Below are 71,052 nucleotides of genomic sequence, written 5' to 3' on the forward strand. Positions count from 1 at the left end.
CATGAAACACTTTTAACACGCAGCCGCAGACAACGACGGGTGGGTCTCACGCGCCACCCACAATAGCAGCGCGTGGGGCTCACGCGCCACCCAAACCGGCGCGTGTGACCTCACACAGCCCTCAAAACTCCCACATTTCACTTCATACACCGTCCACGGTCGTTAATCGGTCCCCTGCCACCCTCTGCTACTCCCACGCACTCCACCACCACCTCTGACCAAAACTCCTCAAATCAACAAACTTGCAACATGAAAACATAGATCACAAGGAGATAGACACAACCATACATTTAGTTCATCCCAAGCCTGCCGGAAACCGCCGCAATCACTGCCGCAAGATCTCGGATCGGGGAGAGGAGATCGGAGCTGAATCGGCTCGATTCGAGCCTCACCGCCGCTGGAATTGTGCCTAGGGGGATGGAGGAAGACTCATCGTCGTGGCGCTGAGCTCCTGCGTCGCCGGCGGCGCCGCGTTCGACGATGCAACGACTGTCCTCTCTTGATGGCGCTGCATCACAACACGAGGTGGTTCGCCGGTGGCACACAAGGTTCAAAATATATGTATCGGGGGATATATCGTTTTTTTGAAAAAGGGAGATATCAGATATATCAAGGATATTGGAAAAAAATATCGTTTCTCTTTCGAAATTATTTATTATTGAATTACATACAAACAAATACAATTATTAATTTTATCTAGTACCAGAAAGAGGCTCTAGGTGCTTGAAAAGATGCACGTTGGTCAACAAAACTACAATACTTTGCCCAAGACATACGGCCATATAGTACGAATTGTAATGGTTAACATGATAGTCATATATCTCTTTTGAGCTACTAACAGTTTATCCGAGAAAATGATAGTAAGTATGAACCGAACTCGATAATTGATCATAAACGTCTCCAAACTGACCATAATTGTAAATAGGATGACGAGATTGATAGTTGACTCCATGTGATTTGTTTGACATCCCACTGTGCTATGTGCCTAAACTGATAGAATCAAAACTTAAGACAACTGAACTAACATCAGATGAAAATATTTTGATTATCAATGGATCCTCTTGTCCTCCTCCTGTACCTAGATCCACGATTCTCATCTTGGATAACACGATCAAAATTACTTTCACAAGTAAACTGCTCAAATTCTCCACATACATAAAATTGTCCATATTCAAACCTTGTATCTCTACCATCTTGTCGACTTTCACCACTACCATCACCATTACCACTACCATCATCATCACTATTTGAACTACCTGGAGTTGCTACACCGCCCCACACACTAGCATTATCAGAATCATCTCCCGGGTCTCCAACTTCATCAGATAATACTTTGTTTACATCAATTCCAAAATCAGTTGTCTTTTCTACAACATGTGCAGGAGGGTTGTCATCTTCATCATCGAGGTGTGCATGCATAATCCAATCACGACGAGGATCAATGTCATTCTAAAGTGATTCACTAGCAACATGAAGTAGATCGATATTGTTGTTTTCATTGATCACATTATCATTTGCTCGTTTATCACGTAGTCGTAACTTCATGTTGTAGTAGTAGTATACGAGTTTTTCCAACTTCTGATATGCAAGACAGTTCCTTTGCTTTGTATGAATAAGAGCAAAAGTACTCCACTTTTTTTCACAAGTAAAAGAGGAAGCAGTTTGTGCTAAAATACGCATGGTAAATTTCAGTATTATCATCATTCCATGATGGGTTCACGGGTTACTAGCAATCTATGAAGGTATGAGGGAACTTCTAGGAGACAAAAACTACAATGTGACTCATGTTTTCTTACTTTCCCTAATAGTGCTCGAGGAGAACACTCCTTATCTAGATATCATTTGAGAGGACGTCAAGGAGATAAAGATTACTACTCTTTCTATATTCCTTGAGGAGAACACTTGTTACTAAAATTCTGGATATTCTCTTATAACCTTCATGAGAGTGTGAGACTACGTTGTGACCCTTTATTTTGGATTCCCTCAAGGTTAAGGAGAGCACTGGTCACTGATATGGCTTGACTTTTAAGAGTTAAGACTTGAATTTTCACTCCTAATCTCGATATCTTTTACAAAAAATTAAAAATTAGCCGATTGAAGAATTACTCTTCTAGTCTTATTTTTTATATCCCTCGAGGCTCGAGGTGATTAATTAATCAAAATTCTAGGTCAAGCAAAGTCCGAGACATCCTCAAATTGAGTTAAATTTTTTTAAGTGAAAATTTTCAAATATTTCTCTAAAATATCGAAGATATCGTAAATATCGGAGAAATATCGAAGATATTTTATGTTATCGGAGAAATATCGAAGATACGGGAAAAATAAGATATTTACCCCTAAGATATATCTTTTTTTTTTAAAAAGGAGATATCGGAGGATATATTAGAAATATCGGGGAGATTTTGTTCCTTGGTGCCACAGATCGTCGTGCCTCGGCCGTGCGGTCCTAATAACACCGGCGATGTCGTGCACGGTGGCCGGAGAAGGGAGATCGTCGGAGAGGGGAGCGGCAACGGGAGAGAGAATTAGGGGAGAGGAGAGAGAAACCAGAGAGTTTTGATTTTTTTGGAAAGTTTCCAAAAAAGGTCCTTTTATAGCCTTCCAAAATCGGAAATCAACTTCCGTCGATAATAATTTTCACATACGACGTCCAATTAAGGTGCATGATGTGTCCACGAACTCGTATCAACGAGCTCTACAACTTCTGTGAAGAAATTTTTCAGAGACGAGTGACGAAATAAAAGTCAACTCTCAAGTCACATAAAACCTAACGTTTTCAAATTAAATTTCCGAGATTGGGTTCGTTTCGTTTTATATTGACGAGAAAATGAAAAAAATGCGATTTTTACTCAAATTCCAAGTTTAATAATCTACAAGAATTTATACGAACCAAACCCGAAAAATCGGGGGATTACATTATTCATATAGTAGCCTTTCTGAAGCAAATTAGCATAGATCCAATTTCCTAACTCAGAATAAAAGTAGCAAGGATATTTGGGTGAATCTTAAAATTTTGCCAAACCTTTTTAGATTTAGGACAGTCCCTGAAAAGGTGAATCATTGTTTCTGGGGTATTAGTGTAGATTTGCAGTGAGGATTGGAGGCAAGCTTCATTCGAAACCTCTGCTTATTAGTTAATAATTTACTTGAAACAAAGGTCCATAAGAATATTTTAATCTTTGGAGGTATAGAAAGAGACCAAATCTTCATCCAACAATATTTTTGGAAGCCATATTCATCACATAGCACATTGTAAGCATATTTTAAGGAGAAAATTCCAGAAGAAGTCTACCTCATATAACTTGATCAAGAATATCACATTTAGCAATAGAAACAGATAACACTTGAACAATTATTTCTTGAGGAAGATTTTTCACCAAGCATGATCATATTTCAGCTACCATCAATCTAAATTCATTCACAACAGAGTTAATATTGACAATATCATAATTAATAGCATGGTTGAGAATGATACCAAAAGGAGTCCAATTTATCAGTCCAAAATTTAGTTTGAAAAACCATTGCCAACTCTCCAGGTAAACCTTTTTAGTAATAAATTAGCCTCATACACAATACTAGACCAAGTACTTGAGCACTGAGCAGTTCTCTAACTAGAAAGATATTAAGTAAAAATTGATGAGACAGATCGATGTACTGACTTGTGGAAGTGTGGAACTGCCGGTATGGTCGTCTTCAACCTCCTCCTTGTAGCTCGAAGATGGCGACGCCAACTGCGGCGGAGGATTTGGAGTCGGTTTAGGGAGGGGCTGATCTGATAGAATACCATACGTACTCATGATCGAGCAGGCCGAGGAGCTTGCTCTCCCCGAGCCACCTCATTCACATCTCTGCTTCTCATCTTGTCATGCGGATCCACCTGCGCAGCGGACATATCTAAACTTGAATGATCTCAATCACTATCTGTTATTCCTTTGGTGTTTGTTCTATATCCGAAATTCGCTAGAATGCTACCTAGATAGTGCCTTTCTTTTCCTTACGTACTATGCCAGTCGGTGGAGGGCTACAAATGTAAGCAGCTGCATGTAAAGCTCATACTACTACGTAGCCACGTATTCTGTTGTGTTATCCTAGACCAATTTGTACAAGAAAAGATGCATCTGGAAGGAAAGGATATATGAGCTCGATCAAACAATGATTCGACTTTTTACTGCGGATAAAAATTGCTTATGTAGTTAAGTAAAATTTGGTGCATCGATCTACGACTAACAGTTAGCATTAGTAAGTACTCTAATTAAGAAGTACACTGCAGCTTAGTCGAAACTCGTAACTGTCACAAAGTAATATCAAGCTTTTGATCGTGTTCATTCGACAACAGAGACTTTGGACTAGGGATCAGGGCATGGGACAAAAGAATTGTTTTGACTCTTTTCTAAATCTCTGATTTCTCCAATAAGAAACAACTTTTTGTTGACTCGTGTATGTGTGACATATACATTGGTTTGACCGAGTAGCTGGTCAATATGATTTCAAAGGAAACTTGGAAAACAGGCAGGGAATGATCTGAAGTTCTGAACCTTGGGTTTGAGCTAAGAACTAAGAAGATTCTTGTATAAACACATTTATATTATTTTCCTTATTATGAAACAATATTATTCGTTACAGATTTTAACTTCTCTTATCCAAAAAGAAAAGAAAATGCCGCAAGTACAGAATCTTTAGATATATTTCAATAAACAAGCAAAGATGAGATTTTTTTCTCTTATAATGGAAGTCCCTAGCCTGGATCTTACCATAATTAAAGATATGGATACATCATACATAGTATATATGTGTACCCTAACTTTGAATTCCTTATCTCCCTAGGAAGTCTTTCACTTTTTCGATCCTCAGGGAAAACGCGTTTCTGAGTCGAAGTTGTTTATATATCATTACTACTTACTAGTCGAACTCATTCTGCGAGGTTCCATTATCACTCTAAAAGGAGAAGATCAACGCACACTCTTAAGGAGATGGCTGGCCAAGAGCATGAGTCGGGTATGATGCAGTGGGCTCTTAGTCTCTTTGATAGCGATCCAGCTTATTATAATCCTGTCCAATATGGTGATATGATACAAAATGATGCCAATGATACCTACCGCGGAAATTATATCAGACGTCAATGCGATACAGAATCTAATCATGTAGAGAATGATGAGTTCATTGCATACACACTTCAAGAAGAATATTCACGACTATCTGTAGCAGAAGCATCTAGATACTATCATGGAGATGAAGAGCAATCACAATCATCTAATAATCATGCAGATGATAGGCATGGTATCTCCAGAAGGAATTACTGTTCAGATGGTGATTATCCAAATAATGGAGCGGGGGCAGTGGTGCCTTCTAGTTCATATTCTAGCTCGGGTCAGTTGGAGCTAAATGATAAGTGTAAAGTTGCCAATGAAGTAGGCCGGAGCTTCAATGAAATAATGCATGTTCCTCATGTTCCAAGGATTAATGGAGCAACAATTCCTTCACCTGATGAAGCAACATCAGATCACCAAAGGCTGCTTGATAGACTGCAATCATATCATGTCGTTGAGCAAAAGGTTCAAGGAGATGGGAACTGTCAGTTTCGTGCTTTATCAGACCAATTTTATCACTCACAAGAGCGCCACGATGATGTGAGAAGGGAAGTCGTAAATAAGCTCAAGTCTAACCGAGAAATTTACGAGGGATATGTTCCTATGGAATACGATAGCTATTTGAAGAAGATGTCGAAGAGCGGCGAGTGGGGCGACCATGTTACATTGCAGGCTGCTGCTGATTCGTATGGTGTGAAAATTCTCGTCCTTACTTCATTTAAGGACACATGCTGCATAGAGATTATACCTGAAGTCCGAAAGTCAAAAGGAGTTATTAGATTGAGTTTCTGGGCAGAGGTGCATTACAATTCAATATATCCTCAAGAAGGTACACACTCAAACGAGCGCAGAAAGAAGAAGTGGCGGATATTTGGGCGTAAAAAATAAGAATCGAGTTTTGGACAGTGTTCTCCTGATACTTGTCAAAACCGGGTTTCAAGGAAGGAAAACAGGGTGCCTTGAGCAAAGACGACGCTGTTTTCACTTCATCTCCTGCTTTCATCAAGTAGTTGAGTATGGCCTAGTTATGTTTATTTTTACAATAAAAAAATGTTTAAAATTTCATCTTCTTTGACCTTTTTTTTTATAAGCGTAGAGAGAAACAACGTCTTCTTACGGAAATTTATTGAAAAAAAAATGATACAAAGATGAACAAAGAAGGACAAACACAACTATCCCTCAACCAACTAAGAAACAGCTAACGAAAACGAAAATTAGGAAATCATAATCGATCTCTATTACAGTGATTCACCAGAAAATTTAGAACTGAATCTCACCAAATAAAACTATATGAAGAAACACCGAAATTAGCAAGAGCATCAGCAGCTTGATTGCCCTCACAATAAATATGACTCAATCTAAAATGCATTTGGGAAATTCGATGTAATCAATTGGACCATTCCACATGAAGATTCCAATGAACTAGATGAGGAAACTTTAGATAAAGAGGAATAAGAGAAAAGTCCACCTCTAACCATATGAGCTTTCAGTCTCTAACCCAAGCTAGTTCAATAGCCTTAATGGCCGCCATGACTTCTGCAACAATTGAGCTAGAGATATCAAAAGTAGAAGAGAAAACACCTAAAATAGTACCTCTATAGTCTTTATAAACACCACCATAGTCTGTCTTATTAGAACTAATTTTTCATGCTTCATCAGTATTAACTTTGATCAAACCAAAAAGAGGGGTTAACCAGTTCACCTCAATCACTCGAGGTACCCGGCGAGGCTTACAAATAAGACCCATACTTTTAATTACACAAAGCTCTTGAACATTATTAAACATGGAACCAGAAGACAACTTACTGGAGGCCGCAACATTACCCGTAATTAAATGGCAAGCTTGAGAAACAGTAACTTCAATACCATCATACCAGGCTCAATTTCTACAATGTCAAATAAACCAAAGAACTGAGGCAAAACATGCAACCCAAAGATCATATAATTGAGAACTCCGGCCAACCTACAACTCAAAAGATCAATATCCTATTATCACATAAAATTAAGAAACAAAATGTTACGATTAGACAACCTAGCTATGCTGGATAATATTTATCTTGATATGTTACTTCTAGTCCCTGTCCTCTACCACGCATGTACATATCGTTAATTAGTCACACCAAACCTGCATCCACCTCTCCTAAGAAGTCTAAGTTCTCTGATATCTCATAACGAAGTTAAACGTTTGTGATTGACATTAAACTTTCATGCATGCAAAAGAATCATGTGGATAACAAATGCATCGATCGCGCATTATAACCAGATTTGCGCGCACCCGGCACCTCACGATTTCATGTGTCAAGCCAAGAGAACATATATATGTTGAATGTGTGAAGCAGTTTTTTAAATCGACTGCCATTGTGCAGCTCTGCCAGCTCTAATACATCAAAATAGTTGAATACCATGACACACAGAGAGCCCGGCAAGTCTGCAGAGTTCGTAGGAGATTGATAGTATGAATCATTAATTAACATAACATCTCTTTGCTATAAATTTAAAATTGAGATTGTGGAGGAAACTAACTTTTCACTATTCAGACGAATCATTTCTCATAGTATACTACTGATGTGGCTTTGATCGATTGATTGATGAGTACGCTTATTTAAAAGGCTTGGTCGAAATCGACTCTAACGAGATGAGAGCTAGCGAATTCCATCGTGTTATTGAATTAAGTTCCTAGAAAGTGGTATTAATTTCAGTGACACTTTTAGGTTTCGTCGAGCAAAACATTAAGTCCCACGATCTCACTAGCTAGTTCTTATATATATATATATATATATATATATGGTCGTTCAGATTAGTTTGGAATTATTTCTAGCTTTCTACTTCTTGGCTAGCTATTGATCTAATATGTAAAATAGGATCAATCAATGAAGTGTACGTAAATTAGGATCAACTATAAATATTACCTCATAGAAATTTAAGTTGGATCATTGTACGTGTGAATCACTATGGGTGAAGTAACTTATTTAGCTAGCAGATTTTTTTTATTTTTTAATAATAGTTTAGAGTTTAGATCCATTTCATGCATGGTGGTTAATTAGGTGGTGCAGCCTTTTTCACCGATTCAAGAAAGGCCAAAAATAGGCCAGCCTAACCGTGTTGGACACTGCACATTCAGTGCCGGAAAAGTGCTATAGCCAGTTAGCCACCAATTTGACCGAACTCCGCGCGAGTACCCCCTGACTTCCCAGTTTAGGTTTGTTTGTCTCACACTTTACCGTATAGAATGGAAAAAACAATAAAACCCTATAGTAGACAAAAAAGGGAAAACTGGGAAGGAAGAGGAATAAGAAGAAAAAAAAGAATAAGGAGGGTGGGGATCGAACCCAGTACCACTGGGTATGGTTGAATTTAAAGTTGACAATCAACCAACTCGACTAAATCAAACATTTGCACATATGACATATATATTAGATAATATTTGTAGATGTTTTTCGGTAGGGCTATAACTCTACTAGTCTTCCATGTGGTTCCGCCCATGTCTGCGCGCATAACCAAAATTCATATCAAAACGAAAGACAAATTAAAAGAGCGACATAGATGTCTCATTTGCGCAGTTGATCGATGTACAACTTAGTGTTCACTTTCTACAAAGACTCCCGATCCAATAAAGATTCCACGACAACTAATTCCAAGAGCAAGAGATAGGTATGAGAATCCCTTTCTCATTAATCTTGAAGCTGAACTTATTCATGAGTATGAGAAAATCAGAGATCAGGAGTGCATATTTTGGAAGCAAAAATCTAGAGACAATTGGATTCAAGGGGGTGACCGAAACACCAAATATTTTCATTTAACCACTCTTGTTAGAAGACGAAGAAATAAAATTGAAGGCTTATTTGATTGCCATGGTAACTGGTTTGTTGATGCTGATTCTATGAAAAAAATTGCCGTGAGCTTTTTTAGAGATCTTTTCTCCCAGCCTGAGTTAGAAGATATTAGAATAACCATTCCTTGGTTATTTCCTGATATTGAGAATGGGTCATTGCTTCAGACTGCTAAACCTGTCACTCTTATTGAGGTTAAAAATGCTTTATTTGGTATTGGTGCTTTAAAAGCCCCTGACTATGATGGGTTTCCTGCTGCCTTCTACCAACACCATTGGCACAATTATTCTTCTGAATTGTTCAAAATTGTTAATGATACTTTTCAGTCCAGTTCCATTCCTGCTGGATTGAATCACACCATTCTTGCTCTAATCCCAAAGACGGATGGTCCTCAACATATGGTCAATTTCAGACCAATCAGCTTATGTACTACTGTCTACAAGATCATTTCCAAAATCATTGTGGCAAGAATCAGACCTCTTATGCAGGATTTAATCAGTCCAAATCAGGTCAGTTATGTGCCAGGGAGACAAATTTCAGATAATATTATGATTGCTCAGGAGGTTCTCTTCAAGTTCAAGAAATCTTCTGGTAAACTTGGTTTCTTTGCTTGGAAAGTTGATCTATCGAAGGCTTATGATAGATTGAATTGGAATTTCATTGAGATGGTGCTTCATGAAGCTCACTTTCCTAAATCTTTGATCAAGCTGATTATGCAATGTGTTACCTCTACTAGCTTCCAGATTTCTTTTAATGGTGAATTAACCGAATCGTTTAAAGCTCAAAGAGGTATTCGACAGGGTGATCCTCTCTCACTCTATCTTTTTTTCATTTGCATGGAGAAATTATCTCATTTGATTCAGTCTGAAGTTGATTACCATAAGTGGAAACCTGTTTCTGCTTCTCAATCTGGGCCAAAGATTTCACACTTATTCTTTGCTGATGATCTCATGTTGTTTGCTGAGGCCACTCCATTCCAAGCCTTCATTCTGAAAAAAAATGTCTGGATACTTTCTGTGCTCTCTCTGGGCAAACGGTAAGCTATGAAAAGTCTATGATTTATTGTTCTCCTAACACTTGTAGAAATATTGCTTATACCATCAGTAAGACATGTGGTTCTCCTATTACTGAAGACCTTGGAAAATACTTGGGAATGCCTTTAATTCACTCTAGAACCAACAAATTCACCTATATTGGGATTGTGGATAAGGTTCAAAATAGGCTTTTAAGTTGGAAAAGTAAAGTGCTTACTATGGCAGGTAGATTGACCTTGGTCCAATCGGTCACTTCTGCCATTCCTATTTATGCAATGCAAACTGCAAAGCTGCCTATTAGTCTCTGTGAAAAAATTGATAAGTTGAACATAGATTTTATATGGGGTGATATTGAAAACAAAACGAGAGTGCACTTGGTGAATTGGGACACTATTTGCAGGCCCAAGCAGCTTGGTGGATTAGGAATTAAAAAAACTGCAGAAATGAATCAAGCTATACTTGCTAAAATTGGCTGGAGATTGTTTTTGAAAGATAGTGGTATGTGGGCTAATATGTTCTCTTCTAAATATCTTCTTCATGGTAGTCTGTTTGAAAGTGACTATAAACCTCCTTATGACTGTTCTAGTTCGTGGAGGTGTGTCATGGCTGGAGCTATTCTGATCAATAGGAATCTTAAATGGCGTATTGGTAATAGCAAATGCATCAAATTTTGGTATGACTTTTGGCTTTTTCTTCAAGGGTTGAGAAAGTTTGCTATCTCTGATGCTGTTGTCAATGATTATACTTGTATTAGTGATTTTTGGGATGATGAGGGATGGAGCTTCTCTCTCCTTAGTGTTGCTTTGCCTAATGATATTGTGGGTTTAATCATGAATGTCCCTGCTGCGTTTGATGATTCCATTCCTGACTCTAGAATCTGGGGCTCTACTTCTAATGGTACTTTTTCTGTCAAGTCTGCTTATAATTCTTTATTTGACTTGACTGAACCTGTGAGCCCTCAATGGAAAACTATTTGGTCTCTCAGTATTCCTCCTAAATTGAAAACTTTCTTTTGGACTGTGTTGCATAAAAAGCTTCTTACTAATGTTCAGAGAGCTACTAGGGGCTTCACTCATGATAAAACATGTCCCATTTGTCATTCTGGTGATGAAACTTTGCTTCATCTCTTAAGAGATTGTCCTAGAGCTATGTTGATTTGGAAATCCTTTTAAAACCCGGTAACTTGTTGAACTCTTGCACCTTGGACTGGAATGGATGGATTCATGCTCAGCTGCACTGCCACTCTTTGGTTAGAGATAATATTCAGTGGTGTATTCTCTTCATTTTTATTTGCTGGTTCATATGGAAGTGGAGAAATAAGCAAATTTTTGAGAGCAATTTTGTTATGCCTATTTGTTTTGAGAAGATCATCTGGGAGTATGCAATTGAATGGAAAAATGCTCAAAATAGATCTAGCTTTAGTTCTATGTTCAGCTATACTATGCTATCTTGGAAAATGCCCCCTGAAAATTTTTTCAAGCTCAACAATGATGGCACTAGAGCTATAGCCTCAGGCAAAATTGGTGCAGGTGGGGTAATTAGAGACCATTTGGGAATTTGGATCACTGGATTTCAAGTGAATTTGGGAATTGGTGAGATTCTTGATGCAGAAGCTTGGGGCCCCTATTTTGGTTTGAAGGCTGCTGTTAACTTGAATATCAAGAATTTGGAGATTGAGATTGATTCTGCAGTGTTGGTTCACTTGTTACAAAACTCCAACCTATCCAACCATCCTTTGGGATCTTTGCTTGAAAGTTGCAATAATCTGATGGCGTCTATGAACAATGTGAAGTTGGTGCATATTTTTAGAGAGTGTAATATGACTGCTGATACTTTGGCCAAGTTTAGCACTAGTCATGAGATTGCTTTGGTGAAGTTTGACAGTCCTCCTGTGTATGCCTCTCAAGCATACCTTGATAATCTTGGTTCTGTCTCTAGAGCCAGGAGATCTGGTGCTTGTTTTAGCACTTAATTGTCTACTTTTGTTTTTCCGTTGGGCCTTTTAGGTCCCGTTTGTAACCAAAAAAAGAAGAAGAAGTAGTTGATATATGCATGAAAACCGAATGAGGCCGCCACTCTCTCTCTCTCTCTCTCTTCCTTGCCCTAGGTTTTCTTTTGCTATGCGGCTATGGAATTGGATTGGTGATGTGTTAGATCTAGTGAAGACAACAACGGTTGGCTTCCGGCATCAGGACAGTCCCTCTTTCTTTTCTCCCCTCCCCCCTAGCGGTTGTTGAGGCAGAGTTTGATTTCCTTCAATTCCGATTGAAAATTCATTGGGTGGTGGATGGCTCCATGGCCCTTGACGGTGGTGCGGCTGCAATTGGAGATCTAGCTGTCGGGGTTTGGCAACCTTGTGGGAGTTTGGTGTCCTTTCACGCTGGGAAGATGGCTGATGGCTATAGCTTACATTTTTTTTTATGGAAGGTGTCTGGTTGACGACAACATGCTTTCGACTAGTAGATCTGATGGTCGGGTGCCCGAGTTGGGTGTCCAAATCAATTGGGCCTTGACGTTCCTTTGGGTCTTGTTTGGTGTTGTTGTCTTCAGGTGTCAGTCAAAGGCTTTAGTTAGTATTGATCCCGAAGATACCCCCTTTGTGTAGGGTGGTTTCAGTTTTTTCAAATAAGTGAACGTAGTCTTGCATTCAGGTCATTTAGTTACTTGGTTACTTCTGGGGATCACACCATAGTTGGGAACAAATATAGTTAGTTCACTAAGTTTATTTTGTTTCGCATGGTTCTATCTTCGTGCCCACAAGGTGAGTGTTCTATGTTCATGATGACCTCTTATATTTCAATATATTGCGGATCGTTCTATTTTCAACATATAAAAAAGGTAGATTGATATATAATTGGCGAAACACGCAGACATAAAATACAACCGGAATTGACTATGAGGTCAAACTTACCACGACAAACATTAATGATTATCATTTTCTTTTCTCTACGTATTTATTGGTTACAAAGGAGCTAGGGACTTCAACGCATATTTTAGTCTGTGAGTGCATATATATATATATATATAACTTTAATTTCATATATATTCATCTTTCATTCTTTCAATTTTCCAAAAGGTGCTTCTTCTTCTTCTTCTTCTTCTTCATTTTTTAGATTAAGAGAGTGGCCGGGAAGAATGAGGTGCTTCTTCTTTATCACTTTAATCGTGCTCTTTCACAACACAATGGGATTCAAAGATCTCATCCGGCTCTCCTGCAAGAAAGCTGCAGCTAGTGATCCCAATTTGAGCTACAAATTCTGTGTTTCAAGCCTTGAGGCCGTCCCCGAAAGCCATGGAGCAGACCTTGATCAACTTGTGGCCATTACACTCAACCTCACCATATCCAACGCAACCAGCATCAGTTCCACCATTTCGAAGCTTTTGATCGATAAACAATTCGACAAGTATGCAAAGGACTGCTTGCAAGATTGCTTGGAGCTGTATTCGGATGCCGTTCCCACCCTACAAGAAGCTGTTGGTGCCTTCAAGGCCAAGGATTATAGTAAAGCTAATACAGAAGTCAGTGCTGCCATGGATGCATCCAGCACTTGTGAAGATGGGTTCATGGAGAAGAAAGGTGAAGTTTATCCATTGAAATTGGAGAATGATAACTTCTGCCAATTGAACGTCATATCTCTTGCTTTTATCAACACATTAGCTCTGGATCATAAATAAAGCTGAGCTCGTTAAAGTTACGTACGATATATATATCTCGTTCTTCTTTGATTAGTTATCAGTCTTCTGAATAATATATGCAACATATATAGATATTCTTTGTATGTGTATATAACAAATATATTGATGCAATTAATAATAAGCTCAACTAGCAATTTATGTATTTCAATGTCTATCCTGGGTATGTTTATAAGTACGTGCTTACTTATTTGACAAGATGCTAAGAGCTGTATTAGAGAGGCCGGTTAATAGCACACACTAGAATTTACCTATTAGAGAAGCCTCTTGCTAAAGCAAATAGGTGCTAATGGCGAGAGCTGGAAAACGAATGAATCGAATATGCAGAAAGCTACTTGGGAGTTTTAATTTGTTGAAAGTTCTTGTGTAGCTGAAACGAAAATGATAATGAAGAAGAGGGCTTCAGACATACCTAAACTGAAAATTCAAAGTAAGCCAATCCTCATATCTGTTTTCATTTTATTACACTGAAGCTGCTGAGATCAATCGTCACAATCTAACTGAACAAGAATGATAGTAGTGGATAGATGTCGGTCACAGACGGCTCATGTATAATATACCTGTTTTCTTTGATAGAAAACGACATCATCACATGTTGAGCTCATCAGCTGAAGTGGAAGTTATAGAAAGAAGCCATACGATCGAGTTTAGGTTCCTCCATCCATACCTTATCTTCATATCACAACAATGGCATAAATATCATTTCACCAAAGCTCTTGAGATTAATTAACCTTAATGGTAAGGAAAATGTTATCGAAAATTTGTCATCATTGGTCGAGTCCATATCATGTTTCTGCTAACATAGTTTGAAATGTGATGCACTTTGCTTATACTCGATCGATTGTCCAAAAAAAATTGTATAGCTGAGAACGAGGTTTAGGACTTTAATAACTCGCAATATAAACCTTATGGATCACTAGATTAATCAAAGTTACGCATACGTAAGATTCACCGTAATTAAGGGTTGAAGCCATTCGTCAAAAACCCTAATATTCCTCTCTCCCCCTCTCTGACCTAGAGCGGCGGCCTTTTCCCCCTCCATATCTTCGTCCGGCAGCGCTGGTTGCTTGGCTGGCCTTTTGGCTATACCAACGGCTCGTGGCTTGTTGCTGGACGAGGAACAATTTAACTTATCAAGGCATTCTTAGATCTAGTATGCTGGCTTTTAGCCCTTTTAACTCGGCTTGATGCTTTGGTCTTAATTTCATCGCTGGAATGTGGTGGTGGTTTGGGAGTGGCGACTTGGATCTATGGTACGTTGTTCAAACCTGGCGGGCATAAGTTGATGTTGGTTGTTAACAGCTATGACGGTGTCGTGCCGAGGTTCTTAGAGACCTTGCTTCCAAGGAAAGTAGTGGCTTCAGTCTCGGGGCAACGTGCTTTATCAGATTTGGAATTTTGATTTTGATTGGTGTGGTGTGGTCTCGGCGGCAGAGCTGCACTAGCGTGTATGGTGGTCTAGTGGTGAAGATGACTAAAGCTTGGGCTGGTCTGGTTGTAAGATGGTTGTTCTTTCTAGGGTTTTGGTTGAGGTCTATTATGGGCGAAGGCCCATATCTATATATTTAGCTTTGGTTAAGTTTTATTTTGTTCTAGATTTGCCTTCATCTTTATGGTAGATGATAGGCTTGAGAGTTGGTTAATTTTTTTCTAATGTGTAGTCTATCCTATATACCGTTGTGAGAGTCTGTTCTCACAACTTCTTGTTCTGTTTGTAAAATGGCGGCAAAAAGACATGTAATAACTGCATCTGGTCTTAGTTGTACTCGTTCCTGATTAATTTGAAAACCATAATGCTATTTGATTCAAAAAAGGGTTGAAGTCATTCCCCCCATAACATCGCTTTATTAACTTAAGAACCGAGCTGTGGTCAATTAACTTGAAAGTGATATACATACATACATACATACATAGATTTTATTGCTAATATTGTTAATAGTGACAATGAATTAACTGATATGATTTCTTTGGATTCGGTAAAGTGACCAAAGAAAAAAGGAGCTGATTTTCTTCCTTGTATGTATAAAAGTCGCCATAAGAACCGTGGTGTTTGTATAGCTAAATATGTTCGATGGGTTCCATATCCAGCACAAGTCTAGCTTTCCTCTAAATCCAACTCTGAGATCTCATCATTTTCCTCTTTGCTTCTGAAAATGACGTGCCTCTTCCTTGTCACCTTTCTCGTGCTTCCACAACATCAATCTTGCTCAAGATATCTGTTCATCGTGAACCATCTTTTGTGCTACATCACATAATAAATCGAATGATTATGATCTGGTTAAGAAATTCCGTTCTCTTACTCTTAATCAAGATTCTTAAATGGGTTGAGACTTGAGAGTAGTGAGCAGTGACAACATTCATAAGTTTTCTCCTTGTGCCCCATTTATCCTTATTTCTCTATGACAAGGAGGCTACATATAGAAATAACGCAACAAATTCGTGTTGTTTCGGAGCCAGCATTGAATGTCGGATGTTTGCAGAAGAGACTGGTTGTGGTCTGTTGTGGCTTAACTGGCTTTGTTGCTTCAAAAGAACATGTACTAACGCTCCAGGAAGCTTCCTTGAAAGTTTTCACTGCATATGAACTACATATTAGAACTCCATATATAATCCACCACATGAGCAAGAAACCAAGCAAATGAAACAATGTCCCCTATTTCTTTCTTTTCAATCTTTTTATGCTACTGCTGCTCTTTCCTTATAACTCCCCATGAAAATTTCTCAACACTCGCTGCAACATCTCCTGATATAATAAACCAAACCTGCAGAACATGCGCCGATGAGAACCACGTCTTCAGCTACGACCTATGTACAACCTCTCTCCAAGCAGTTCCGGTCAGCCATGTGGCTAATCTCCAAGGACTGGCATTGATAGCAATGGAGCTAGCATTGAAGAACGCAAGCAATACGCTTCTGATCATACAGAATTTGATGGCGAGCAACGAAAGTCTAGATCCTTTTGCTTTGGTTTGCTTGAAGGACTGCTGGCAGCTCTATTCGGATGGGATCAGAACACTGGTAGATGCTGTTGGAGCATTTTTAGGTGAGCAATATGAGAACGCCAACATCTGGCTGAGTGCAGTTATGGAAGCATCGAATACATGTGAGGAAGGCTTTAAGGAGAAGGAAGGTGAAGTATTACCGTCGCCATTGACAAATGAGAACTACAATCTGTTTCAATTATGTGAAATTGCACTGTGCATAGGCCACTTGCTTACCTCAGGTTCTGCCTTGTTGATGAGGAATTGAGCTCCTCTGCAACTTAATCTGTAGTGTATTTGTCATGTCTTCAATGGAATAAGAGCTCCGCTCTGCAACCGTGTGTTTTTGCCAATTTACTTGCAGCTGAAGATCGTTTTGGTAAACCTGTAATGTGATCCCAATAATCTTCTATGCCACTGAACCAACAGTTATCCTCGAAGTATCTAGTTTCAAACAAGTCATATCCATTTTCTTTCTGTAAATTTAAATTGTGCATTTGTGAACCTCATGTCTACAGCAATTATTATTCACCATTTCCTGACCAGCCCCATACTAATAATTTTTCCTCTAGATTTTGTTGGGGGTGGGGTTCATAAAACTGACATATCTAGACCTTTAAGTAGAATTGACCAAAAATAAATTCTCCAACTAGATATGTGGTATCACATGTTACACTACCAGTTGGACCTAGCTGGGAAACTTCACTGCAGCTTCCTCTATCAAAACTATACAGGCAGTATTGTATGCCGTTATCATTTTCATATCTTTCCCCTCTCCATGAAGCTGTATAGTGATACATATGCCATTTTGAGTTGGCCAGAAAATTGAAATGTAATACAATCAATCAACTGGAATGAGAGAAACCCTGAACGAAGCTGTAAATTCCACATCACTCAAGCATGTAACCAGAGCCGGAAGGGATTAAAACTCCTTAGCATCCATTTTGTGTCTCAAAACACTAAAGTATGGATACATTGAGAAATTTGAGTTCTGAATAGTGATGCATATATAAGCCTTCAATCAACTGCGACGCGGCTATGTCTAAATTCACATAGTTAGAGAAAATGAAATGGTGAAGTCCAAAACTCTTATATAAATGACATAGGTGAAATTGTGAAAGGGTCTTTGCACCTATTTGCTCATCGCAAATCTGTGGCCTTGGCAATCTGTTTTTAGTTGGGTAAGAATGCAAAACCTACAGAGCAGAGGATGTATACTCATTACCCACATTTTAACATTACTGTATCTAGCTAACATTTTCAAACATGCACTACATTAAACATCCAAACTGCAAAGCACACTAGTAAACAATTTTGTAACTGTAAACTGGATTATATGCCATATATAGTCTCTTTGAAAAAAATTGGTACATCAAGGAGTAGATGGAAACAAACTGCAAATGGAGGGAGAAGTATGCGTTTTTAGAACTGCTAGTTGGCATTAGCCTATGAGTGTGAATGTTTGCTCATATACAGAATAAACTTTCATTCTGAAATTATTCTCATTAGTCATTACCCAGAATTCAAATGCTCAGCAGAAAGATTATTGGGAAATAATATTGTGTAAATGATTAGCTAGATAGTAAGATGATAATGCAGCACAGATACTTCTCTGCCTTATAAATGGAGAGAAGTCTTTCAAGTATGTAAAGGTAAGCTATATACTGCAATCTCAAAAGAACAAGAAACAAAGAAGCTTGGCAGCACTCAGAATCTTCAAATATCTGAGCAGGATCATAAATTCAAACAAAATCCCAAAATAGGAAAAATGGAATCAATACGACATAATAATGTACATAACATTAGATAAATTTGATTTCAGGCATACAAATTTTCACAAATCAGATAAAGAACAGGTAGATAACATTACAGTTCATGATTAATCTCTATCTGGGGATTCACAAAATTGTCTATCTAACCATCTAACAAGATAGGAACAAATAGTTTGCCTAGACACAGATGGAAAATTTAGCTCATTTAATACTCAAAATGAAAATAGTGATAATCCAATCAGATATAGTTTTTTTTTTTAAAGCTGCTCAGAAGGCTGAATCCATTTTGTAAAATGCATAACCCGTACCTCAAATTCCTCCGACTAATCTATTCACAGACCTGAAATGGTCACTGAATGTTTCCAACCTGAAGGCTGCAACATGAGCAATGTGAGTGTCTCATCACCAATCAACAGATGAGAACCCAAGGACGGTGACTGTGACATATAAGAATAAGTCCCTCAACTTCCACCCTTCCCATGGAATCAAAACATAGTTCGCAAAAATATATTGAAAATTATTTGAGATGATGACCTGATTTGTTAGATCTACCCAAAAATTGTTTAGAGCTGTACAGTATCACCAATATGTTAGTTCACAGCTCGTTCAAATCATATATTCTGGAAAAATGACAACCAAAAGAGAAGGGGAATGTACATCATTTCAGACCCAACGGCTATTGTTATTTATATTGATATGAGATTGTACAGCAGCCAAGCAGTGAAAATTTTGAACCTGAACAACAGATTGTATAGTAACAAGGTGAAATTTGAATGTCCGACCTCCAACACCGGACCACAATAGATAATATCATATCATTTTCTTGTATCAAGATCATTGAAAATTGAAACAAAAAGAAACCAACAAATTTTCTAATAAAAAAATTACTCCACAAAACTGAATATTTGCAATCTGTGGTAAACCTAAAATTGATAAAAGAGTAGCTATCCAAATAAGTACTGCCTTGTAGACAATATTTAAACTAACATTTCTATAACTTGCCAGCTTAGCTAGTAAATAGCAACATGAACACGTGCCCTGAATAACTCAGCTTGTTAATATGCCAGTAAAATGTTTACAATTGTGATACACAAAACCGTTCACCCTTTACCTCATCTTCTGTAGTTCTGTTTTCAAGATTATCTTGATTTGATTCAAGCAGCAATTGCTTATCGTTTTCAATGTCACTGCTGCCACTTGTGACATTTGTAAATTGATCCAATGGAACAGGACTTCTCTTATAGTTCCAAACAAGCATTGATATGTAATCCTGAGGAGAAACAAGACCTTGATCCATGATACATGTGCGCTGCTCCTCCAAAGTTTTTGGATCATCAAGTCTTATATATTCAAGCAATGCCTTCTCATGTTCAGGTCTCCAATTACTTGGGAAAGGAGTGTAATCAGTTTCAGGTACAAGAGACATCCTGGTATACTGAAGCCCATCTATTGACTCAACAAGACCCATCCTCAATAAATTATGGTACTCAGGTGACTGCCCCTTCTTCTCTTTCAAAGGACGACTCAGATTCCTATCACCAATCTTGTACACCTTTGCACGTGAACGGAGCTTGTATTTTGCTGCATAGAGCTTTGCTAGTGAACCCCTTAGAATATAAGCACAAAAGTTTACAACTTTTTTGCGATTATCTGCATACCTATACCACTCGACCATTGTTGACAGAAACTTGTTCATTTGTGCATTAGTATGAGCTTGAGTGGCATGGAACATTCTGAAACAAGGCTGTGGGTCAGGATCCCTATCCCCCTTCAGAAAGTTCAGTTTCCTAAATTGCTTGATGCACTGTTTTAAGCTCGCTGTAACAGATAAAAGAGTGCCTACGCCTTTCTCACTAATGATTTTCCCACCAGTAGCAGTATACCGAAGCGTTGGGTAGACAACTCTGCGACACAGCACATGATCAAGAAACAATATACCCTTGGTTATGTGTTCTATAGGGAGGCTCTCATTGTCAAGCTTGAGCAAATACTTTTGATCACAGAACTCAATCAATTGTTTTCTCAATGTGGCTGCATCTGCTCGAGGTCCTCGAACGCCAATCAAAATATGACCCCCATATCTTATATAATCCATCTTTCTGGTCTTATCTGGCCCACTTGTTGGCACAAATTCAGGCCAAGACGTATTTCCCTGTTCCGCTTCACCTTCCGGGCTATTCCATATGACATCACTCTTTGACGGATGATAAAACTCCTTAATCTTTTCCTCCATCCAGCGGTCCAATTCATCTAAACAGATATTAGCCAAAAGGGGACTGAGTATCCCACAATGTCCCCAAGAAGGAAGCTTCTCTGCCTCCTCGGGCGCAAACCCAAAAAACGTCTCCAACCAATAAGGGTCTGGCTTAGGTTCATCCTCTGCCAGCACCCTCTTCTTTTGATACTTCCTCGACTTCTTCTTCTTCACCTCACCATCATCATTACGTGTAACAACCGGTGTAACCAACGCCGTCTTGATCAAATCAACTACCTTCTTATCCCTCACATCCCTGATCAAAGCATTAATCACCAACCCCACCTTCATCCCATCCAATATCGTACTCAAATCCCCCTTTATATACCACAAGTACCCCGCAAAGCTCCTCCTAATCACCCTCAACGCCGTATGCGCATTCCTCCCCGGTCTAAATGCAAACGACTTCTGCGAGAATCTTGACTCATATATCGGCTCCAGCACCATCAACAGAACCTCCTGAACCAACTTATCCTGAAATGGCGACGGCTGCGTGGCGGTCAAGATAGCCTTGATCTTCCTCTTGGACAAAGACTCGTACTCGGTCTTATCCTTAGGTGACTTAATGTAAAACTCTAACCTAGCTCCCCACCTAAACCTACCATCAAGAACAGCATTTCGAAGTGCTAACAAGTCCTCCATGGCCGACCTCTGTATCGAGCTTCGGGGCATATAGGCCCCCATATCGTCGGCGCAGACCTTCTGATAAGCCAACACCCAGAGCTCGAATCTCCGAATGTAGGAGGTCAAATTGGTCACAATTTTATCAGGCTCTCTATAATTCTCAATCCAAATTTGGGACAGAATCGAAACTCCATCCTCCTTGATCAGATTGGATGGGTCTTCAGGATCGGGGGCGCGCCGATTCAGGGGAGTATAGGAAAGCAGGCGGAGTATTGCTGACGTGTTGGGTCTCGGATTGAAGCGGCCGAATTGGGAACGGAGGAGGGTTTGCTTGGTGGGGATAGGATTGGGATTAGTGAGAATCTTGAGGGTGAAAATGGAGAGGCGGCGGTGCATTTTGGGATTGGGTTTAGCCGTTTAGGTCATTTCTGGGTTTAAGATTCTTGAACCAGAGAGCATTATTATTTAGCAGTGAACTGAATAAACCCTAGTTTGTAGTGTGTAGATAGAGATGGAGAAATATGAGAGCTTACACGAAAATAATTGCCGTGGAAGAGGAGCAGCTGAACGGCGGCGTTTTGGTGGGAGGTGGATAGAGGTTGAAGATGAGAAGCAAAACCCTTTGGCTGAAAGTCTTAAACCCTGTGTTTCCTCAGAGAGCGGGGACAAATGTAGGGCTCTTCCAGTTACGACTAGTTAAAAAATACTGAAATAGTACGTGTACGGTGTATCTACTATCGAAAACCCAGATACGGAGAGTTTTGATACTCAGTCTCAGTGGCGATAGTATTAGAGCATCCGCACCGGCGAGCAAATATGCCAGCGTGCTCGAGCAGGAGGAGGGACCAGCCGGAGGAGCTCGAGCAGGAGAAGGGGAGGCTCGCACCGGCGAGCAGGAGGAGGCGAGCTGCTCGCCCAGTCAACCCAGCCGCGGTGTTCGTCCGATCGCTTGAGCAAATTTTGCTCCGGCGTTTGCTCGTTCGTCTGGCGGAGCCCACTGTCCGTGGGTGACGTCAGGCACGGGCGAATTTTTTTTATGTTAGGCGCGTGCAACGCACGTGCAAAAAAAAAACAGCGAGCCAATGAATGGCTGCCACGTGTCACACTGATTGGCCAACGGTCCAATTGATCTGGGCCTTCCATTTTGAATCAGAAATTTCGATCCAACGGCCAGAATTAATTGGCAACGGCTACTATTTGATCATAACGGAAATAAACCCAAAAAATTGTAAAAAAATCCCCAAAATTTCAAAATTCTCCCAAAAAATTGCCTATAAATACTACTTCAATTTGTTATGAACTCACACCAATTTGTGCACAACAAATTTCACATCTTCCTCCATCTCCTCTCTCTTTTCGTTTAGCATTTTTTCCAAAACAATGAGCACCCATTGGCTTCCTTCCGAAGATTTACAAATGTGCATTTCTTTTGTCCGTCATAGCATTGATGAATATGAAGGTAACAAACAAAAGAGGGACAAATTGTGGGAGACAATTCATGGCGATTATATGCAAAATTGGGTGCCAGCACCGGGTGAGAAACCTCCGAAGGAGCCAAGGACCTGAATCGCGTTCGCTTCTCACTACAACAAGTTCAAGCTACTCTTGCAAAAATGGGGCGAATGTTTGGCGGTATCACGACAACGTATAGCTAGCGGCACTTCGCTAATGGACGAAGTAAATACATTGTTTTATCATATATTATAATTTTTATTTGATTATATGAATTAAATTATGTAATTTATATCTAATTTGTTTAAATATGTAGCATTGTTTACATATTTAATTATTTTAATATATCTAATTTTGTTTACATTATTTGTTTTATTTAATTTGTTTAAATATGTAGCATTGTTTACATTATTTGTTTTAATATATCTAATTTGTTACATTATTTGTTTTATCTAATTTATTTAAATTATGTAATTAAATAAATACCTAATATAAGTTTTTTACATCAGGAACGACAAGCTCAATCATGTTACTATAATGCCAAGAAGAAAAAGTTTACACACTTTGAATGTTGGGAAGTGGTTAAAGATCATCCATCTTTCGTTGCGGTGCTACCTACTACTCCATCTCCATATGCAAGTAGTTACCACGGTACTCCTTCCGCAACTGAATCATCTCCAACCATCAATTTGGATGACGACCAATTGAATGAGACACCTCAAAGCAACACAGCAGCTCCATCGAGTCCACCTAGACCAATGGGAACCAAGGCGGTAAAGGAAGCTAGGCGCCAAAAGATCAGGGTAAGACTCATATTGAGCAACGGGTGGAGGTTTTGCATACCATTGCAAGTGACCAAGCATCATGGCATACCAAGAGGCTAGCCCATAATGAAAGTGAGCTTAATTATTATGCGGAGTACATAGACATTCAAAAGCGAAAAGAAGCAAGGGCGGAAGAAGAGTTACGATTGAAGAAACAAGAGAATGACACAAGGATCATGACAATGGATTTGGAGGCTATGACCCCAATCTCGAAAAGGTATTTTACCAAGAGGAAACTAGCAATCCTTAATGAATGAGAAGCTAGTCAAGATCAACCTACCGATGAAACATATTCACGTATCATACGAGGCCACTGCCTATAGGATAACCGTTGGGCGACCCTTTCGGCCCGAGTATGCCCCTTGATAGGCGGTTGGGCAGTTCTTCCACTCCCAATGCATGCAGTCGATGCTTCCAATCATACCTGGAAAACCTCGGCGTTCTGCTTTAGCTAGTAATCGCGTGAGGTCTGCCAGTGTTGGACTGCGGATGTATCTTGGACCATAGAGATGAACAACTTGGCTGCAAAACTCCTTCATACATTCAGGGTAGTCGATTCCCCCATCCTTGTAATTTCAGTACACTGATCTGCGGCTGACCCGTACACTAGCATTCGTAGAGCCCCGGTCATCTTTTGTTGGGGAAGTAGCCCTAGCAAACCAGTGGCGTCTTCTCTTTGATGCCAAGACATGTCGTGGTTGCAGAGGTCCGTCATGATAATGTTGAATCGGTCTCTGCTCATCCTGTACCTCCGACGAAAGTCTTGAGCGTCGAAAATTGGACGTTCGATGAAGTAATCTTCCATGAGATTGTGTCCCCTAGATAGCCTTTGACGTGGCTTATTCGGTTTTTTACCGCGACGTAAACCGCTTGGTCGTGTTGATTCATCATCGTGTTGTGCTTCCGTCATGACCACCTGATTCACGAATGATTGCTCCATATCGTCATCCTCTTCTTGTTGACGTTGTCTCCGCCTGAAAAAATTGTGGAAGCTGAAAGGATTCATCAGAGTGATGAACAAAGAAATGTTGCTAAGTGTTTAGATTGAAGGATGAGTTATAATGAGTGATATTATACGTTTTTATAGCAAATTGGTCGAAAATCTTATCAGAAATTTGGTCCAATTATTTTGCTAACAGTGACACGTGTCAATTCTCTACTAGTCGAAAATCTTATCGGAAATCTGCTCTAATTATTTTAGCAACAATGACACGTGGCAGTGACACCTGTCAATTATCTATTAGTCGAAAATCTTATCGGAAATTTTGGATAATATCGAGTCGATAATGACACGTGGCACATTATTATTGGTTGTAAATATATCTGGTAAAAAAAATTAATTATTTCACAACAAGACAAAATTGAATTGCTCAAGCAAATTGTAAATGGGTGTGTGAAAAAATCGATTTGCTTGAGCAAAATATGAAATCGATTTGCTTGAAGCAAAATTTGCTTCTGGCCCTACCATTTACTTGAGCAAATGCAATTTATGGGTGCGGATGCTCTTAATCTCAATTGTTAAACTTTAACTATTATACTATTGACATGTCCGCCTATCGGTACCATCTACTAACTGCTAGAAATATTTCGAATGTTACAAATGACGGCTATTAAGATGTTTAGGGTGTTGAATAATCTTCAGCAAAATTTTGATTAGAGATATACGTTTCCTTTTGGGCATATGTTCGGTAAACATATAACAAAAAGTTCTTTCCAATATGATTTTATATAAAATGAAAATAATAAATTAAATTTAGGATTTTGTGCTTCAAATTCAGTTTGGGTGGAAGCCTAGATTTAGGGTTTTAGAAACTTCAAATAAGTTACCCGTGTTAACAAGACATTGTTTCTGATTGACTTGTGGGTAGAAATGACTTAGGCCTGGTTGTAGTTCTAGTTTTGCTATGATAGTTGTCTAGTTCTTGGTTATTTCGCACGATCTCAATTGACGTTGCCACACCACCGTTAGAATTGAAGAAGACCTCAACAAGCTCAAGTCTTGGGAGGCCAACTTCAACATCATCAAATTGTTCAATGGCAGATTCACTGTGCATAGGACTAAGCGGCCTCAGGGGTTTGTACACTTGCATTGAGGAGGTTCTTCACCTACCATTGACACAAAAGTCACTATCTTTGCACCAGAATGAAGGTTGAAGAATTGCTTGATGGCTCTATCAAGTACTTGGATGTACGTGGCAACACAAGGGATGCCATGTTGACAATGAAGGAAAGCGTTCCGGAGCTTGAATCTGCGCTTCAAAGAAGAATGGTTGGAGACTCGAGCCTCCAAGACAGTGTCAATGCATATGTAATCTTCAGAAAAAAGATGAAAAAGGTTGTGAAGGTTCTGGGCTTCTGGCAACATTGAAGCAAATGGATCACAAACATGAGGTATTTCCTCTGGATCTAGATAACTATCTCGCCGCAGTGGTGAGGGGTGTGCTTAGAGAGGCAAGTTGATCACCAGCTCAATTACGTCTGAGAAGCAAAGATAAACATAACCTCTATCAGACCTTAATCCTGCTGTTTTCACACGCAGGGTTTACCTTCCATGAATTTCCATTCTACTGAATCTAGCAGCATTGCTCAGTCTGAAACCCATATGATACAAACTAATTCATACACTATCTCATCTTTATAAGTATGGTTTGATCCTAAGTAATTCAAAACAAGTAAACATCGCAAACCAACAAGATATAGCACAATCGCAGAACACCAATAAATCCAGAACAAAATGACATTACGTCCGAGTAAATCAGATTCAAAACACAAAATCCAGCATTGCCAAGTACTTGAATCTCTCTATTAACCAACAACCAGCATTAAGGGTCTTGAAATGACAGGAAAGTTCAATACAAGTAAAACATCCTTAAACCTACTAGAAGTTCTTCTTCATCCTTTCAAAGCCCTCTACTTCTCAGACGAGTTGGGTCCTCTCTTCTTGCCAAAGCCAACCACTGCAACAGCAACACAACATACAAGCAATCAGAACAAAATATCCAACACACGGATTCCTCTACAAAACAAAAGTTCCTAAAGCACCCACATCAAAATCATAGACCCAAAACCAAAATCAGCTCAGTAAGATTATAATAAGCCTAAAGAACTTTAAGGAGAATCATTATGAGATGTAGTACCAGCGGTTACAAAGCGGCGATTGTATTGCATGCGCTTGTGGGCGCGTCCACGAGGCTGCTTCTTCTTGTCTTGCTTGGCCACCTTTGGGGTTTGGCCTCTCACCTTACCAGCACGAGCCAGCGACCCGTGAACTTTACCTGTAAATCACACGAGCTAATCTCAATACAATGAACAACACAACAAAGTGAATGGATTTGAACCCTTTTGTTAAATTAGGGTGAGTGAGATGAGCGTTGAGCTTACCCATGATTCGTAAGAGCTTGAGAGAGAGCCCTGTTGCTTCAGATCGCGAGAAGAGTGAACGGCGCGGAATGGGAACGAAAGAGTGGGAGCGATTAGGGTTTACTGGTTTAGGAGGAGTATTATATTCGGGTCTCTGAGTTTGGGTCCACTACTTGGGCCTAATTTGTTTGGACTTTGGATTTGCAGTGTGAAAGCATATACAATAGACGGTTAAAATAGCATTATGTAGTTGTTCGCCGTGAATAGACATAGATAACATTATTCTTTTTTTGAAAAAAAAAATCACCACCGTTACCCCAATTTTTATGGTAAGATTTTTACCCAAATAATCCCAAGTCTTATGTCGTTCTAAATCAAATTTCCCGCCAAATTTTATATCTCTATTACATCAATTTCTCTCCACTTTGTAAAATCCAAATCACTAAAAATTGAACTGGGTACCACATTGATCATTCCTATAAAAGTATGGCAACTGTGACTGATTAACACAAAAAAAAACACAAATATAAAGAAGAAAAACGTATAGATGTGCATTGAACTCCATGAATTCCTTCAAAATGAGATATTTAAACACCATAAGTACACTAAAATTGTCATTAGGTACACCATAAGTTAAAGAGTACACAAAAATGAACATGCTGAGGTTGAGTTGAGGAAGAAGCAGCACCTCCCTATGCTGCCTTTCTCTTATACCAGCCCTTCACAGACTTTATGACTTGGTCCTTGACATTAGAAACAGCTCTAGATGGGGCTGCAGCTCTGCTAACCTAAATCAGTTCCACCTTCCTAATCAAAATCACATATTCAATGCCTCAGAACAGATAGTGACAACAATTGCAAGACAACAATCTCAATATTCTATAATTAAGCCGCAACAATTGCAAGACAACAATCTCATTACTCTATAATTAAGTGACAACAACAAATCTTAGCTCTAACTCTCTTCTTTGTGCTATCTCCACTAGATTGTCCTTCCCCCTGTTCCAATAAACAAATCAAATTCTTTAACTGAAAAATAACAATAAATCTTAGAACTAATACAATAAATCAGGAAAGGTGAGTGAAAAGGACTTACATCTGCAATTTTTTTAACCTTGGTTATAAGACATCCAGTTTTGTTGAGTCCTTGCTGCTTAGAAATTCCACAAGTCATCTTAATTCCAGTTCTACAAGTTTGTAAACCCAATTTCTCCTATATGGGAGCTGGTGGTGCCATGTCCTTGTTCTTCTCACCAGCTTCCTTGGTCCTTTTCATTTTTGGTCTGCCAACATGCTTCTTATATAGAGGAGGAACAATTGGAAAGTCAACTTATTCACAATCATCATGCCTTTCAATGGGGCTTATTGCAGGTGTATATGTTTGCAAATAGCTGGAAGCCATTAGGTAGTCATCACAGTACAAAGCATGATCATGCTTCTTGAATCTTATTGCACAAATGGCATGTACACAAGGTATGCCACTCAGCTACCACCTTTTGCAAGTACATGTGTAAAGACCCAAGTCCACTGCATGCTTGCTGCCACATTCCCCTGTTGCAGTCACTTGGTAGTTGTACTTAGTGCTCCTATGTGCTATGTAGTGTGTAACTCTCTCTCTCTCTGCCATCTTATCTGTTATCTTCTTTATCATATGACCAATAACTCCCTTCCACTGCTCAAAGCAACCCTTCTATTTGCATTCCTCACCATCATATCCATTCTCAACTTCTCAAACATGGTAAGAACATGCTTACCAATGCCTTGGAGGTTTGTCATGAAACCAATCAAATGCATCTTGGCTCAACATCTTCAAATCATCCATGTGCTTATTATAGCAAGTCTCAGTACTACTTCTTGTTGCATTCCACATTAACTGTTTTAGTTTCTTTCCTGGATTCTTACCCTTGAAGGTGTTGTACAAATGCCTAACACAATTCATGCTTAGCATAAGGATACAAAGTTGTTCCAATAAACAAACCACATTTGTGTTAGAATATTAATGGTGCTACAGAAATCAAATTAATTCAATATGAAATTTACACGAAGAAATATACATTTAATAGTAGTACCTAATCATTTTTGTTTATCTAACATGAATACAAGCCTCATGTTATACCCAAATCACCATTCAAGTACTCAAGGAACCAGGTCTAAGTAGCTTGATCCTATATTTCCACAAGTGCATAGGCAATTAGGTACATCCCATTGTTTGCATCAATGCCAACTGCACTCAAAAGCTATCCAGGATGGTGACCTTTGATATGGCAACCATCTAAGCAAATCAAAGGCCTACAACCAGCATTCCAGCCATGTTTATGTACTTTGAAGCACATGTGCATCCTCTGGAATCTTTTAACTAGTCCATCCATCTGTGTTTTGATCACAATAGTGGATCCAAGATTGTTTCTCAACAACTCCTTCTTATATGAAGCTAACTGATTATAATGCTTAATATAATGTCATTCATTCATCCTTCTTGCAAATCGTTTAGCCCTTGAGATGGTCTGCACACCCACATCCAACTTAAACTTATCTAATATATGGTGGTGTATCCCCTGCCTTGACCAGTTCTCATCAGCCAATAAAGCATCCTCCACTTCTTCAGCTATTCTTCTAAAAGTCAAAAAGTGGCTGGTTTCCACAGATGAACATGTGTGTGTGTGTGTGTGTGTCAAACAAGGTCTTCATAACCATGGTGTCACCAAAAATTCTCACCCTACTAGCATACATCCTCCATCTATAACCCCATTGGCACTTAACTTCAATTTTCTTCCTTGAATTCTTCTTAAACCATAAACCAATCTGGTTTTTAATTGCATGTTCCCTCACAGCTTCCCTACATTGCTCTGGATTAGGAAATGCAAGGTTGATCATGAATATGAGATTTTCAATATCCACATATCTGATCCAGGGTATGATCTTCCTTCCCCCCACCTTAAAGCAGCTGAAGTCAACATGGTTCCATCAGAATCTCCTCCTATGTCACTACCACTTAAGCTCTCAAGGTTATCTGATCCAGCATGCACATCTGAATAATAGCCTTCATATCTCAAGTCTTCATATTCAGGAACTTGCTCTGGTTTTGTGACATTCTCCTGAAACTGGACATCATCTGCAATTTCATCATGCTCTAAATCATAGTCAAAATCCACATAGTATTCAGAGTCATCAGTGGAGTCATATTCCTCTACAACTACTGTATTAGGTTTTCTACCTCCCTTTCTTGTGTTATACCTCTTATCCTTAGGCCTAAGACCATTCTTTTTTGTATTGATCCCTTTAACAGATCTCTTCCCATTTTTTCTCTCCCTCAACCTTTCTTCTAACTCATCATACAGTTGGGTCCTCGCTTTAAAAGCTTATGATGCTCTCTTTTTAGTTGTTTCTCTCTCTTCTCTTGCAGCCTACTCTTCTCTCTCTTTGTTCATTTTCTTCTTTCTCTCTTGCTCTCTACTCAAGTTCCCCCTTGCTTAGCCCAGCTGAGGCTTGGCTCTCTCTACTTCTTTATTCTTCTATCCTCAGATTCTCAATCCCTTCTCTTTCCCTCTTTTCAGCTGCTTCTCTCTCTCTCTCTCTCTCTCTCTCTCTCAATCTCCTCAATTTCCCTTGCTAACTGAGCTTTATAACCCACATGTCATGGTCTATGTGCTGTGTGTTTTCCATAAAACCTTTTGCCTCATACCACTTCTCTTCTGATTCTTTTCCCATCATGCCAATAAATTTCATCATCATCAGCACCAACATCACCTATGTTCAAATCTCTAACTCCTAATATATCAGACAAATTTCCAAAGGTCCCTCCACTTAGACACATCACAGGTTCATTAACACCACCCACATTTACATCTCCACCTACACCCACTTCAACATCATCTTCATTCATATCAATTATGTCAACTACATCCACATCTTCACCCACCACAACTCTTCCCTCCAAGGCCTTATCACTGCTATATAACTGTGATGCCATCAAATTTGCTTGGAAATGAGTTCTCTTTGAGATATCTTATTCAAGAGATTTTCCCAATCTGGATCACTTGGGACATATTGCTCAACTAAAGTTTCATCATACTTGTTTCTCCCTCCACATGTTATGTAAACAATTATTTGTCTCTTCTTTGGTATCATCTTCATCATCTCTATACATTCACTATCACTTTAATTAGAATCAACCTTTCATGAGCTTCAGTCCTAGGCAGCTTGAAATGATAAGATATAGGCAGCTCCCTGTATCCTAAATCATATGCTATGTTATTCAATTCAACCCATGAAAACTTGTCCGGATCCAAACCATCTAAATATGTCTTTCCACCCCTCTTATTCAATCCAAGAACAAAATACTTATTCCTCCCGGATGTATCAGTTTTTAAATATCCTCCATTGACTATTTCCATCGTATACATATGAACTAGTACTGAAATCAAACCATAAAAGGAAGAAACAAATAGAAAACAAATATAAATATTGATTCAAACTGGATTTGGGGGTTTTAACATAAAAAATTCAAACCCTAAACCATCTTCAACAATAATTAAACCCTACAGACTATAAAAAACTAGAACACACAAATTGATTACATTCAAATTCATTGTTTATTAAACCCTAACCCAAAACCCAATTTTAAACCCTAAAATTAATTTTCAAATCACAAATACACAAGATCATGATAACACAACAACGCCAAACAGAGATTAAGATACATATTAGAATCGAAAAAACTTACTATATGGTTGAGGTGGTCCAAATTTTTAAAAAATCTCAAACACCACTCTAGTCTCCATTGCTTATACGGATTAGGAACAATGGGATGCGATCATATTAGCGTCCCAATATCCCTGCTTTCCTCTTTCTAATCGACAATTTCTAGGTTTTGTGAGGTTAGTTTATATTTGGAGAGATTTTGAGAGTGATATAGGTTTTATCGTTTTGAAAGATTGTGAGGGAAATTTGGGGTCGAAGAGGGGGGAGTGTTCAGTTTTGATTGAATTTGACAAAATATTCAATTTTCCCTTTTTTGTGGTCATGTGTGGAGCACGTGATCAAACAAATGGAGCCATGATGTAAAATGACGTTATACCCCTCGTTAATAGTGAATAAGGAGTTGAGGTACTACATTGGTACAACTCAGAGTTGGTGTACTATATTAGTTTTGCCACAAGAGTTGGAGTACTGATGGTGAAATATATTTTTTATTAAGAAGGGAAAGTAATTCCTTGGTATTTCCATGGGAAGGGAAAGAGAAGGGAAATGAAATTTCCCAACACTTTACATTGTGGTGTTTGGTAACATCAAGAAAATTGTTAAATAATGTAATAAAACTAATGGATTGTGAGTCATAAATGCAAGGAAAGAATATGGGAAAGTGATTCCATTAGATTTTGGATAGAACAATTTCCCTTCTTTTTCCCCCTTCCATCAGGAAAGTAATTCATTTCATGTTGCATCCCAAACACAGGAATGTCACAGTTTTCCTTTCCCACACTTTTCCTTTCTTGTTCCTCCTTAGAATTATGCAGTGCCCCAAGGGCATTCACAAAAGATATCATTTGTGTTGGCAAATATACACAAAGTCTACTTTTTTTAGAAGTCATAATATTTGCTTGAAACGTGATGGCTAATAAAATGTTTAGAAAGTTGAATAATCATTAGTTGTTACAAAAGAATGTAATACACATTAGAATATGGAGAAACATCAATTTTTATTCATTGATAATGAGACATTTAGTCTTTATATATGCATTACATCAAGTATCTCGTAGAATCATGTATTATATATACTTCCTAGTCTATACAAGTTAATACTAATTAGGACAAGATACACTAGAAGATTACGAAGATAATTATCCTACAACACTCCCTCTCGTATTGCAATATTAATGTGACATAGTGCAATATTGTTGTCTCGGTATAAACCTTACCAAGCAAAATAAAATCTTCTCGGGTAAAATAAAAGCTTTAGTCAAAGGAAAAAAAAGAGAGCATACAACGCACTATCTACAGTTGAAGATAACATGTGGAATAGACTCATTCAAATGTCTACAAAACAACTTCCCCTAATTAGTAACTCAATCTCAGAGTTTAGATAAATATCGCGTATACGAACGCTCTTCACATTCTTTATAAGTAGCAATAGGTCAATCACTTGAATATCAAATCCCACCAAACATTCTAAGATCAGACATATACACTTATCAATACATGGATCAAAGAAAGAGAATTGCATAACAACTCAAACCAAGAGTTTGCAGTGAAAATTAGATTCATGCGTGGTATGACGTTCACGCACACAAACAGTCCTAACTTCTTCGATACAATAGGTATAAATGAAATGTTAAAAAATCTGGAAAGTAGACATCCAAAGATTTCTAGTAATATATGATTCATAACACAGTTTGTTATGAGCTAATCAAAAAACTCAGTCGAAATTGACTCAGCTATAGGTTCCGGAATCCATCATGTTACATCATTCATATATTAAAAGCTTATTTAAATTAACCTATAGTCTAGGGTTATTAATGTATTTTCACATACATTTTAGTTGACAAAACCTGTTTGTTTTATTAATTGTATAGATTACTAGCACTTACCCACACACACGATGTGTGTGTGATTTTATTTGTTTGTTTTTTATAAAAGAAGTATGGAAGTAGTGAGGATGGAGATAGATAGGGGAGATATGGAAGTTACTACAAATAACTTCTACTCACTATTTCTTTTATTTACATTTATTATTTTGGTAATTATTATAACATCCTTCATATATTAAAAACTTATTTAAATTAATCTACAATATAAGGTTATTAACGTATTTTCACAAAGACCCTTACTCACTTCCCTATAAATAGAAGATTTATTTTAAAAACGAGATTATAAAACTAAAAAAATATCGGTAGTGGACAAACATTTCCCACTCACTTCCCTATAAATAGAACCAGTTACATGTCTATCAACATTGATGATGTCTATGAGCCAATCAGGCCAAACCCCTAACCATGAAAACACGCCCTACTTCATGGTTACAAACTTAACTACTCCATCGGCAACACGCCAACACCAGTGGAAACTTTAGGAACATGAACAATCCGATGCAAAGCAACAACATCTAGAAGCACTTTACCCCTCTCCACTAGAACACCCTCCTTTGCATAACAATCACCGACTCCATTTACTAATCTAACAGCTTCCAAACAATCACATTTAACACTCTGCAACACACCCCAACTTGGTCAACAACTTCTAGCCCCTTGATCTTTCATCAACTCAGCCGCACACAGCTGAAGCCGACCATGAATTCTTTCCCCAACTGCTAAAACCAAGTTACCCATATTATCTCGCACCACAACCCCCATTCCAACATTAACACCACCATTAGAAACAAAAGTATCAGTATTTAATTTGAACATACCAGGACTAGGAGATTTCCATAACAAATCACTCCCTTGCTGACTACTGACCAAATGCACTTGGGATTTGCTATGAACAATGAACAAACCCTCCCACAATAATACAAACTGATTATATATAACAGGCAGGGCAGTGTTACTGCACTGGGCCCAGGGCCCAAAATTCCAAATTTTTTTTCTGTTTGTTTGTTTATTGATAATAAATTTAATATAATTAATAAAGTAAAACCACACACTACACAATCGTGTTCTCCAACTGACCCCCGTTGATCAGTTTTTTTTTCTACAGCCTTCAATTCACAATTTATGTTCCAAACTCCGAAAACAAATTGTTTTTTTTGTGTAAGGGCCCTTTTTTTTCGCACTGGGCCTCAAATCTCTCAGGGCCGGCCCTGATAACAGGCAGTGGCCGTGTACATTCACCACGGATTACATACGTACCATGTTTCTCTCACTCCAATTGCTCATAAAATAATAAGAAGCAATTTCGACTCCTCAACCGTTAACAAGTGCAACACAATAAGGTCACGACCATGTTGCGTGCAAGGGTGTTTCATTGGCAATTTAGCATCTCGGATATAAAGGACTACTAGCAATATATCTTTAATAAAGTGACCACAACATAATTAAATCATATACATCCGATTAAATCATAATTAAGTTTTAAAACTTCATTGACATGTGGATACCAAGTAACAACAACGTCTCACACTCTCCTTTAGTGATGACCTCTTGTTCTAGAATTTCGACGAGAAAAGCCAGCACAATACACTCCCAAACAGAAGCTCCCATATGATAAAGAATAAGAGGATTACATGGTTGCTCTCCATAATAAATTGAATTTCTTCCCTTCTAATTAATCTATAATATCACCAACAAGCAAACTTCATCTATTACAAAGAGTCTTCTAGAAGAATTCCGAAACTCTTGAAATAGCTCCATACAATGTTAGCCAACTTTGCGAAAAAGCCCGCATATTCCAATACCGCAACGCTAGTAGTACAATGATACGTGTAAAGTCGATTCCTGGACTTGTTGACACCTGGGACACCGGAGACGAATATCCAATAATCATGTTACTAATACTCAATAATCATGTTACTGATACCCAATAATCATGTTACTGACACTAAATAATCATATTACTGACACTCAGGAACTTCTAATAATAAATTACTGACATTTAGTAATCATGTTACTGACACCTAATAATCATATTACTGACTCTTAGTAACACCCAATAATTTATTACTACCACTCAGTAATAATAAACATATTATCACCTCTCAGTAATAAAATTACTGCCCCTCAATAATAGGTTTATAATCAAAATTGATTTCCCAGAACTTTTGCTTCAAGCCCAAAGCTGAACACAAAACTTTCGGCTCAATACAAAGGTTGGAAAAAATTTCTCTGGGCACCCCATTCTCTCATACCTGCTTAGGTTCACCTACGTCGGCGACATGGTGTTACTGCCCTATTCTCCCCTCCCCCAGCCCCACACATCGTTGTTGATGCATGTCCTCTGATACACTTCAAGCTGACTTGCAACCTAGACACAACCAACACTGAATCACAATGCAAATGTGAAATTACTATATAAAAATTGATGCCATTATATCGTGGATAAAAATAATACACCTTGGCAAGGAACCAGTTGTAAAGAATTCCAAAGGCATTGTGATTCTTCTTCCGCATATCTAACATTTCTCCTACAGTAGGAACCTGAAACCCAACATTTCTCCTTCCAAATAACGGATCACTTCTTCAACTTCTCTGCATGATTCCTACAGCCAACTGATCACTTTAATTATGAAATCAAAGTAAGAAATTATCATTACCATGGAAACATGATCCGTTCCGACGAGGACGTCGCACATGCCGCTCGCGTTGGCGGACTCACAAGTCAGCACCACTACGCTCCGTGACAGCTCCTCCGGAAGGACCTTCATCCCCTGCTTTCCTGCCTCCTGCTCTAGCTGCTCGTCCGACACGACGGCGCTTGTCGAAGCGTCGTTGTTCTCCTCCGTATCCATCTCCTCCCTCTCGACGTTGACGATGCTCTCAGAAAGGCTATCCGCCAGGGTATTCTCCACGTGGACGAAATCCTCACTGGAATTCGAATCCATCCCGCGCCGTATCCAGAGAGATGAGGTCGGGATCGAGAGAGAAACTAGATCGGGATGAGTACTCGTCTGCATCGAGTCGGAAGCAGAGACGGGATGAAGTCATCGCGGCGGCGTTGGCGGAGAGAGAGAGAGACGGGAGAAATCGGGAATGAGAGATGTTAAGAGGGAGAGAGTTAGAGGGTGGTTGATCGAATGAAGATAGGGTAATTTAGTATTTTCACCAGTAAACATTGGAATGTGCATATACGCTTGGAACGGGCAATTTTAAGGGAAAAATTTGGGTATTTAGTCAAAACCCATATATAAAAATGAAGCATCGATCTACATTGTCTTAAAGAATATAGATCCAAATCTTATCTAATTAGATAGTTTCATAACTAGGACACATAATCTTTTATTATTATTACAATGTTGAACGAGACTGATCTATATTGTTGCTGTTTGTCATCATATTGGTTTGAGATATTATTGTGCTAATTTTATTAATTAAGGTTTGAGCGTACCATCATTATGAATAAAACAAGAGAAAAATGTAGCTTTATACGATTGTGCAAGACAATCAGATGACAGACTGTATTGAAAAGTAATGAGAAAATTATGTAAGACGCTAATGAATAATTAGTATTAATCACCGTATCTTATGCATGTGAAGGACAAGTATAAGAAGGGCAAAAAGGGAAATACGGCTGCATTAAAGTTATATAAGGAGGTCCAAAAAAATAGCAAAATGAAAATAGAAATAAAAAGTTGGTCCTTTGAAACGTTGATCTTGGAAAAGCTTTGATTGCGTCATCGATCGATCGATCTGGGCGAAGAAAAATGGCGCCGGTGTCAGCTTTGGCCAAGTACAAGCTGGTCTTCCTCGGCGATCAGTCCGTCGGCAAAACCAGTATCATCACTCGCTTCATGTATGATAAATTCGACAACACCTATCAGGTAACTCAATTTCCACCTTCAATTTTTCCCACTCGTCATTGTTGATCTACTCTCTCTATGATTTGGGCGTTTCATTTTCATTTTTCGCTCCGTCTTGTTGTTTTTGGAATCGTTTGATTCGAATTCTGATGACAAGTTTGAGATTCGTGTGCATTTTGGTATGGAAGTTGAGTGGATTGATTGGATTGTGGTGAAATGTGTTGTACTGCCATACCGGTTTTCGGATCAGACGAGAGAAATATGAAGAACAATGGGAATGTGATTGAAATTAAGTTAGATTCTAGTAATTGAGAGAAGCTTCTACACATCCTGAGGCTAGCAATGTTTTAAACACTGATTTCTAGGTGCCTAAAGCTTCATTTACTTCATTAATGGAGCGATTATTGCATCGGAAATTTGGAGGATGTATGAAATAAGTGCATAGGATGTGACAAGCCTTTAAGATGTGTTGAAATGTAGATATATTTGTTGCTGTTGTTTTGCGATTGAGGTTCATTAATTTGATGATATTAGTGAGTAATGTTATTCACCGTAATCATGATTTAGGAGCAATTTTATGGCCTAGTGTGGCCTAATGTTTCAAGTCACTCCAAAGCTAGATTGTAACTTATTTTTTTAAAGACAGTTAATTTGTTCTTGTTCTTGTGACAGCTCCCTGTTTTTTGGCTTGTCTCTTGAACTCGTGCTATATATTATTGTGTTTATAGATGCACGTTTTTCTGTTCTAAGATATAATTTGTTCTACTTTTCAATGCGCAGGCTACCATTGGTATTGATTTTCTGTCAAAAACTATGTATCTTGAAGATCGAACTGTTCGACTGCAGTTATGGTAAGATTTTAGCTTTATTCAACTGCACCACGGACAAATGTGAAGTTTTATACTGTCTCTAGTCCCCTAACTTTCTCTTTCTCTCTCTCTCTCTCTCTCTCTCTCTCTCTACGTATTTGTTAATTGGTGCTTTTGGTCATAAACGTTAATAACTACTGGATGCATGATCAAGCTAAATTGAAACCCCTACAGTACCGTGTAAACCTTCCATTGCAGCTGAACTGTTAGCTTTTAGTTCTTTGGGTTTTAGTGCACATAAATGCAGTTGAGGAATGTGATTCCCAGGTGCCATAATGGCAATAAAAAAAGGGCTAGAGTATTTGTTATTGAAGAGGCTACTTGCTCTTACATATTTTTTGGGAAGTATGTACATGATGGATTTAACTGAAGCAAAAGTACCCTTTGGTATCTCGTTATCCTCCAAATTCCTGGCACTTTATAAAACATGAGTTTTTTTGTGGAATATTGACCCTTTCTTCTTTAATATGGTGGCAGGGATACAGCAGGACAAGAAAGATTTAGAAGTCTCATTCCAAGCTACATCAGGGATTCTTCTGTTGCCGTAATTGTTTATGATGTTGCAAGTAAGAAGATTTGGTTATTACCTACATGCTCACAATTTTTTATTTTCTCTCTGTTTTAATATTCACTTATCTTTTTCTGGACCAAGATGAACTTTTATCTGAACCTACAGTTCATCCATTCGAATGCCCTCCTGGTGAAGTTTCTAACTCACTATCCTTAATTGTTGTAATTATTTTGGAATAGAAACCTGAAAGTCTGTTGAACACCACATAAATAATGTTGCAATCAATTAAAGAATATATTTACCTCAGTATAACAAATACTTATTTTGAGACTGTCCAAACTTTCAACAAAAATTATGTGTTTTCTATGTGATCTGTTCATTATAATCAAGCTCTTTGTTTGTTCACTTTCTTGCTTCTGCCGTTATTGGCTCAATCTCGTTTTGGCTACATTGGTGTAGTGTTTGCTACAAAACCTAGTATATGTCTTTGACCATTTTGATAATATTTTGTGTAGGCAGACAGTCTTTCTTAAATACTTCAAAGTGGATTGATGAGGTTCGCACTGAGAGAGGAAGTGATGTCATTGTTGTCCTTGTTGGAAACAAAACCGATCTTGCAGACAAGAGGTAAGATTTGATTTGAAATATATATTGGTTATCTGGGATAGGTCACCGTTTGTTTTTAAGTTTAATTTTAGGGTTAAATACTTGTGACACCTTATACTTTAGGTGTAAAAACAGTTTTGTCCTTCTACTTTCAAATTTAATCTGTATATCCTTTAACTTTTATTTTTTAACAGTTTTGTCCATTCCGTTAGTTGACCGTTAAAAAATCCGTTAAGCCGTCAAAATGTCTAAAATACCCCAAATTCAAATCATATTTTTTTCTTTTTTTCTTGTGCCTTTTTTATATTCCCTTTTGGTCTTTCTTTTTGTTTTTCTTGTTTTTAAATTTCATTCATCATATGTGCTATCAAATATATATAATTGTAATTAACACAAATTATCAAATTAATTGTAAACATCTTATACTCAATTGGATAATGCCTAAAATGACATGTGAGTGCCAGTACTCAAATCCAATTATAAACTTCCTTTATATTATGATGCTTTACAAACATATTTGATTAAGTTCTATAATGCTAAGACAAAAAAGACTTCTACTATCATATCCATACTTTGATGCAAAAATAGTTTCAAATTATTTATTTCTAACTTGATGTTAAGCAATTGTCATTAATTCTCCTCTTGTTTACAATTAATTTGATAATTTGTGTTGATTACAATTATATATATTTGATAGCACATATGATGAATTAAATTTAAAACCAAGAAAACAAAAAGAGAAAATAAAAAAGGCATGAGAAAAGAAAGAAAAAAATCTTATTTGAATTGGGGGTATTCTAGGCATTTTAATGGCTTAACGGAATTTTTTGACGGTCAACTAACGGAATTGACTAAACTGTTAAAAAAGAAGGACAAAACTGTTAAAAAATAAGAGTTAAAGGATATACAAGTTTAATTTGAAAGTAAAAGGACAAAATTGTTAAAAAATAAGAGTTAAAGGATATACAGATTAAATTTGAAAGTAGAAGGACAAAACTGTTTTTACACCTAAAGTATAGGGTGTTACAAGTATTTAATTCTTAATTTTATCAAGGGCCTGTTTTTGGTGTCTGTATAGCTACTGCCAAAGTTAAATATGGTACAATTTTTGAATGCGTAAAGAATCAAAATTTGACTTCTTCCTCTGCTACATTTGGTGAAAACAAGTTGGATCCGTATCCCTGATTTTCATAATTCCTTAAATGACCCCATTGGAAACTGAAAAGCATCTGGAGGTTTTAATAAGATTTTGGTTTAAAATATTCTAAGATGCCTATTAACTGGTGTGTGCTCTCACCAACGTATCACTTATCCTTCTTAAAGATACTGCCTATGTGGAAAAAATATTTGATAATTTAAGTGAGGTATTTCTTGTGGGGTAGAGGAGGGGCAGAAAAAGAGCACTCATAAATTTTGAGTGTGGTATATCTCATAAAAACTCGTTTTCTCCAATTGATAAAGCAATTGAGGATAGTATCTGTACCGCTAACACAATTAATATTACATTGGGTGACAGTTGCCCGAACTCAGTTTGGAAAGAAGTGTTAGGGAAACATTGTAGAAATATGAAAATTAGGGATGCGTCAGGTCTAACATGTGTGTGTACTGCAGATGCTGCTAAATTATTGACTATAGTTCAGAGATTTCAGAATTTAAAACATCCCTTGAACTTTAGTTTAGAAAAGGGTTCTGTTGGCAAATACCACGATGCGTGAGGTGCATTCATGTTAAGTATATTATGTACAAGTTGGGCTATAATGTATCATTCAATACCCTTTAGTATTCACAACAGAGGTATATATGTATAACTCGGAAATGAGGTACTAGGGTAGATATGTGCTTAAAGACCTATATGCTCACAGCTCATATATGCAGAATTATTTTAAAGGCTATCATTTATAAATTTTGGTGTCTCAAAAGGAAACTATAGAGTTGTATAAAGGTTAGGTATTTTCCAACAAAAGTATCTGGTTATATGAAATCTAGGGTCTTAATTGTTGGATGATTTTTGTTTACTTTGGCCTTGTCTAGCGTTCATTTCACATTGTCTCTTATGACCTTTTCTTAGATGCTTATATTTTTAAGTCTGTTTCAACAGGCAAGTTTCTGTTGAGGAAGCAGAAGCCAAGGCTCGCGAACTTAATGTCATGTTCATTGAAACAAGTGCCAAAGCTGGTTTTAATATCAAGGTATACTTGCATTTTATTATTCTATATCTAATTATAATCCTTCTTAGAAGCGAAAAGAAAGTTAGTAAAACAATGGTAGAAGTGCCTTCTGGGGTTGCTGAGATGAACCCTTTTTCACTGTTGAGAGATCTGGCAAATAGCCCATAAGCAAGACAAATAGTAGATGCTCATTGATGATCCTTTTGGTTGGAGTGTTTCCCATTTTGGATGGTAGATTTCACTGTTTCACCTAGTATGCTTAATCTTGCGGAGTTGTCTGTAGTTGGAGTTTGTTAACTGATTACTGTTAATTGGAGTTTGTTAACTTTTTGCTGTTAGTTAGCAAGCAGTTCATCATTTACCACGTGGCTTTATATCTTTTGGTATTGTTGTGCAACTTTTGTTTCACATCAGTATCCTTAATGCTTAGTCTCTTCTTGCACCTCTGTTCAGGCACTGTTTAGGAAAATTGCTGCAGCTTTACCAGGAATGGAAACACTCTCATCAACGAAGCAAGAAGACATGGTTGATGTGAACCTGAGGTCTACTGGTGGTGGTGCATCTCAGTCGCAAGCTGACTCTGGATGTGCTTGTTGATATAGCTTTTTTGTCGTGATCATTTTACATGCCTGTTGCTCTTTGGTTCCAACGCCTAGTCTGTAAAGGTTTTTGCTTCAAGTTTCTTGAAAGTTTTGTCATAGATATATTTACCGCTTCTCATGATTAAACTCGAATAGGTTCACAAATACCTGAAAGAGCTAGGGCCGTAGGTAAACTAAGATTGGTGATTTTGATGTTTTAGTTAGGTAATAAAATCAGACTGTAGATTTTGGTTTAATGAATTTCTTTGCTCAATTACTAGCCCTGGGTTTACTAATTGACCTTTTGATGAGTTGTGGGAAAACCTTTTAGTCAGAAACTGAAGTTGTCTTGCATTATATCAGTATTATGCTCATTACATTCAAGGTCGAAGCAGTGTTTGAAATATCCGCCGATATTTCGAATCCGATACAATAAGGGCATATCGGTCAAAATTTATTGGTCAACGCAGAAATGATGGTCAACGGTCAAATATCGGTCAAATTTTGATTTTTTTTATTATTTTTCAATTTTTATTTAATATTTTTTCATTTTTTCATATACATTTTTAATTTATATATATTTTAAATATATATGATGAATTTCTAATCTAAATAATCATTTTTAATACTTATTTTTATTATTAGATGTCATTCGTGTACTTTAATTGTCACAAAATCAAGTATTTATTTTCTTTAGTTTATTTAATACATTTTTTTAGTTTATTTGGTACATATTGAAGTATAATTTTATAAATTTTATTAAAAATAAGCAAATCCGATAAAACCGATATATCCCCGATATATCGTTTTACCTTTCGACCGATACGATACCGATAAGCGATATTTAGACTATTGGGTCGAAGTATGAACTATATGAACCGAACTGGTTTTAGTTTTCATCTTTGGACTGCAGTTGATTATATGCCAACTATGCAAGCAAATATTATATGAAGGGTGCTTATAGTTGAAACCTGAACCTCATATAGCAAGGGACTTGGGAGCTCCCCATTGTTGTCCGAGCTATGAAACCAATGGGTCCATTCACCACCTGCAGCTTTGCAAATTGCAACTATCAAAATGCATGCCCACTTCTCAAATATTGTAGAGACTACTCGGATAAAGCAAAGTTTGCTTCCCTTCCCCTGGCGTGTAGGAAAGAAATTTGCCAGGAAAGATTCATGAAGTTGCGTGGCTTCCTGTAAAAGGTGAAACATATGAACAAATTTTAATGACCAATGTCATTCAATGCAGAATACTTCTCCCTTGAGTTTCAGAAACTTTCAAAGTAGCTAACTTATGTGTTTGAGATGCAAAATGGAACATCAAAATTTTTTAATGTTTTTTTTAATAAATATCAATAATATATAATATTTACTTGCCTTCTTTGATCAAGAATCCATTGTCGTCCAGCGGTTAGGATATCTGGCTTTCACCCAGGAGACCCGGGTTCGATTCCCGGCAATGGAACTTTGTTTTGTTATTGTTTTCTGCCATTTTTTGTGTGGCTATTGTTTACAAAAATATGTGCAGGTACACAGTTTGGTCAATTTCCTTCTGGTGCAATCTAAATGCTCCTTTAGTTCGGCAAACGTTCCTAGCTACTTTCTACTATGATGGAATCTAGAAATGTACTCCAATCACGAGATTGTCAACTATGCACTAATCTGAGGGGGTATTGCCGTATGGTTCGCAAGTTTAGCATGATCAACAACTATGGACCAACTTGAGGCGCTGAGGGGTTGTTGGATCGAGCCGCTTATTACAAATAATGACTTAGGAGTTAGGAAGTTGATCTATGATATATATATATATATATATATATATATATATATATATATATATTTTACCTAGCTTATTACACAGAGATGCGTCTTACTGTCTCAGTATATATTCCCATGCCATTTCATCACAGAACTCTGCACCATATTCACTGAAGACCAGCCTCCTAGCTAGTTTTATACAACCATCTAAAAGAGTATACCTAGTAGTGTTGTCAAATATGGTGATGAAGGGTGTGCTTGTGGTGCTAACTATGGTGATTTTGTTCATCAGCACTGTAAACGCAGTAGATAAGGATTGCGAAAACGATTGCCTCTATTATTGCTGGGAAAATGAAAGATGTTTCTTTAAATGTGTAATACAGTGTCCCGGAAACTCTCTAAAACCCTTGGATCACGATCAGCATTTCTACTACTGCAAACTTGGTTGCTCAACAGCGCAGTGCCTCAAATATAAGGATGGTACGTATGAACTCATTCGATCTATTTATCTCTTCCCAGTGTTTCTATCTTTGTCCGTACAGCTCACAACATATATATCTACACACCCACTGACCCACAAATGGCAAATGGCTAATGTGTTTTCATGACAGATAAACTGAAGTTGGAAAGCTGCATGCATAACTGCGCGCACAGAACTTGCAACATCGATCAAAACTCCTAGTCCTAATACGTACTGTACAGGTGTATCAAACTATATATCAATTGTAGAATCCTACATAAAATTGAGGGATATGGAACATGGCATGATATATAATACTGCATGCATGGGAATATCGTTCAATAAAATGGCTCGAATTTAACGTACGTGTTTGACATGTTCAGAAAAATAACAGATTATATAGATTATAGCTAGATCGACTATATATGTGGGAAAATAGAGATCAATACTCCTCTTCATGCATGTACTCGATCATTTTGTCATACACTTATGCATCTCTTGGGACATAATTCACATAAACAGACACAAGCATATATATAATAAACGTACGGCTAATTAAGATGTTTAAGGAGAACAGCTATTGTGCATCCAACTGCAAAATTTAAGTTTATATATAGCAGGAGAGGGCTAAAAGAAAGGCTTCAAAAGTACCTTTGATATGATGATTAATTAGCATTATGTTGCAGTAAACGTTTATGACGCTAAGAATGTGACGAGTTCGATATCAAAGTGGTGGCAGATAACGCTAAACTGCCATAATTTTTTGATCTGTAGCTAAATTGAGCTCTAGAGAAGCTAACCGCACATCCAGAAAAGCTTAACGGTCGATGCTCACAGCTCACTTATAGACATAGTCCAAAAACATCAAGGTCGTAAGTCGTAACTCGTAAGAACCACAGAGCGGGCATGCAGCTTAAATCTAATTTCCAGCTCAAAGCAGATGGAACACACCTCCATATAGGATTCATGAAGAGACTAGCAATAACATCGGCGGTAGGGCATCTGAACATATCAGCATGCAACTCGTCAGCAAGGTACATAACTACTCAACGAGATCCACCGACCACCGCGCCGGAGTAACTAATTGTCTGAGCGATCAGATTATTTTTACATTTGGTGAACTACTCATGAGCTGCCATCAGTCCATCACAAGTTGGTACCTGGAATAAGGGGCGCCAGAAATTTAATTTGGAAACCACAATACGTTTATCGGTTTATAACTACAAAATTAATATAATCCAGTAGGAATCGAACGAAATACGTACAGCTGGTGCACCCATAACTTAACAATGTGCTAGCTTCCGTTCCAAAGTATCATGCGCGCAAACCTAGCTAATACCAGAACGTTAACCAAAACATGTCTAAACTATAAACTAACAAAGATCTCATCGGTGATCCAAATAGAAAGGGACTTCAGGTGCCCCAAAAATCTAAGTAAGCGTTCGATCGATCATTCCAACAAATCACTAGTACTAGTACGAGTACGTACAGTTCAATTCGGTATGATTGGTCATTGCACTAGTGGAAAACAACGCTTAAGAGACGGACAAATTTAGTCTCTTAAGAATCCCAATCCGTCTCATAAGTACTTAAGAGGGGAATAGTTCGTCGCTTAAGCTTCGTCGCGTAGGCCTTGTCGCATAGGTGCTAGCAAGGTGACACAAGATGTTCGTTGCTTAAGTGAAGATCTTATGCGGTGAAAGGTTAGTTTAGTCGTAACCGCTTATGCGACGAATGTAGTACCGTAAACGACGAAACGTCCATCTCCTTTTTACTTAAGAGGCAAGTGTGGTTTCGTCACTTAAGTGGTTAGTGAGTTAGGGCGGCAGAACCCATTGTTCTTAAACGGCTGTTTTTTCGTCGTTTTGTACTTAAACGTCAACTAAATTTCGTCTCTTAAGTGGAGTGTGATCTTAGACGGCGAAATTGTTATATACTTAAGAGGCGCCATGTTTCATCTGAGTATGCTGACGAATCCATTTGTCGATTAGTTCTATATAATACTCATATTAATTATTTTTAATTACACTTAAATATATATATAATTATTTATTGATATTCTTAATAATTAGACTAATGGACATATTTTGGAAAAAATACCAACTTAATATGAAATAAGCAACATTGTTCACACAAGTACCAGAAAAAAAAACCATGGAATTGACATCAATTTGTCCATGCAAAAACAATCTTCTACAAACCTAAATGAGTCTAGCTTGAGATGTTCGTGTCCATGTTGACATTTCCTCCAGAATGTGCACTAGAATATTGAGACATAAGAAACTCAAGTTGAGTCCTCATTCTCTGAACCTCTTCATCAAGCTCTATAGTCTTTGCCTCAGCACTTTCAGCCCTTCCCTAAGCCTTTTCAGCCCTCTCAGTGACCTCACGTAGTCTCTCTTCCATATTCGGTCGAGAACGTGAAGTGGAAGAGGTGGAAGATTGGCTCTTATCTTTGATGCTTGCATGTGTCCAAGACCACGCAGCTCCCCCCCTTTTCTTGTTCCAAGTCCAAATTCAAGCAGTCCATACTAAGCCTCTAGACCAAAAGGTGGGATCTGGTCATTAGGGGTGTCAGGATTTTTACTTATAAAATCATTCTTCAATCTTGCGGCTTCATCCCTCATCTTCTTCTGTAAGTGTAAGACGACAAGCATTCAACATTGTTTACAATTGTGTTTTACATCAGTCTAAACATTCAATAAACAATAAACAATGTAGGGCATGCACTAAATAGTTGTTAAGAAAACATGTCATTTACTAACAAAAAATATTTGTAAGTCTTCAATCATACCAACAATAGCAGCATCTAAAATTAGTTTAGGAACAACATAGTTGTTATAATAGTCAGGAACCCTTAAGCAACAAGTGTGGTATATATATACATATGTATAACATACAATTAGTACAAAAACTCAATTTTCATATAATTTAAATCACTTACCCCATTTGTAGCAGCTTCCTCCTCCTTGGAGGCAGCATAAGACTCCTCATAACCTGAAATGACAAAAAGTTCATCACCTTTATCTCTAAATGCAGCCATCCTGTAGACGATCGGTTTCCGCCTTGCATGGTGTTCCATTTTCCTCTTTTTACGGTTGTTCGTGTTAGCGACTGAGCGTCTCTATTATACACAACCATCAACATTAATAAAAAACATAAATAAGAAGATAGGACTATGACTTATACAACTTTGTTATGATATATACGACTGATGCTTAATTACATTGACTTAATCAGTTCTATTTTAATTCATAGAGGCAAACCACTTATACGTTTACAGTTTACCTTAACAATTGGTGACTCAAAGTGTTGACAAAGCCACACCCACTCATCTTGCCTGTGACAAAGCTCCAAAGGGAGCTCTTTACTCCCATAAGTCTTATAGTGGGCAGCAAAGTCCCCCTTCCAGTCTACAAATATTTTTCTCGCTTTTTTTGGATCCACGCCCACATGTCGTCGTTCTCATAATCAATAACAAAGAACAACTGTAACATAATCACGACAACAATCATTATACCAATTAGTTTTAATAATTTACAAATAAACTATAAGAAAATAGGACTTCTACAACTTACCGAAAGACAATCTATCACCTTTGTCTTCTCATCCAGATGACATTCTTCCCAATTTGTTGTCTTCATTGCAACTTTTCCCCGTATGCAGCTGCCAATACAACTGACCAAGAGGCTGTTACAATCCTGTGAGTCAGGTCTCATGATGAGTTCCTTCTCATAGACCACCTGGATCTTCCCTGATGCTCTAATAATATCTCCAAGTTTTTTGTTGTTCACCAACTCCCGTTTGCGTTTTGGGGGAGGGTCTTCAATCCCACTTTTTGAGAGCCGAATACTAATCAAAGGAGGGTCATCCTCAGATCGTTCCATTGGTATCTCACCAAATAGGTCATCCTCATCTGAGAGTGGGGGAGCCGTTGCAGCAACTGTTCCCATTATGGTAGTCACAGTGGGCTGCGATGACTCCGTTGAAGCACCATTGTGTTGTCGTACAACCGCTTCTCTAAAGAGGCATTCAGCGTCTTTCCAAGCCTTTCTCTTCCTCCCACCAGGCATGTTGTGAGCTGAATCAAGATAAAACCCCAAATCAGTGCAATCTAGATAACTTAATGAGATTGAAATATAAACAAATAACTTAAGTAGATTGAAACAACTCTATATATAATTAAAGACTATATCTGGAGGGTTTCTAATCTATAACTTAATTAGTTATAATGATTATACTCTTGATTGTAACTCATCATCCGAATGGAAAAGCTCCACTTCTCCAATCCAGAGCAAAAAACAAAAAAACAAAAAACAGAAGACAAAATTAACATACAAAGATAAAGAGTAGGATGTGTTCTAACTTGAGATTGAGAGTTTGGACAATCCTACAAACACTGAGCAAATTAAACAAAAATATGAAAATGTTAATACAACCACTTAAGACAAAATAACCTCCTGAACGGCTATTGAAAACTGAGCAAACTAAGCATATTTGATAGAGCGTTGGTTAAAACGTCTATAATAAACCCTGTAAAACATCATCGTTAGTATAGAATAAGCAGGGATCGTTCTTTCCGGAAAATTGAAGGGAACTCTAAACTTTTAGTGTTAACAAATAATGGGGGGTTTGAGATTAACTACTAAAATAAAACCTAAATTATTATTTACATGATCGACTTCTCTTTAACAAACTTAAACCAAATTTACCATTACACCACATAATTACAAGTTTGAACCTATCATGCATTCTAATTCGACCAATTACATACTTTTTAGACACCAATACAATTAGAGCCTTAGGGGATCATCTAATCGTGCAAGATTTCAATTAACATTTAGATTGACTTAGGGCCTAATCTAAATTTGCATACAATCGAATTCAATAACACTTAGAGTAGAAATCAAACAAGATTACATTTAAGCACCAAATCTTTGTTGGAGACATGTTTCATGTATGGCGTCACCCACCATGATTTCACATGCAAATTTCCAAAATTTTTACCACTTTTAATCAACACAAATCAAACCTACTTAAGGCATGATTCGATTTGTGTCAATATGGTTGATGAATCTAGCACTCAAACACAATCTTAGGGAATGCATCCAAGCACTAAATCCATATGCACATATCTGAAAATTATCTAAAAATATGAGAAAGATGATTAGAACACAACAATAGAAATACAAACTCATTAATTATAGCAAATATCCAAAAATCCAATAAAACAATCTGAAAATTTCAATTCTTAATACAAAACAATAATCACACACAAACATCATACTACAATCTTTATAGACAAAGTATTGTAAAAAAAATCAAAAAACGAACAAACCCGTGGAGATGAGTTGCGAGAATCACACGTTGTAGGAACCTTGGAGGTGTGTTTTCAATGGTGATTTCGGTGGAGATGAAATTTGTATATAGGGGAGAATGGCTTGTTGTTTTGGTGAAGGATGTTTGAGGTAGTATTTTGGTAGAGTTTTGGCTCTTGAATGCAAAGGAGAAGTGATCATATTTGAGAGGTGAAGCCATGTATATATAGAGGAAAGATGGAGGGTTTGAAATTGCTTCTTTCTTCCTATAATAATCCCATGCTTTAATCCCTTAAATCATGGAAAATTTTATTCCCTAAAACATGCCATGCTTTAATCCTTAAAACATGGAAAGTTTTATTCCCTAAAACATGCCATGCTTTAATCCCTAACATGCCATGTTTTATGCCTTTAATGATCATCTTCTATTTAATTGTTGCATGACTTGGCTCCATTTTTTTTTCTTTAATTATCTCTGCAATCCAATCTGAAAATAAGAAAATAAAATTATAAGTAAGAGATAATTAGTTTCAAAACCTAACAATGATTCCTAGTCAAACTAGGACTCTAAACCAATTATGCGTTTTAACTCATGTAAGCACAAAAATGCATCCAATACCGCTCAAGACTCTTACTACGACTCAATGACTCAATAGTACAACAATAAGGGCTAAGCAAAGTACAAATTGAGGTAAAAATGTGTTAAGAACGTCGCACAAAGTGCTCATATCAATATTTCACAGCAAATCTCAATATATAATATCTGGGGGTTTTGCTCATCTCTTTGATTCAAGCATCAACCTTTATAAATTTACACAAACACTAGCCAAGATCCGACCTATACTTAATTGAAAAAGGGACAAGAAACTACAAAACATATTTGGCTTTCACTATTAAATCCAATAAAGTAAAGAGCTTGAAACTCATGATGCAATACCAGCATATAAAAGCCACAAATCTGGAAATAGAACCCTAGATATGCATTGAAACAAACCATTATATAATGGAATAAGAGAATTTGGGGAAAGAGACGAACCTTGGGTTTCGTTTGTGGCCAAGACAGAGAGCAATTAGGGATTAGATAATTTAGAGAGGAAATCTGGGTCTAATATCTAGGGATTTCAGGATTGAATAGGTTGGGTATGACTAACAAGGAGATTTGTGAGCTGATTGAGAGAGAAAATAATTTTGGGGATCTAGGGATGGAAAGAGCCTACTGTTTTACTAGAAATATCGGGCCTATATATATATAGACCACTTAAGCGGCGATTGTTTTGGCAGCATCAGTTTTAATTTTGGGCTAAAAATAATGGTGGGAAAGATACCGCGCGCCTTAAATTTTGTGTTATGCGATGAAATCCTTTTCTCAAATGAAAACATGATTTAGAATCTCTACATTTATTAATACACAATTATACATTATAATTATCATGAAATAATTTTTTCTTGTTTCTTTTTGAGTATTTTTCATCAACAATCCCTTAATTATGGTGTACCTACCAATGTGATACCTCAACTCTTAATCGTACCAATGTGATACTCAGACTCTAGTATTGCTATCATTGAAGTACTTCCGTCAGTTTTTTTTTCAACTTCTCCGTCATCTTGGTGACGTGGCAAGTACGTGAGACCCACAAAGAGGGTTAAAAGACAAAATTAACCTCATCTGAGAGAAACAATATTTTTCCGGCCCTTTACCTTGAGAAAGACACCCAACAATTTCAATTTTGGCGCCAATTTTCCCTCCATACTCCTTAATTTGTGTCTCTTATCTAAATTAAAGAACTACCGCCAACCAGTCGACCATAATCTGATAAAACATAGATCAATCTCATTTTCTATTTTTACCCTAGCACTTGTTAAACTAACAGAATAAATATAGAAATTTATATGGAACATCTCATTTCCACAATCTCATAAGAATATAGAAACACATAACTTAACGAAATTCAAATACATGTGTTAAGTACCATTAGTTCTTAAAAGCAAAAATCATGGCAGATCAATATAAAAGGTGGCAACTAATGATACTTAACACATGTATTTGAATTTCGTTAAGTTATGTGTTTCTATATTCTTATGAGATTGTGGAAATGAGATGTTCCATATAATTTTCTATATTTATTCTGTTAGTTTAACAAGTGCTAGGGTAAAAATAGAAAATGAGATTGATCTATGTTTTATCAGATTGTGGTCGACTGGTTGGCGGTAGTTCTTTAGTTTAGATAAGAGACACAAATTAAGGAGTATGGAGGGAAAATTAGCGTCAAAATTGGAATTGTTGGGTGTCTTTCTCAAGGTAAAGGGCCGGAAAAATATTGTTTCTCTCAGATGGGGTTAATTTTATCTTTTAACCTTCTTTGTGGGCCTCACGTACTTGCCACGTCACCAAGATGACGGAGAAGTTGAAAAAAAACTGACGGAAGTACTTCAATGATAGCAATACTAGAGTCTGGGTATCACATTGGTACGATTAAGAGTTGAGGTATCACATTGGTAGGTACACCATAATTGAGGGATTGTTGGTGAAAAATACTCTTTCTTTTTAGTTTTTGATCTTCATTACGATACAGTATTCGGGATTTCATGATTTCATATCAATCTTGCATTATCATTAATTAATGTTGATTATGTCTTTATATCAACAAGTAGAATAGTTCATAACATTCTGGAATTCATACATGTTAACTAGAATTATATTACACGTAAAAGTTTAAACATACATTAATTAGTACTCAATCATTTTCTTCATAATCCTCATCAGCGTCCTCATCCTCATCTTCATCCTCATCTTCATTTTCATCTTCATCATTAATGAAGTCTTCTTCTATGGGGGAATGTACGGTAGAGGATTGAAATCAAACTCTATAGGAACGTATTCAGACGCTTGAAAGTGTATCTCGTTGTTGATGCAAATGTTATTTGTGACATGGATGGCTGAGGTAGAAGGCTCTTGATATGGTTCAATAGCCATATTATCAATATCTTGCTCTGCACCCTGTGCAAGTGTTCTTGCATCAAAAATATTTCTATGTGACATCATGTTTACCACTTTCCAACCGCGGCCCAATTTCGGATCATCAAGATAGAACACTTATTTTGCCATGGTTGCAAGAATAAATGGCTCATTTTCATACCAGCTTGTGTGTGTATTCACTGATAATAGGCCATGATCCAATCTGGTACTCCTCCGAACACTTGGGTCAGTATTGAACCATCTACACTTAAACAAAACAACCGGCATACGAGATCCATACAGTAGTTCAATAACATAAACAAGGACCCCATAGTATGGTGGTCCTCCATTCTTATCCTCTACCATGAAGCCACAGTTTTGTGTCTTCTTCCCTTGATCTAAAAATTATGTCAGAAACCTTACGCCGTTCACTACACAAGCCGCATATACATTATGTGATTGTGGCATACTGGCCAAATGTTGCATCTGCGGGGAGTACAACTGACTGTTTTCTCGTTGCAACTTTCTCATCTGAGAAAAATATCAATCACACACATGTTAGAAATGACTAGTCAAAAATTGTTGTTCTCTTTTTTGTGACAAAATAAATATTAAAATTTTACGTACCCATTTCTTGAAATATTTAGGAAATGATCTCTTGTGCGTCTCTTCTGGGTGATCGTCACCATTATCCTCAAGTTGTTTCAAATGATACTCCATAAAATCTTGAACTTCATCACAATATTGCAGTACGCTCCAATAGGCCTCAATCAGTTCATATTGGCTAAGAGTTTCTGACTGTGGTAAGTTACCATACATTCTTACATCTTTTGAAACAACTGAAAGGTTAAATGTAGGTTCATTGGAGGCAGCACGTGACTCTGTGTCATCTATATCATGGAGATACATATTGCAGTAGGTTACACACTCGTGTGAAATGTACGCAGTTGTAATGGAACCTTCTGGGTTCGCTCGATTTCTGACATAACCTTTATAAACCCCAAGTTGTCTTAAAACAAAAAACATAGTTAGAAAGTTATACACTGTATATAATTAAAAATATGATATGGTAAACATACACATATATTTTACCTTTCTATGGGAAATATCCAGGTATAGTGTACTGGGCCAGTAAGCAGAACTTGGTCGGGAAGGTGGACCATGAGGTGAACCATGATATCAAAAAAGGCAGGGGGAAAAATCCTCTCTAATTTGCAAAGGATGTATACAATCTCTTCTTTCAATTTTAAGAGATCTGACTTCTTCACTTCTCTAGTGCATAACTTTTGCCACCAGTTGGACAAGGCTACTAATGGCTCTACTACATCAGAATGCAGATATGGTCTAATTACCACTGGAAGAAGTCGTTGCATTAAAACATGACTGTCATGAGTCTTCAACCCAATTATCTTTTGTTCCTCCACCTTAACACATCGCGCTATATTTGCTGCATACCCTTGAGGATATTTAACATCATGAAACCACTTGAAAACCCAAGGTTTTAAAGATGGCTTCACCTCGTAAGGTGCAATAGGCATTTCCACTTTTGTCCCCGTCTTTTTTAACCACAAGTGTTCACGCAAGCCCATCTTTTCCAAATCCACCCGAGCTTTGATATTATCTTTTGTCTTATCTTTAAGATCCAGAGTTGTTCCCACAACGCTGTCGCTTACATTCTTCTCTATGTGCATGACATCTAAGCTGTTTCTATGTATCGATTTTAACCAATAAGGCAATTCAAAAAATATACTCTTATGCTGCCAACACGCAAGATGCTTTGGGCGTTTTGTTTTTTTATATATATTAGGATTACCGCTAAGCGGTCCGAAATCGAAAGAGTTCATCTTGTCCAAAACTTCATCTCCAGACCATTTCTGGGGCTGTGTATCCCACTCTTCAGTACCATCGAATGCAGACGCATCAAACTGCCATTCGTGATCAACTGGAAGCCATCTTCAGTGACCCATGTAACACACCTTACCAGCATGCCAACTAGAATTAACATTGTCCAAGCAGATAGGACAAGCTTTGTATCCGTGCGTGGTTTGAGAAGACAACATCCCGTAAGCAGGAAAATCACTGATAGTCCACATAGTTGCTGCTCTCATTCTGAATGAAGACTGACTATGCCTGTCAAAAGTTGCCTTTCCATTATTCCTTAGATCTTTCACCTCATCAATCAATGGTCTCAAGTACACATCTAGACACTTTCCCGGGGACTTGGGACCTGGGATCAACAAAGTCAGTATATTGAATTCCTTCTTCATACACATCCAAGGAGGCAAATTGTATGGCACAACAATAACTGGCCAAGTACTATGAGTAGAGCTCATGTTTCCCCAAGGATTGAATCCGTCTGTGCTGAGTCCGAGCCTTACATTTCGAACATCTGCTGCAAAATCAGGAAACTGTCTATCAAAATGTTTCCAAGCCTCACCATCAGAAGGGTGTTTGAGAACATCATCATCATCATCATCCCTTGCCCTCCCATGCCATCTCATCGCCTCTGCAGTGTGCGAGGCCATGTATAAACGTTGCAGCCTAGGTGTCAATGGGAAATAACGAAGCACCTTCATAGGGACATTTTTCCTTTGATACAGAGATGATGGTTTCCATCGAGATTCATTGCAAACCGGACATTCATCATAATCTTTATAATCTCCATAAAACAATTCACAGTTATATTTGCATGCGTCTATTTTCACATACTCAAGGCCGAGGCCATCAAGAATCTTTTTTGTCTTATAATAAATGTCAGGAAGTAAGTTTTCTGGGGGCAACAAACGCTTAATATACTGAAAAATTTCATCATAACTGACATTCGACCATTTATGCCTCACTTTTAACTGCATTTGTGACATCAAGGCACTCAAAACAGTCTCTGAACAACCAGGATACAATGGGGTTTGCGCTTGCGTGAGCAACCTCTTATACTTATCAAAATCACTAGTGTCAATGGGTACATCAAATTCCTCAGCTTGATCATATCTCGAAACATATGGAAAATTATCAACTAGCATGTTCATAGTGGGGTCCATAGAAAGGCCGCCAATACCACTAGATGTCCCAGCCTGATGACTGTAACTTGCTTGGAATTCAACTGGGGTAGGATAAGTAGCTACTTCACCATGGTCTGTCCATGTTGTATAACTCTGCCACATACCATAATGTGATAAGTGCTGATACATAACTGAATCAGTTACATACTCGTTGCAGCAACACATTCTACACGAACACTTGTACCATTCAGCTCCATTACCCTGGTTTCTTGCATAGTTCACAAAATTATAGATTCCCATTATATAAAGAGGGTCCTCCCTCCCTAGCAGCATCCAACTTTTATCCATGTTATTTGTATGTTGTCATAATAAAAACTAAATAATAAGCACAAAAAATGTACATATGTGTTTCTCCATCACCTTATGCCTCCGGTTAGGGCCCTAATCTCATTCAGGAAAAAATGACTTTGTTTGACAGTTTGTAGTTGTATTTTCATTCTCGTTCATGAGAAAATTTCGGCAGCATCTCCCTACAGTTCCTCAAGTGCACGAATATTTATACCTAAACGAAAGCGGGAGATCGTGCCAAAATATATCCCACTATCGAAAACGAAAACACTAGAACTACAAACTATGAAACAAAGTCCTCTTTTCCCAAACTGTCCAAAAATAGGACAATTCAAGAATCATGTATGATTCTGAAATCATACATAATTCCCAAATGAGATTTCTAAGGCTAACTATCGAGAATGAAAGAATTATGCATTATTCCATACGTCATACTACTAAACACAACATAATCAAACGATTGTGTATATAATTAACACAAATACAAATTAGCAACATACAATACAATAACAAGTGAATTGTTGGAATTCATCACTGGAAAAATAATTGAAATTATAGAGAATAATATCTTATACCAAGTTAGAATCTAGTGGGTGGACCAAATTAAGTATTTTATCATGCAAATGACAAACAATATGAATCAATGACAAGAATCATTCACACAAAAAAATTATAGAGAAAACATGAGAGAATGGTTAAAATGAGAGATTAAGTGATCATACCAAGCAATAAGCTACTGGGTAGAGGCCGTGGAGCAAGAGAAAGGTTTAGAAGACCATTGTAGGCCACTTCCATAGCATAAAATGGAAATCGCCGCCTACATTTGACAAGCAACTTTTGAGGTTTTTTTCCTGTCTGTTTTAGATCTGGGTTTAAAGTTGATGTTATAGATGGGATTTACTTAAGAGACGGAATAATTCGTCTCTTTGAACCCATAATTCGCCTCTTAAAGACATCTTAGGTGACGAAAATTTCCGTCGTGTCTAAGAATCACTTAAGTGACGAACACATAACGACGAAGACGTTTCGCCGTATAAGTAAGTAGTTAAGCGACAAGTATATCACTGTTGTCGCTAGGTGCGTTACTAAAGGGACGAACCAAGCCTAAGTTATATTTCATCGCCTAAGAAGCACTTAAGAGGCGAAATTGTTTTGCCAAGCTTCCAGTTCGCCGCTTAAGACCGGTTTTCCACTAGTGTTGGTATCTAGCTAGGTCATTCCAAAACCTACGTACGGTAAAAAAAAACCACAACAAGGGATGATTGACATTGTCAAAAGACGATTTTGTTAAACAGCGACAAGCGTGACTCGTGGACCAACTGTACCGATATTGTCCTAACTTAGCCACCTCACAGGTGTTGGGTTTTAATCACAAAAGGCCTCGGTACAATTGGGTATTATCCACCCACTTATAAGCTTTATTTTCTTTGTCACTTCTTAGATGTAGGATCTCTCCTCTCCAACACGCCCCCTCACATGCAACCTAATTTTTAGGTCTGCACGTGACAGATTAACATCCCACATACTGGGATGAAATAAACCAAGGTCCAGTAACCAACGACACTTGGTGACTATCCAATCAGAAACTCTCCGATGACATGATAATGACACCCATCTTGGACCCATGACAAAGTGGTACCCAAATCGGGCCCACAACAGATTGGAGGCGCGACTGGAGAGGGACCCGCTCTGATACCATGTTAAATAGCGACAAGCGTGACCCGTGGACTAACTGTACCGATATTGTCCCAACTTAGCCACCTCACAGGTGTTGGGTTTTAATCACAAAAGGCCTCGGTACAATTGGATATTATCCATCCACTTATAAGTTTTATTTTCTTTGTCACTTCTTAGATGTGAGATCTCTCATCTCCAACAGATTTGATCATTGTCTTCCTCTATCTCACAATAGCTACAGCAGTGACAAGGGGTTCAGAACCCCTTCATCTTCAACAAAATGATAAACTCTCTGATGATATCCCATATTAGGGTTTTATATCATGCATCACTTATTAATGAAAAAATTTGTTGTGCACGGCTGTATACTATGCATACAACAAAATATAGTATAATCTCACACACACTCCATCCTGCATATGACATGCTCCCTATTTAATGCTCGTAAAACTTGTTGTATGTCTTGCGTGTGGGTCCAGCAGATGAACCCCTTAATCCCTTATTAATAGGGCATATACATCATTTCCATGATCAAGTGATTCAAGTTTGCTACAAAAGGGGTCATACAGATCGAAAAAGAACCAGACTTGAAGTAAAATTACAAAAAGACCGGGGGGAAAGAAACAAATAAACAATTATATTGACCAAATTCAAATTAAGTCAAACGAAAGAGAGAGACCCTGCATCGACTAGAACAACTGACAAACCGTATAAAAAGGCGGTCTCGAACTCACGTGAACCCCCCCAGGCCCCAACAAATCCGAGAAGAGCCCAACCCAACTACGACGCCTCCACCACTCCTCTGCCACCACCGCGGCGGTTACTCTCCTACAAAAACGAAAGCAACCCCCCACTAAATCAAAATAGCTCTCCTACTCATCTTCGCTTACTCTTTCCTCCTCCTCCTCCTCTCTCTCTGCGTCGTCGTTTCATCCCTCGCTGCTTCATCAACGCCGGCCATGGAGAGCTTGATCGGCCTTGTCAATCGCATTCAGAGAGCTTGCACGGTCCTCGGAGACTACGGCGGCGGCGACGGCGCCTCCGCTTTGCCTACTCTCTGGGAGGAGCTTCCCTCCGTCGCCGTCGTCGGAGGTCAGGTCTGTACTTCTTTTCTCTCTCTTCGCACACACTCACATTCGCACTGTTTTGTTTTGTTTGATTTTTTTTTTGCGGCGGAGTGAGTTTTGACTTTTGAGGTGTGGCTTGATTTGAATTTGCAGAGTTCCGGCAAGTCGTCGGTGTTGGAGAGTATCGTCGGCCGCGATTTTCTTCCGAGAGGATCAGGTTAGGGTTTATATACCGATCGGTATTTCACCTTCGCCGTGTTAATTCTAGTTTCTGCGATTTTGCGGCGGCGTTTGGCCGGTGAGAAAGAATTCGGAATAGTATTAGTGGGTAGTCAATTCTATATCAAACTGAAAGTCAACTGAGTCAAACTAAGGCACTGATCAACTTTTCTATTTGATAGTTGTGTGATTAGGCTTTACTTTGTGATTAGAATATTGACTGTGATTAAAGGCATTGATATCAGTTAAAGTTTACATCACTGCTGTTGTAAACTTGTATTGAGTAAGTAATGAGGAAGCTTTTCTGTGTTGGTTGGCTTTTCAGGGATTGTGACAAGGAGGCCTTTGGTGTTGCAGCTGCACAAGTTAGAACAAGGGATGGAGGAATATGCTGAGTTCCTCCACTTGGAGAAGAAAAGATTTACCAATTTCGGTATGTTACTTGTTGTATAGATATTGTTTTTTTCGGTACAAGTTGGTACTCCTGATAAATCTTGTTTTCTCATGAATTGTGGAAGTTAATAATATGTTTTTGTTGAGCTTGATTTCGCTCATAGTTTTACTAGAATCTCCAGACTTTTTGTTTCCATAGTTTCATGGATTGTTTGAAATTCTGTATAGTGCTGCAAGATGGTATATCATATCATGGAGAACTCTTTGGTTACTTCATGTGATTAGTAATGAATGATGAAACAAGAAATTGATCAGTCGGAAGTGCTATGGATATGGATGCCTATTCTGATTTTTTTCTACCACCATTAGATCTCTAAAGTTCTGTATATTTTTAAATGCCACTAAAGATGTTCTTAAATAGCCTATATTCAGGTTTCTTAATACGAATGTTTAAAGATTGTTATAGCAATAAAGTTAGGTGCTTGTACCTAAATGTTTGCCCTTTTCTTTCATTTTGAAGCACAAGTTGAAACGATTTCCTTGTGTGCACCATTTATTTTTTTATAAACAGCTGCGGTTCGGAAGGAAATTGAGGTTGAAACGGACAGGATGACAGGGAAATCAAATCGAATTTCTAATGTTCCTATTCATCTCAGTATATACTCCCCAAATGGTAAGACTATGATATCTTTGTATTTTTTCTTCTTCTTGTGTGTGTGTATGGCAATTCTTACCCTAAATATAAGTTTTTTAGATTGCTCTGGAGTTTATTCTGCTATCTGACAATAATGTTTTGTCTTTTGGCAGTTGTCAATCTAACATTGATAGATTTGCCTGGCTTAACTAAGGTTGCTGTAGGTATACTTCATTTACTGTGTACTTTTATATTATGATAAATTGAAAGGTACATTTATTTCTTTTTGTTGAATACTGTACTCAAAGATACTTGTTACTGACAGAGGGACAGCCAGAGAGTATTGTTCAAGACATAGAAAACATGGTTCGTTCGTATATAGCAAAGGTAAAACGTAAAACAAAAGCTCCTTCCCCTCAGAATTTAGATAGACCTCATCCTATCTATGAATATTCACTATGCATACGTTTTCAATGTTTTAATTGAAGTGGACAATCTTGTGCACTGGCTTTGATGCAGTCAAATTAGGGGGCCTAAAAGTTTTACCTGATTGTTTTACCCATCTTCCATATTTGAGTAGAGAATAAGTTATCTTAATGTAGTAAACTAGTGATGTTGTTATTACCCTATGGATGCTATAATTGTATGACAGATCTCTGCTAAAGATAATCTCTCACTTTTTCTGATGGTGTGATTGGTGTCCCTTGATTTGATGTGGTCAACGTTTAGAGGCTCTTGTAATTTAGAGTAGATTTTTGCCTTGAAAATCATTGCAATTATACAAATTTCATCATTTTATTCTTAAAGCATGTATGCTTTCTGTTTTGCAGCCTAACTGCATAATTCTGGCAATAACTCCAGCGAATCAAGACGTAGCAACATCTGATGCTATCAAGATGGCAAGAGAAGTTGATCCTACAGGTGTATCTTCTACACAATCTTCATGCTTTATTATCTGAGTATATAAACTTATAAGGCCAGGCGTATATTATTATTATGTTCATTTTGAATTTTTCTCATAGGTGACAGGACATTTGGTGTGTTGACAAAGCTTGATTTAATGGATAGGGGAACTAATGCTTTGGATGTAAGGCTTCTGGCCTTTTTTTTTCCCTCTTTTTTTATTTTTTTATTTGATACTACGTTTCATTGTTTATTTTGTTCAGCTTTGATTATGAGAATCCATGTTTAGCATCCTGCTACTTGCGGATTGTTAATGTGTTCAGATTCCGTGCATAACTAACATAGTTTAGCATTTTAATTTAGAATTTGTTTTATGCAATGAATGTCCCTTGTATTACTGTGTTACACTAGGATATGAATCATATGATAATTGGACTATTGCAAAATTGTATTATTGATGCAGAAAATTAAACTTTCTTTATAATGTTTTCTGTATTATGTTAGGTTCTTGAAGGAAGATCTTATAGGCTTAAACACCCTTGGGTTGGAATTGTGAACCGTTCACAAGCTGACATTAATACAAATATGGATATGATTGCTGCAAGAAGGAGAGAGGGTGACTACTTCTCTGCTAGTACGGAATATGGACATTTGGCCAGCAAAATGGGTTCAGAGTATCTTGCAAAAGTTCTGTCAAAGGTTTTTCCTATCCTATTGATTTAAGAGTTGATATAATTTGCAGCCGATTCTCTAATTTGATAGAGAATAATCTGGTTAAATTTGTCTCATGGTATGATATCAGCATTTAGAGTCTGTAATTAAATCTCGACTTCCAGCAATTGCTTCTATGATCAACAAAAGCATTGACGAACTTGAATCAGAATTGGATCATTTTGGCAGACCCGTTGCTATTGATGCAGGGGTGAGCAACTTATGCATGCTAATTCCATTTTATATATCGGGATCATATTGTGGTTTATCATCTGATAATGTCTTGTCCTTATATAATATGTATCAGGCCCAGTTATATACTATCTTAGAGCTGTGCCGGGCATTCAATCAGATATTCAAGGAACACTTAGTTGGAGGGTAGGGTAATCCAAAACCTTTAATGTTTTTTTTTAAGTACAGTATATGAAGTAAAATCAATTCCATCAGTCAATCTATCTATTTTGCGTATACATGCACGGCTGTTTGGTTATTTATACACCCTTTCTTAAGACATTCAATTTTCTGATCTGAAATTCAATGTTCCATTTAGCTTATCAAAGGACTTTTATTGCCATTTCTTCTTTTCCAAGTGAGAGTTCTTATGATTTAGAAAAGTTGAAAGCTATTAACTTTAATTATAACATAAAACTTTTGTCCTTGGCTCTGATTATCTAAATTATGCCCAAATGAAAGTATAAGAAGTTCAAGAATTTTATGTTTATTTCTTTATGTTTTGCTAAATGCAGACGACCTGGTGGTGATCGGATATATGCAGTATTTGATTATAAGCTACCTGTTGATTTGAAAAGGCTCCCTTTTGACCGTCATCTTTCACTCCAAAATGTAAAGAAAGTGGTCTCGCAGGCAGATGGTTACCAGCCTCATCTAGTTGCGCCTGAGCAAGGTTATCGGCGACTCATTGAGAGTTCACTTACCTATTTTAGAGGCCCAGCCCAATCTTCAGTAGATGAAGTGCGTGTTCACCTTTCCATATTGCATATAAATTTGTTTTTGCAGCCATTAAAATGAGGGATTCATGTCTAATCTGAACGGTTGAGCTTATTAGCCATCCATGAACTTGCAATATACTGTTTTCTGAAATTTTTGATCCAATACTGCAGGTTCACTTTCTTTTGAAGGAAATTGTGAGAAGGTCAATTGTAGAAACTCAGGTTCCTTGTTTTCTTTAATACACTTTGCTTCCAACACTGGATTCAAATGAGTCTTTAGTTATGAGTTTTGTTTCAAAATGAACAGGAGTTGAAGCGCTTCCCGACTCTTCAGGCAGAATTGGCAGCAGCTGCATATGAAGCTCTGGAGAGGTTTCGGGAAGACAGCAAGAGAACAATTTTGCGATTGGTGGACATGGAATCTTCATATCTGACAGTGGATTTTTTTCGGAGACTCCCTCAAGAAGTTGAAAGGGGAGAAGGACCTTTATCCGCAGCCTCTGAAGATCGATATTCTGAAGCGCACTTCCGGAGGATTGGATCAAACGTTTCCTCCTATATTGGGATGGTGTCAGAGTCACTGCGAAATTCTATACCAAAAGCTGTGGTTCATTGTCAAGTGAGGGAAGCTAAGCGGTCTTTGCTCGATCACTTCTATACTCAACTTGGCAGAAAGGAGGTATTGCAACAATGATCATGTCTCTCTTTAGATATAAATGCAATCCAACGAGAATTCTGATCTTAAAACTATTAGTAGTTCTCTGAATGAGATTTGTTATCTCCTACAGGGATAGCAATTTGCACAACTGCTTGATGAAAATCCTGAACTCATGGAGAGGAGACAACAATGTGCCAAGAGGCTTCAACTATGCAAAGCTGCAAGGGATGAAATTGACTCAGTCTCATGGTCTAGATAGATTTTATACTGATCGTATTCATAGGCTCTTTAGTTGTTTTAGAATTGTTTCTGGTAGTTTTACATAGAAACCAAACAGAAGGAATATTGAAGTTTGTCTCGAGATAAGAAGCTCTTTGCGGGATGATGTCGAGCATATCAATGATATCATCCTTGTTGATATCAATGATATGGCACATCTCTTGTTTGTTTTGATCTGAAGAGGTTTTTGTCTACCTTTGCCTCATTTCTCTTAGATATTCTGACCATTCTTCGAAGCTTTTTGGCCAACGGCGTCAGATCATTGGCTTAATATTTGAAATGCCCACACGGCTCAAAATCTTACTGTTCCATGACTTCCATCGTAAGAATTGTAATTACATACTTGGAGAATACAAATATGGTTGAATTTATAGTTTGCTAATCTCTTTCATTCAGATTCAAGTATCTGTTGAAATAGTGAACATAACAATTTATCTCCAATTTTGAAGTCAGTTGTATTTATCCTGATGTAGCCATAAAAAGCTACTTAAATCTTATGATCGAATGAGTAGTGAAGAATGATACATCCATCCCATAAAATAGGAGTTACAGTATGCATGGAGCAACATGAATTATTTAAGTCTGCCTTTGAGCATGCTATGAATTTGCCTATTCATTCCTTCAAGCACCACTAGTACCACTCTTCTTGTCAAGCTCTTCTAGTGCCGCCCACAGTTTTGGATCATCGTAGTTCTTGATAATCAGGGAGGGTTTCGCTTGCAATAAAATGTGTTCTGGATTTCCAGTGGTTAAAGCAATAACTGGCATACCTGCTGCAACTCCAGCTTTGATCCCCGAAACAGAATCCTGGCAAAGTGGAAACAGAACATTTTATAATTCAACTTCTTACAATTTTTTTTTCTTAAGAGCTTGGCATGAAGACAAGGCAGACCTCAAAGATAAAAGTGTGCTCTTTTGATGCCTTGATCGCCTCAAGGCCCTTCAAGTAGGGCTCCGGGTGAGGTTTGGCGTGCTCACACTCACTCCCAAGAATAACAGCTTCGAAAAAATCTGAGAGGCCAAGGCTGGAGATCATTAGTTCAGCGTTGGGTCTGGGAGCATTAGTAACTGCAGCTCGTTTCAATCCACGATCTTCAACCCATTTCCTCACTTTATTGAGACCACTCACGGGTTTCAATTTGTCTCCAACCAATCTGTGGTTTACATAAAAAAAAAAATGTAAGTTTAGAACCAGAAGACATGCTAAGTTTAGAGAAGGTCAGGCCTTTACCTGCGAAACATGGCTTCCTTGTCATCTGTGAACTTTATGCCTCGTTCAAAATCATCAGGAAAAAGTAGCCTGGCCACATCATCATTGTGCTTGCCAGCAATATTTTCAATATAGTAATCCTCAGTAATTGGAACTCCTCCATTGAAACCTATCTGTTAAATGTGAGACTTCAATTAATGAACTATCTCTACAGTCAAAGATCTTTAAAGTACATATACTTTGCATATACCTTTGAAAGTCATATACCGCCACAGTCCATAGTTATACAGTTTATACAACAATAATTTTTTTTGATATTACACATGTTGTTATGTAAAGCGATAGCAAACAAGAGTTTAAATCCCCCAATTGCACACAATTGCCGATTTCATATATAACACGGCAGAAGCGTCATTAGTAGTTGTCATGGTTTGATAGGATTCTTACTAATAGTAACGAAAAATTATGACCACATTGTCTATGTTCTCGAAGAACAAAAAACTCTACCTCTTGAAGCATTTGGCGGAAGGCAGCATAGTGAATTGGATCTGAATCACACACAGTTCCATCAATGTCAAAGAGTACTGCTTCCACTGGAGCAAGTCCACAGAGGATACTTTTGCTGGTAGCACACGCACGCACACCAAAACAGCCATGAGTACCGAATGGAAAAACAAGCAAACTGATGTACGCATATGCAAGAATTCATGCAAAGAACAACTTGGTAGAACACTAATCATATTTACAACATAAAATAGGGGAAAGCAATCTCAAATCCATAAAGTATATAATCAACCAGACCAGTTCCTAGGGTGGAAAGCTGCTTCTTAGGATTAAATTAGTCCAACATAAATGTCTCTGATGTCCTCCTATGTCAAATACAAAAGATACGCAACTCTCACCGAAAATGCTCAAACACGCTTAGATATACATATGCTTGCGTAAAATAGTTCAGCAATCGATCAAACTTCAATACTTCATCAAGAAGAGTAAAATAGCTCAGCAATTCCTATATGAAAATAAACAATAAAAATATATCTTGACAGTACAAATTCATCAAAAATATAAGATACAGATCAATGGAATATCCAAAATACTACTACAGATCAATGGAATATACAAGATTCAAAGCAGTCTGGCTGTTTTCTTTTTCTTTTCCAGATTGTGGGCTAATCCCATGCAATTGTGAAAAACTCGGGAAAACATCGGATCGGATTGAAGTGAATGTTGCAAGATAATCAAAGGAAAAACAGAGAGTACCTGTCAGCACCAGAAGAAGCAGTCATAGTGTGAAGGGTAGGGGGAGATATTTTCTCTGCAAAATTTGGGTTTTGGATGGGAAATGGGTAGCAGATTGAGGAAGAGAGGAGGCCAAGTATGAAACTATATGAATAGAGAGAAGGAATCTACCTTCGAATCAAATCAAAGCAGATGGTCGTGTGTGTGTGAATATATATTCTCGTGGGTGCTTGTTAGTTGTTATTATTGTTTTTGTTAATGCCTTGCCCCCATAAGTTTCAATATTACTCAAACTCCCCTAAGTTCGGTTCACTGAAAACATATTTTCGAGTGAAAAGTATAAATCCTCATTCCATTTCGATATCATCCTAGGTTGAAAGCAAAAAATTCAAAACGAGCAGAATCAGTGGGAAATAATTGAAAGGAAACACAAAATGAAGGGTGCTAACAAAATCACGGAGAAAGTAAGCCCTCATTATTTGATGATTCCCAAAATGTTGGGGGGAGAACGATGTGACTTTAGGCGTGTTCTAATTACAAGAGAAAACCAACTTGGCTACGACGTCCCTTAGTCCCTCTAATATACTACAATTAAATAACATGATAATTCCAGCATCAACAATGGAAATTAAGAGGGGACAAGTGTGGGTTAATCTAGCTACAATATCTTAGAGGTAGAACCGTAGAAGGAGCATGTCAAATCCGTATCTTACCTCGTAATGTTGATAGGTTACAACGACAACAGTAAAAGAAATTTATTTAACGCTAAAATTGGTATTTATTAGGGCCCTATTTATTATTCAATATATATTGCCAAACCGTTACATTAATCTTCCTCTTTTTTTTTTGAAACAACAAAGGTCAATAAAAATAAAATTTTAAACTCTAATCATAAAAAATTTAAACCAATTAAGCTCTATGCAACTGGTTAATAAAAGCGAGACATATGATATTAAATCAGCGTTGTCTTTGCTCAAAGGGGACACTGCCTTCCTCTCCTTAAACCCGGTTTCACAAGTATCAGGTGCATCTAAGGATGCACTGAGATGTGTTAGAGCTGTATCAAAATCACTTGACTTGAAAGCAGTGCTTGCTTCTTGTAGGTCATCAGTGGCATCAGAGAAGATTTCTTCGCAGTCTTTTAGTGCAGGCTTGTCGACTTTAGGATTATTCAAGAGCTTTGAAACGGTAGATTTGATGCTCGTCAGCTTTGCTGTGGTTAGGTCGATTGCAATGCCAACTAGTCCGGCGAGGTCTGAACCTTTGATTTTCTGGCTAGCTTCAAGGGCTGAGACACATAAGTTGTAGTTTAAGGCTTTATCACCATCTGCGGCTTCTTGCAAGTTTGTTGGATGAGATCATCCCCCATTGTGCCTTGACAGAGCACTAGAAAAGTGACTAGAATAAAAAGAGACCTCATTGTAAGAAGCAGAAATTATGGGATAGGAATAGATCAGTTAACTTAGAGGATTGATGTGTGAGACATAATACAAAGGGGTACGTATATATACGCACATAAGACACATCTTTATAGTAAGAAATGATGAATATTTCCATTGCGTTGGAACATAACACTTTATTCATGTGCTCGATTGTTGCTTAGTCTTGTTTCGGTTATCACAGGTTCACATAGTTACAACAGCATCGGCGGTCACTAGGCGGCTTAGGTGGTCAATTTACACCACTGACGTCATTACACGGGCATTAAGCGGTTCCAAAGTGGGTTATAAAAAGCTCTAGGTGGGTGCTAGGCGGTCTAGGCGTGTTTTGGGGTCTGTTCACCAAAACTGACCTCTTGTCTTGTATTATTCTAACATCAATTTTCCTTCAAATTTTTAGATACCCACCAAGTCAAACAAGTGGCAAGTCTAAGTCTTCCTCTACTTTGAGGATCAAATCGCCATCTTATCTCTCAATTTTCAAGCTTCATTGTCCCCGCAATAGGATTGGGGTTTCACAACTCAACTAAAAGGTAAACTTTTATGAGAGCTAAATATGGGGGATCGAGCTTCTCGTGGCTTTTTATTCTGGTGTGTCAGCTCAGTGAGACCTGCACACAACAAGTCAAAGTCAAATGGCCAACAGTGCGTCGGTCTTTGACCCTCCGAATCTTAAGTTAGTATCCGGTGCAGAATATGTTCGAGAGTTAAGGATTTAAGAATACGTTAACAAGTCAGGGGTGGCGTTAACAAGTCCGGTGACTGGAGCAAAAGGAGATTAAGCCGGAGGTCACCCATTCAGGGGGTGGCGTTAACAAGTCCCCAGTCGAGGAGATTCCTTGGGTGAGGAGTTTAATATCTTCATCTCCAGCGCAAATATCCGAGTTCAAATTACTCGGGACCTGGGCCGGCCTATATGTGGCCATGGAGAGTGATCTAGGACCTCGGGGCTAGATACATGAGTTAACTAGCACACTCAGGGCGTCCATGGATCTGGCGTGACCTAGGTATGTTGGGGTCAGGTTCTGACCGCCTGGTCAGGTGCCGACCGTATGGGTCACCCATGGATCTGGTCAAGGACCTCCGCATCAGACACATGGGTTATCAAGTGCGCAAGCGTCGTCCACCTGGAGTGTGCCCTAGGGGTTGGAGAGTGACCATGAACTCAATGTTAGACAAGGATTAAATAACAAACGCAGTTAGGCACATGGGTTAACTAACATCGGAGCATCCTTGGACCTGGAGTGACCTAATCTCGGGGTTAGGTTCGCGGGTTAACTAACACGCTCGGAGCATCCATGGATCTGGAGATTGGCTCGGGTCAGAGATTTGCCTTATTCCGAAGTTATATGGCGAGTCCCCAAAGTCCCCATTCAAAGAATGCCACTCGCTGCAACGGTCGAAGTCCCCTGGCGCGGGTGGCCAAGCTGCCCCGGGGGGTTAGACAATGAACGCAATGATGGCGTGAAGCGACGGTGACATCAGTGGCAATGATGGCGTATGGGGGAAGGTAAAGGATCGAAGGTTTATGGATAAATGCGCGCATGTGGGAAGGGTAACCGAGGCGGTTTTACGGCAGTGGGGCACGTGGCGATGATCCAACGACGGGGGGGGGGGGGGGGGGGTATTTTTTTTGTCAATGGTCGAGATCATATCTAGCAGCTATATATCGAAAGGAGGAATCGTTGGTTCACATTTGTGAAAAGTGTGAGAGTATCCTGGCGATTGTGATCGGGAAAAAGTAGGCATCTCCGCATTTGCAACCACGGGAAACGCTACGTCATTTCATCCACTACAACCAAAGATATCGTTCTCGTTTCTTTATTGTGTTTTCTAGTTTGGGAGTAATGGGCTCATATGTATTGGTGTGGGAGTTGTAGCAAATGGGAAAGTCGGCCGGAGTTGTTGGGAGTTGCAGATCTGAGGATTTGCGCTAAGATTTGCCAGCTACCAACACACTAGAGTGGGATGTGAGGTGGGGAAAGTCTGATTCGGGGGGCGTGCCCCATATGAGCGATATGAGGCCATCTAGTAACCCGCTCGGTCTTTTGTTGCAGGACATTGAAATGACAAAGTGAGTAATCGAAGAAGCGGGGACCAGAGGTGACGACCGCAGATGGTGGCTGGGGGATAAGAAGTTGGACCCGCCAGGTCACGGTGCGATGGTAGAGGAGTTGGAGAATATCCAAGAGGTGTCCAACATTCCGGTGGGAATCATCCTGAGGCCGTTAGTCGAAGGAGAGCTATTTCACATGCCACCGGAGGGGGTGTGTTGTATAACGGAGCAAACACTGGCGTACAGGCTTACAATCCCAATGTCATTATGCGTGCAGTATCTGCTCTGCAGCTTGAACATCGCCTTGGGTCAAGTAACGCCCAACATGTGGTTGTAGTTGCTAAGGAGCATCGCGGTGTTCCGGGCACTCAAGCAAGGGAAGTCGTGTTGGCAAGAGTTCCTTGCCTGCTGGTCACTGCAGTACTTCCTGAAACTGGAGAGCGGAGGTTGCATTAGGATGGCACCTCGAGGGAAGAAGTACGGCCCATTGATTTTTGAGCCCCCGAGGCAGAAGGAGGCCTCAATTTTCCAGGTGCCCGGGGCCTTTCAGCCGCTAAGTAAGATGTGTCTCCCTCTTGTTTTTTCTTTGTATTAGTGTTTGATAGTGTAAGTGGAGGCTAATCCTTATTTTTGCAGTGTAGATACGCACCGAATTGTCACCGATGATGGAGAAGCGACTGATGAGGTGCATGCTCGCCTACAAAGAGTGGGATGTGAGGTGGGGAAAGTCTGATTCGGGGGGCGTGCCCCATATGAGCGATATGAGGCCATCTAGTAACCCGCTCGGTCCTTTGTTGCAGGACATTGAAATGACAAAGTGAGTAATCGAAGAAGCGGGGACCAGAGGTGACGACCGCAGATGGTGGCTGGGGGATAAGAAGTTGGACCCGCCAGGTCACGGTGCGATGGTAGAGGAGTTGGAGAATATCCAAGAGGTGTCCAACATTCCGGTGGGAATCATCCTGAGGCCGTTAGTCGAAGGAGAGCTATTTCACATGCCACCGGAGGGGGTGTGTTGTATAACGGAGCAAACACTGGCGTACAGGCTTACAATCCCAATGTCATTATGCGTGCAGTATCTGCTCTGCAGCTTGAACATCGCCTTGGGTCAAGTAACGCCCAACATGTGGTTGTAGTTGCTAAGGAGCATCGCGGTGTTCCGGGCACTCAAGCAAGGGAAGTCGTGTTGGCAAGAGTTCCTTGCCTACTGGTCACTGCAGTACTTCCTGAAACTGGAGAGCGGAGGTTGCATTAGGATGGCACCTCGAGGGAAGAAGTACGGCCCATTGATTTTTGAGCCCCCGAGGCAGAAGGAGGCCTCAATTTTCCAGGTGCCCGGGGCCTTTCAGCCGCTAAGTAAGATGTGTCTCCCTCTTGTTTTTTCTTTGTATTAGTGTTTGATAGTGTAAGTGGAGGCTAATCCTTATTTTTGCAGTGTAGATACGCACCGAATTGTCACCGATGATGGAGAAGCGACTGATGAGGTGCATGCTCGCCTACAAAGAGTATGCTGACAAGTCGGTGTACCAGTGGTGCCGGAAGGTCATATATCAAGCTTATAATGTCTTCAAATAGGCCGGTAAGAATAGTGAACAAGCTAGCTTTAGAGTTGTATTTTTGTTGTGTTGGTTCTAACTATAATTAATTGAAGTGACGGTAGAGATCAAGCTGTCCGAAAGGATG

At 38.3% G+C, this 71,052-nt stretch overlaps 9 protein-coding genes and 1 non-coding gene across 10 annotated transcripts; 6 read left to right on the forward strand and 4 right to left on the reverse strand.

Moving 5' to 3' along the window:
- Positions 1-4,970: 4,970 nt before the first annotated feature.
- LOC126795521 (OVARIAN TUMOR DOMAIN-containing deubiquitinating enzyme 12-like) lies at positions 4,971-5,975 on the forward strand. Its single transcript, XM_050522347.1, has one exon. The coding sequence runs from the start codon at positions 4,971-4,973 to the stop codon at positions 5,973-5,975; it is 1,005 nt and encodes a 334-aa protein (XP_050378304.1).
- Positions 5,976-13,086: 7,111 nt separating this feature from the next.
- On the forward strand, positions 13,087-13,626 carry LOC126795522 (putative invertase inhibitor). The gene has a single exon (XM_050522348.1). It carries the CDS (start codon positions 13,087-13,089, stop codon positions 13,624-13,626), a length of 540 nt encoding a protein of 179 aa, XP_050378305.1.
- A 2,664-nt stretch (positions 13,627-16,290) lies between these two features.
- Positions 16,291-16,893, forward strand: LOC126795523 (putative invertase inhibitor). Its single transcript, XM_050522350.1, has one exon. The coding sequence runs from the start codon at positions 16,291-16,293 to the stop codon at positions 16,891-16,893; it is 603 nt and encodes a 200-aa protein (XP_050378307.1).
- Positions 16,894-19,171: 2,278 nt separating this feature from the next.
- Positions 19,172-21,914, reverse strand: LOC126794414 (nuclear intron maturase 2, mitochondrial). The gene has a single exon (XM_050521127.1). It carries the CDS (start codon positions 21,669-21,671, stop codon positions 19,473-19,475), a length of 2,199 nt encoding a protein of 732 aa, XP_050377084.1. The 5' UTR covers positions 21,672-21,914; the 3' UTR covers positions 19,172-19,472.
- Positions 21,915-26,248: 4,334 nt separating this feature from the next.
- LOC126794939 (40S ribosomal protein S30-like) lies at positions 26,249-27,062 on the reverse strand. Its single transcript, XM_050521736.1, has 3 exons — positions 26,933-27,062; positions 26,689-26,826; positions 26,249-26,508 (listed from the first exon to the last, which is right to left on the reverse strand). The coding sequence occupies exons 1-3, from the start codon at positions 26,934-26,936 to the stop codon at positions 26,462-26,464; spliced, it is 189 nt and encodes a 62-aa protein (XP_050377693.1). The 5' UTR covers positions 26,937-27,062; the 3' UTR covers positions 26,249-26,461.
- A 10,128-nt stretch (positions 27,063-37,190) lies between these two features.
- On the forward strand, positions 37,191-42,450 carry LOC126794475 (ras-related protein RABH1b-like). The gene is made up of 6 exons (XM_050521205.1): positions 37,191-37,379; positions 38,139-38,209; positions 38,705-38,793; positions 39,254-39,365; positions 41,443-41,533; positions 41,966-42,450. Exons 1-6 carry the CDS (start codon positions 37,263-37,265, stop codon positions 42,107-42,109), a joined length of 624 nt encoding a protein of 207 aa, XP_050377162.1. The 5' UTR covers positions 37,191-37,262; the 3' UTR covers positions 42,110-42,450.
- Positions 42,451-43,488: 1,038 nt separating this feature from the next.
- TRNAE-UUC (transfer RNA glutamic acid (anticodon UUC)) lies at positions 43,489-43,560 on the forward strand. Its single transcript has one exon. It is a non-coding gene; the product is annotated as a tRNA-Glu (tRNA).
- An 8,806-nt stretch (positions 43,561-52,366) lies between these two features.
- Positions 52,367-55,934, reverse strand: LOC126795524 (uncharacterized). The gene is made up of 6 exons (XM_050522351.1): positions 54,564-55,934; positions 53,680-54,512; positions 53,215-53,596; positions 53,058-53,118; positions 52,878-52,985; positions 52,367-52,458 (listed from the first exon to the last, which is right to left on the reverse strand). Exons 1-6 carry the CDS (start codon positions 55,932-55,934, stop codon positions 52,367-52,369), a joined length of 2,847 nt encoding a protein of 948 aa, XP_050378308.1.
- Positions 55,935-58,492: 2,558 nt separating this feature from the next.
- On the forward strand, positions 58,493-63,429 carry LOC126796328 (phragmoplastin DRP1E-like). The gene is made up of 15 exons (XM_050523127.1): positions 58,493-58,708; positions 58,832-58,895; positions 59,223-59,330; positions 59,862-59,963; positions 60,098-60,148; positions 60,250-60,311; positions 60,755-60,845; positions 60,947-61,011; positions 61,332-61,526; positions 61,630-61,749; positions 61,846-61,916; positions 62,285-62,510; positions 62,660-62,710; positions 62,796-63,167; positions 63,277-63,429. Exons 1-15 carry the CDS (start codon positions 58,571-58,573, stop codon positions 63,280-63,282), a joined length of 1,722 nt encoding a protein of 573 aa, XP_050379084.1. The 5' UTR covers positions 58,493-58,570; the 3' UTR covers positions 63,283-63,429.
- Positions 63,430-63,832: 403 nt separating this feature from the next.
- Positions 63,833-66,040, reverse strand: LOC126794728 (haloacid dehalogenase-like hydrolase domain-containing protein Sgpp). Its single transcript, XM_050521498.1, has 5 exons — positions 65,896-66,040; positions 65,143-65,257; positions 64,657-64,808; positions 64,318-64,579; positions 63,833-64,232 (listed from the first exon to the last, which is right to left on the reverse strand). The coding sequence occupies exons 1-5, from the start codon at positions 65,919-65,921 to the stop codon at positions 64,047-64,049; spliced, it is 741 nt and encodes a 246-aa protein (XP_050377455.1). The 5' UTR covers positions 65,922-66,040; the 3' UTR covers positions 63,833-64,046.
- Between the last annotated feature and the right edge of the window lie 5,012 nt (positions 66,041-71,052).

This window comes from Argentina anserina, chromosome 5, assembly GCF_933775445.1.
Source record: "Argentina anserina chromosome 5, drPotAnse1.1, whole genome shotgun sequence".
Lineage (NCBI taxonomy): Eukaryota > Viridiplantae > Streptophyta > Magnoliopsida > Rosales > Rosaceae > Argentina > Argentina anserina.

Coding starts and splice junctions, on each gene's coding strand:
- LOC126795521 (XM_050522347.1), top strand. CDS start 4,971: ATGGCTGGCCAAGAGCATGAGTCGGGTATGATGCAGTGGGCTCTTAGT.
- LOC126795522 (XM_050522348.1), top strand. CDS start 13,087: ATGAGGTGCTTCTTCTTTATCACTTTAATCGTGCTCTTTCACAACACA.
- LOC126795523 (XM_050522350.1), top strand. CDS start 16,291: ATGTCCCCTATTTCTTTCTTTTCAATCTTTTTATGCTACTGCTGCTCT.
- LOC126794414 (XM_050521127.1), bottom strand. CDS start 21,671: ATGCACCGCCGCCTCTCCATTTTCACCCTCAAGATTCTCACTAATCCC.
- LOC126794939 (XM_050521736.1), bottom strand. Junction 26,509..26,688: donor TCGCCGCTTTGTAACCGCTG/GTACTACATCTC, acceptor TTGCTGTTGCAG/TGGTTGGCTTTGGCAAGAAG.
- LOC126794475 (XM_050521205.1), top strand. CDS start 37,263: ATGGCGCCGGTGTCAGCTTTGGCCAAGTACAAGCTGGTCTTCCTCGGC. Junction 38,210..38,704: donor ACTGTTCGACTGCAGTTATG/GTAAGATTTTAG, acceptor ATATGGTGGCAG/GGATACAGCAGGACAAGAAA. Junction 41,534..41,965: donor AAGCTGGTTTTAATATCAAG/GTATACTTGCAT, acceptor ACCTCTGTTCAG/GCACTGTTTAGGAAAATTGC.
- LOC126795524 (XM_050522351.1), bottom strand. CDS start 55,934: ATGGATAAAAGTTGGATGCTGCTAGGGAGGGAGGACCCTCTTTATATA. Junction 53,119..53,214: donor CTAAATATTTCAAGAAATGG/GTACGTAAAATT, acceptor TATTTTTCTCAG/ATGAGAAAGTTGCAACGAGA. Junction 52,986..53,057: donor GCAGATGCAACATTTGGCCA/GTATGCCACAAT, acceptor CATAATTTTTAG/ATCAAGGGAAGAAGACACAA.
- LOC126796328 (XM_050523127.1), top strand. CDS start 58,571: ATGGAGAGCTTGATCGGCCTTGTCAATCGCATTCAGAGAGCTTGCACG. Junction 60,149..60,249: donor CTTAACTAAGGTTGCTGTAG/GTATACTTCATT, acceptor TGTTACTGACAG/AGGGACAGCCAGAGAGTATT. Junction 61,012..61,331: donor GGGGAACTAATGCTTTGGAT/GTAAGGCTTCTG, acceptor GTATTATGTTAG/GTTCTTGAAGGAAGATCTTA.
- LOC126794728 (XM_050521498.1), bottom strand. CDS start 65,921: ATGACTGCTTCTTCTGGTGCTGACAG. Junction 65,258..65,895: donor GCTTCTTCTGGTGCTGACAG/GTACTCTCTGTT, acceptor GTGTGCTACCAG/CAAAAGTATCCTCTGTGGAC. Junction 64,580..64,656: donor AAGGAAGCCATGTTTCGCAG/GTAAAGGCCTGA, acceptor TGTAAACCACAG/ATTGGTTGGAGACAAATTGA.